Below are 72,089 nucleotides of genomic sequence, written 5' to 3'. Positions count from 1 at the left end.
TAATCTTTGGAAAATGAAAGATCACAGACCAATCTTACCACCCTTCATGTAGTATGAGAGCATTTCTACACAATCTAGTCTATGGAGCTGAACTCCCCATCAGAAAAAAATCTTTGCTAGATGCTGCACACACAGATGCTGTACAGACACAAAAGATCAGTATCTGTAAAAGATCAGTTCCTGCCAAAGATCAGTTCCTGCAAATTGCATTCATAGTCTATGAGATCTGCAGATCCTCATACACACCTTGTTAAACAGACATTCATCTGCAGATCAGACAATCACCTGCACATCTGAAAATCCATCCTGGTGGATCTGATCTGCAGATGAATGTCAGTTAAACAAGGTGTGTTTGATGATCTGCAGATCTCATAGACTATGAATGTATTTTGCAGGAACTGATCTTTGGCAGGAACAGATCTTTTGCAGATACTGATCTTTTGTGTCTGTACAGCATCTGTGTGTGCAGCATCTTGCAAAGATTTGTATCTAATGGGGAGTTCAGCTCCATAGAATAGACTGTGTAGAAATGCTCTCATACTGCATGAAAGGTGGTAAGATAGGTCTGTGATCTTTCATTTTCCAAAGACTATGGTCTGATGTGTGTATGCACCCTAACGATCACTTGTTTGCAGGAAGAAATGCCTGTTTTAGTGATTCGTGTATACCTATGAATGTTTTCTCTCTAAAAAATTATGAATGATTGATTTTCCTGTCAGAGCAGTGAGTCCCTAATGCCTGGTACGCACCAGATAGAGGGGTTAAATCGATTTTCGGATCACTTATACAAAGTCGATTAGAAAAATGATCAGATATCTGATTGGACCTGTCAGAAATAATTGATTCGACCCGTCTATCTGATGCGAAATTGCATGGTGTGTACCAGGCATTAAGTAGAGCAGTTCATCTCCCTTGCTGCTAGTCTGTAATCACAGATCTGTTGCATTTATTTTCTATTATTTATTGTACTGATTCTTTCACAGGTTTTTTTTTGTTTTTGTTTTTTTACTGTTTGCCAACACGGTACAAATATATATTTTTTTAATTTTTAATGTATGTTATTACTTTTGGTATACAAAACAGAATGTAACAATACAAAAGTATACAACAGTACATTTGCAATTATAATTATAGAGAAGTTGTCCATCTCATACTACTGCAGACAGTACTGCTGCCTTAAAATGAGCCAGCAAGGGGTTAAGATTTAGCTTAGAAGGGGCTGTCATAAATCTCTCTAAGGGAAAAAAAAAACCTTATCTTTCTGTTTAAGATTTACAATCCAGGGGGAGAGAGGAGAAGGAATGGCTCAAGTCATTAACAGAGTCTGACCAGCAATACATTGTTTAGCCCAGCTTGAGTTGTAAAGTGGAAATAATTCTGTTAAAATGTTTACCTTACTGGATCAGAAATTGTGTCTACAACAAGAGTCACAGACTGTGCAGCAAGCACATGGCGATCCATGTTTCCCTACACCCCTGGCATTAAACTGAAGCTTGTATGTTCAGGAGATAGCACTGTCTCATCGCACACCAAGAAGTAAAGAAAATACACATATATACAGTTCTGGAATTCTGACTGTGTGTGCAGCAAAGCCGGGGCGGCTTCAGAGCAGGAGAAATTATTTATTTTGACATTCAGCCTCTTATCTCTCTCAGGTCCTGCCACCCTTTTATCCTTCTGATTTTTTACCGCCCTAGGCCGTGGCCTTTGAGGCCTTTGCAGAAAGCCGGCCCTGGGCAGCAGTCACCAGAAAATCGCAATGTGGGCAGCAGTCACCAGAAAATCGTAATATGGGCAGCAGTCACCAGAAAATCGTAATGTGGGCAACAGACACCAGAAAATCGCAATGTGGGCAGCAGACACCAGAAAATTGCAATGTGGTCAGCAGTCACCAGTAAATCGCAATGTGGGCAGCAGTCACCAGAAAATTGCAATGTGGGCAGCAGACACCAGAAAATCATAATGTGGGCAGCAGTGACCAGAAAATCGCAATGTGGTCAGCAGTCACCAGAAAATCATAATGTGGGCAGCAGTGACCAGAAAATCATAATGTGGGCAGCAGTGACCAGAAAATCGTAATGTGGGCAGCAGGCACCAGAAAATAGTAATGTGGGCAGCAGGCACCAGAAAATCGCAAATGTGGGCAGCAGTGACCAGAAAATCGCAATGTGGGCAGCAGACACCAGAAAATCGTAATGTGAGCAGCAGTGACCAGAAAATCGCAATGTGGGCAGCAGACACCAGAAATTCGCAATGTGGGCAGCAGTCACCAGAAAATCGCAATGTGGGCAGCAGACACCAGAAAATTGCAATGTGGGCAGCAGACACCAGAAAATTGCAATGTGGGCAGCAGACACCTGAAAATCGTAATGTGGGCAGCAGACACCTGAAAATCGTAATGTGGGCAGCAGACACCTGAAAATTACAATGTGGGCAGCAAACACCAGAAAATCGTAATGTGGGCAGCAGACACCAGAAAATTGCAATGTGGGCAGCAGTGATCAGAAAAACAAATGCACCTGTGAAAAAAAAAAAACCAAATCACTCACCTGACAGAAGTCTCCTCTCCCGGCATCTGGCGCGCAGCTCCCCGACTATCCTCCTGCAGCACATCTACCGCGCTGACAGGCAGAGTGCAGGGCTATGGCAAGATGGCTCCCGAAGCCCTTTACTGGAGACACAAATAGTCTCTAGTGCAGGGCTTCGGCAGCCATTTTGCCGTAGCCCTGCTCTGCCTCCCCGGAGACTGCGGGCTGTGGGGAATGAACTGGCCCGGCATCTATTAGACGCCGCGGTTAGTTCCACACCTGGCTGGGGGGTCCCACATTTGGGAGTGCGTCAGCGCTCCTCCCGCACACGGCTGGCGGGCCCCAGAGGTGCCCCGGGCCCCCCTGCGGCCGATGGGGTTGCATCCCCAGTAGTTACGCCAGTGGGACCAGGGGTAACACATGCATTGCTATGGTAATACATGGTACGCCTCTGTGCATCGTGTAGCAAGGTACGCGCAACCCCAGTAACGCGCAATGCACTAATAGAGAAATGTGTGCTCCTGCCCAGCTGTTAGTACAGCAATTTTACCATTGCTTCATGCATCAGGCCCATTATCACTTAAAACATAGATGTTGCACAAGTCTATTTTTTATAATTAAATGTTATTACAGTTTTTCAATTTATGGCCAAATAAGAATTTCTAGTAAGTTTTTTTTAGTTCTTTGCAACCATGACAGTAGTACTCTGTATGGCGTATACCTTTCCCATACAGTTTGCTGCACCATTGGCAACATAGAAGAGGAGTCAGTTGGGTTGATTCATGAAGCTGCGCTGTTATAGCAGAGCGAGATACATGACAGCAGCGCACCCCAAATACATGGCTGCACACTACGCACGGTCCTGCAGCGTAGTGTGCCTTCCTCAGTTACGCACCTTGTTTACATAGTAAGGTGCGCTCCTGGGTGCTGCGAAGCATCGCGACCCCAATACTTCACTAGAACGGCCGCTACTATGTTAAAGAGACACTGAAGCAAAAAAAAAATTATGATATAATGAATTGGTTGTGTAGTACAGCTAAGAAATAAAGCATTAGGAGCAGAGACATAAGTCTAATATTTGTTTCCAGTACAGGAAGAGTTAAGAAACTCCAGTTATCTATGCAAATAGCCATTGAGCTCTGCAACTTTGAAAGTCGTGGAGAGCTCTGACTTCTGATTAGGTTATCTCCACTGTATTGTGTTTTTCTTTTGCAGAGATCAGTTCAGGACAGGTCAAAAGTTCACTGCCAGTTCTGCAAAAACTTTTAGAATGCTGAGTAGTTCTAAACAAGTAGTCCCCGACTTACGAACGACCCATCGATACGAACGACATAGATTCTGTGTTGCCATGGGAACAAGCCAAAAAACATTTTTTTTCAAATTGGACTTATTGTTTTTGAGAAAAACGATTTAAAAAAAATCAAAGAAAAAATGCCTTTTAAACTTGTATAAGCAGATACAGAGGGCAGAGGTGACACAGAGGTGACACTGGAGGCACAGGGGGGCACAGAGGAGGTACAGGGGACAAAGATGGCACAGTGTTCCGACTTAAGAACGTACCTACAGTCCCTATCTCGTTTGTTAACCGGGGACTACCTGTACTGTATTTCAACATTCAAAGCACAGTCTTAACTTAATGTAACAGAGGATTATTACTGTATAAAGAAGTAAGAAGTCTTATGCATCCTGCATGGTCACGATAAGCTAGCTGAACTAATATTTGTATTCCTAATCTTCAAAAGTGAAATGAAAGGTACAGAACAATTAAAGGGGTGATGTGCTTTCAGATAAATATGATTAAAAAATAGGCCCATTACATTTAACTATATAATGGACCTATTACTATGTGTATTTAGGTCAGGGGTCCCCAAACATTTTGGGTCAAGGGCTGGGTCCACATACTTCAGACTACTGGGGGGCCGGAGTATACATAAAATGATGTAGAAGTCTTTGCGGACCAGTCAGTGAAGCATACCCAGGTGACAACCTGCAGTCCATTTGGACAGCAGTGTCACCTGATGTGGAATTTGATGAGGAACCAGCGAATTACTTCTTTCTGGCTTCCATGTGGATGGGTGGTGCCAGCACTGCTATTCTATATGCGTACCAATAATTAAAGATGTAGCTGACCGCATCTATAAGTAATACATTTTGTGTGTGGGGGGCCAGTAAAAAAGCCTCAGGGGGCCACATTCGGCCCGTGGGCCTTAGTTTGAGGACCACTGATTTAGGTGAAGTGAAAGTCACAAAAGTTATAAGGTTTTGTTTTTTTAACCACTTCACCCCCCCCCCCCCCCCCCCAGGGTTTTTACCCTAACGCAGTGTTCCCTAACCCTGTCCTCAAGGCCCAACAACAGTGCACGTTTTGTGGAAATCCACAGAGGTAGCTAATCAGCTTTGCTAATACACTAATTATCTCACCTGTGAATATTTGTGGTTTCCTGCAAAACATGTACTGTTGGTGGGCCTTGAGGACAGGGTTGGGGAATTCTGCCCTAACGGACAAGAGCAATTTTCACCTGTCAGCATTCCTCCCTTTTATTCGCCAATAACCTTTTTACTACTTCTCACAAAAAAATGATCCATACCTTGTTTTTTTCACCACCAATTAGGCTTTCTTTGAGTAGTATGTTTTGCTAAGAATTATTTTATTCTTAATGTATTTTAATGGGAATAATATGAAACAAATCATTATTTCTCAGTTTTTAGCCATTATAGTTTTCAAATAATATATGCTACCATAATTAAAACCCATAAATTTTATTTGCCCTTTTGTCCCAGTTATTACCCTATTTAAATTATGTCCCTATCACAATGTTTGGCGACAATATTTTTGGGGGAAATATAGGTGTAATTTTCCAGTTTGTTAGGTTTTTTTGTGTCCGGTCCATAATTACAAGCATTTACATAGTAAAATAACAGTAATATACCCTCATTACATACATATTTTTAAAAAAGAGTCCCTAAGGCAACTATTTGTATATTTTTTAACTTTTGTTTTTTGTTGCTGTATTTTTTTACAAGCGTTTGGGGTGGCGGGAGGAGGGCTTTGGAAGTGGAAGGGATTAATTATTTTAATTTTTCATTAAAAATGTATGGTGTGTGTGTGTATTTTTACTTTATCGAAACTAGATGGCGCTGCAAACACCATCTTAGTTTACAAGAAGTGCTAACTTTTTTACATTTAACTATGCATTTATTACTTCCTGTATTATGAATGTACATGGCCCCTGATCAGGGTCATGTTCATTCATTACAGGCATTGCAATTGGTTAGGGGAAGGCTTGTTCCCCAATCCCTGGTCTCCGTGTTCCGACGAGTACGATCGGCGGGTGGGCGTGCATGGTGGTGGCTGGGCGAGCAACGCATAAAAACGTCCTGGAGCTGTTAAGAGGCTCCAACATGACATTTTAACGTGATGGCTTGCCGCTACGCGGTTAAACTTAGTTTGAAGATTAACATGTTTTAGTTTTTGCGCTTTTTTTTTTTTTTTTTTTTTAAGCTGACACTGAACTGCTTTTATCATCAACAGAAAACTCAGGTTGTCATGAATACTAAACTCATATTTATTTCATTAAAAACAGTGTAAATAGTTGTCACAGACGAGACTTTATTAAAATGCAAAACTTGTCTTGTAGAAATGGTGTAATCTTGTTTTGTGGAAATATCTTCTACCAATAAGGTTATGTCACAATTAGGAATTCATGTCAAGGTCACAATTAGGACTTCAAGATTTTTTTTTTAACACTTCTCAGGCTGGGCAGATCAATGAATCTCACAGATCAAACAGTGCTAACCTTTTTTGTTATTAAAGGGATTTCTGATGCTCCAAGCCTTCAGCTGCCAATTTTCCTGTTGGTTCTTTTCATTTATGTTATTACTGTTTGTGGAAATGGAACAATTCTTTTTATAGTGTCCCAACAACCTCAGCTCCACACGCCTATGTACTTCTTGTTATGCAACTTGTCCGTTCTAGACATATCCTACAGCACAGTTACCTTACACAAAATCCTTGTTAGCTTTGTATCAGGAGATAAAACTGTTTCTGTAAATGCTTGTAGAGCTCAAATGTTCATATTCACATCTCTAGTGTGCAATGAGCTCTTGATACTCACAGCCATGAGCTATGATCGATATGTTGCCATCTGTAACCCCTTGCATTACTCAACCATCATGAGTCGTAGTGTTTGCGGTATTTTGTCCAGTGTCTGCTGGATGCTGGGTTTCTTAGAATCTATGCCTCATATTATTTTAATATCAAGGTTTACTTGTTATAAATCAAAAGTAATAGACCACTTTTTCTGTGATATTGTCCCTCTTTTGAATCTTTCTTGCAATGACACGTCACTCTCGAAATTTTTGATGTTCATCTGCGGACTTTTTCTGGCCACATTTCCCTTTTTTCTTACCTTCATCCCTTATGTCTTCATCATCCGCAACATAATGAGGATTCCCTTAAAGACGGGGAAATATAAAGCGTTCTACACATGTTCCTCACACCTCACTGTGGTGGTGCTTCTTTACGTAACACTTGTCTGTCAATATCTAAGACCTGCTTCAGTGGAAACTTTGGAGTCCAACAAGCTTTTCTCACTATTTAATACAGCTGCTGTCCCGTTGTTAAACCCACTCATCTACAGCTTAAAAAATCAAGATGTCAAATCTGCACTCAAGCGTAGCTGGCATCAGTTAACCAAGAAGCTGTAATACAGTATTAGACTCAAAGAGGAACTTTAGCGAAAAAGGGAAAAAAATAAATTAGTACACTCCAAAGTGAGAAGTTAAAAAATAGAAGAGAGATCAAGAAATAATTGATATTTACCATGTAATTTGTTCATATTGTTTGATCCACAATCAGCCTGCAGGTCATCATCTTTAATACTGGCAGACATGAAAAAAAAACAGACAGCACCAACTGCCATTATATATGCTTTTAAATAAGAATATATATAACTCCCCCCCCCCCCCCTCCAACAATGCAATAGGCTAAAGGTGGTCACACACCATACAATTAAAAGAGCCAATTTTTCACCAATTCGACAATTCTGATCGGTCGTCCTGAAAAATCAAGAGCTTTTCTTTGTTTTCGATCGATAAATCAGACAATTTCGCTATTTTTTTTTTTCGATTTTTGGAGATTGGACATGTTGCAAGTTTTAGACCACTTTTATCAATAATTGTATGGTGTGTGATGGATTGTCAATTACTTGATGTACAGTTCCATCAATTTTGATTCCAATCAATTTTTTTCTGAGCTTTCAACTATTTTATTCATGATTGGGGAAAAGTTGAACATAGGTGTGTGGTACATTGGTCAGATTTTTGAATTGTTACAATCAGTCAGAAAAATTGATTGATATTCTTGAATTGAACAGATATTTAAAAAATTATATGGTGTGTGGCCACCTTAAAAAAAAACATTTTTTAGATATCCATATGCACAGATGGAGATACTGGTTGTTTGTCAGTTGAAAAAAGTTGTTATTTCCCACAATGCAACAAGGCTCACAGACAGGAAATTGTCAGTACCTAGGTCCTGACATCACACTGAGGGAAGGGTTTCACCACAATATCAGCCATACAGACTCTCCTGATGATCTATTCAAGAAAAGGTAAAGATTTCTCATGGAAAAGGGGTATCAGCTACTGATTGGGAAGAAGTTCAATCCTCTATAGTTCATGTTACTAGCAAAACTAGAAAAAACAATAAAAAAAACTCCATGTCTGTCTCGTCTGTCTGCTCAATTAAATGTAATCATATAATTACAGTGTGTTTGTGGTATTTACATTGTCTTTCTAATCATAATGTGTCACAGTACAAACTGTCTATAGAGGCTCCAATAACCAGATTCCAATTTCCCTGCACAGGTCCTGCTACAATATACAGTAGATGTAGCACAAAAGCATTTCATGAATTTTGCCCATGGCAAATGTCATATTCCTTGTCTGAGTAGCAAATCAGCACTGTAGAATGATGTTTGAAAACAGGACAAACGTTACAGTCGTCATTCTGGAAAATGCAACACACAGAGCCTCAGATTGTTTCTTCCCCGTAACAGATTAGTTAAAAGTCAAATCCATATCGTCCCATATACATAATATTCAGAATCTGTATAATGTGTCAATATTTTGTGTGCCCACCATTATTTTCCAACACTGCCTTAACTCTCTCTAGAGCGTCGCTTAAGTTCACTCTCTCTTAAAGTGTACCAGAGCTGAATAATAATAAAAGTTTTTATACAGAACTGGGGCTTCCTCCAGCCCCATCCGCATGGATCCCTTCCACTCCGTCGTCCTCAGCCTTCTACTGCTCCGGTACCGGGTCCCATAACTTCAGCCAGTTGTGGCCAGTCTGACGCAAGAAAAGTGTGCTCTTTACTTATCTCTCCAGCAGCCACCGGAGAGATGCGTAGAGGGTGCACTTCTCTTGCGTAGACTGGCCTGCGATATGCTGAAGTTATGGGACCCGGTACCGGAGCAGGAGAAGGCTGAGGGCGGCGGCGTGGGAGCGATCTGTGCGGATGGGGCTGGAGGAAGCCCCAGGTATGTATAAAACTTTTATTATTACCCAGCTCTGGTTTCCTTTAAGTTCACTAGAGCTTCACCAATTCTCACTGGAATCCTCTATAACTCCTCAATAACCAGGCTGGTGGATGTTAGAGACCTTACACTCCTCCGCCTTTCATTTGAGGATGCTCCTTAGATGCACAATAGGATTTAGGTCTGGAGACTTGATTGGCCAGTCCAACACCTTTACCCTCAGTTAGCAAGGTAGTTCGTCTTGGAGGTGTGTTTGGGGTCATTATCATGTTGAAATACAGTGTATGAAGGGAAAGGATCATGGGGCCATATGCAATTCACTTTTTCTCCTAGGAGATAATATTTCATCTTGTATCCAAACGAACTTTTTCACATTTTGCAACTGAAAATGTACCAAAAAGTAGTTGAAAAAATACTATCAAAATTATTTTGAGTAATTTCTTGCTTGCTGGTGATTTAAAATCCATTTTATTTACAAGGTGTGAAAATATCACCTAGGAGAAAACTCAGGTGAAAAAATGAATTACATATGGGCCATGGTCTGCTTCAGTATGTCACAATACATGAAGGAATTCATGATTCCTTCAGTGAACTTTAAATGCCCAGTGGTGGCAGCAGCACTCATGTAGCACCAAACCATGACACTCCCATTGCTATGCTGTAGGCATGACACACTTGTAATTGTATTCCTCACCTGATTGCCGCCACACAGGCTGGACACCATCAATTTAGATTGGTCTCTTCAAACTACAGGACATTATTCCAGGGATCCATGTCCTTAGTATGCCTGTCTTCAGAAAACTGTTTGTGGGCTATCTCATGCATCATCTTTAGAAGAGGCTGCATTCCTAAGGTGCCCATACACTTACCAATTTCCCACCGATAGACAGCAGATTCGATCACTGTGATCGAATCTGCTGTGAAATCAATATGCAAATGCTGACCGATCGACCGGTTGCTATCCGAAATCGATCAATCCCGTCGATCGTTGGTGGGTCGGGAGTGCTGCGATAGCGGCATTTGAATGTCCAACGACCGACGCTATCAGCAATACATTACCTGTTCCGCCGGCGCGTGTCCCTGCGGTCCCTTATCTGCACTGGGCTCCGGGCTGGCTTCACTATACTTCCTGTCGGGGGAAGTTTAAACAGTAGAGCGCCCTCTACTGTTTAAACTTCCCCCGACAGGAAGTAAAGTGAAGCCGGAGCCCAGAGCGGAGAAGAGACAGCAGAGACCGGGGGACTTTCTCCGGCCGGATCAGGTAATGTATGCAGGGGGGCGGCGGCAGCGGCAGCTCCACAGATTGTGAATCGATTTCATAGTGAAATCTATTCAAAATCTGTTTGCAGTTTTGGCAGCCAATAGATCTCTCTGTGATCAGATTAGATCACAGAGGGATCTATCTGCTGGTTGATCTGGTGGCAATCGAGCAGTGTATGGCTTCCTTTAGACGACAGCTATGTAGACCAATTTAATGCAGTGTGTGGGGTATATGGTCTAACCACTGACAGGCTGACCCCCCACCCTTTCAACCTCTGCAGCAATGTTGTCAGGACTAATGTGTCTATTTACAAAAGATAACCGCTGGATATGAAGCTGAGCATGTGCATGCAACTTCTGTGGTCAACCATGGTGAGGCCTCTACTGTTAAACTGCATGCAAATGACCATGCAAATATGGTCTTGGCCACCATGCTGCAACTCAATTTCAGGATGCTGGCAATTTTCTTATAGCCTGTGGCAGGGGTGATAAAGTCACATAAAGGGCCGAAATATAAAACACAGTCCAAGTTGTGGACCAAATTGTTTATTAAGATTTAACAGGGAGAGTCTCCAGTGCGAACTACACTGCACTGGTGGACACCTCTGGATGGGAATGCAGTGTGCTACCATCAGCAGTAAAATGTGGAAATGGAGAACACCATGAACAAGCTCACAACAAACTGAAAGTTACATTTGTATTGTAGGTTGATCAGGCAGGTGGGTGACAGCGCATCAATAAAGGTAAAAGCCTGCACTCCTCACTCTAAAATGGAGAAGGAATGCAGGCTATTACCTTTAACGATGTTCTGATATGATGATGTCCCTCATCTTATAGCCATTGCACTCACAACTGCTGACCATAACTGACTTAAGAGTTAGTGTCTTACAGTGTGAAAACGAAGTATTTGATGCCTTGCTGATTTTGCTTGTTTGCTGTTTGACCTGGAAATAAATAGTCTATAGTAATAGTAAGTTTATTGTAGCTAGAGACAGAAAAACAACAAAAGAACCCTCAAAAACCCAGTACCCCAAAGTCGGTGCTTAATGTGCATTGTAATGAGTGCAATAAGTATTTTAATCCCCTATCAAAAGATGACTTAATACTTGGTGGCAAAATCTTGACTATCACAGAGGTCAGGTGTTTTTTGTAATTAAAAAACCCTGCAATTGCAGCTACAGTACATTATTATGTCCCTTGTGTCTCCATCATTCCCCCGTGCCTGCTTCATTCCCCCCTCGTGTCCCCCCCTGTGCCTCTTTTATGCCCCCCCCCCTGCCTCCTTCATGCCCTTTTGTGCCTCCCTCATGTCCCTCTGTGCCTGCTGCATGCCCCCGCTGTGCCTCTTTCATGTCCCTCTGTGCCTGCTGCATGCCCCCGCTGTCCCTCTGTCATGTCCCTTTGTGCCTGCTGCATGCCCCCGCTGTGCCTCTTTCATGTCCCTCTGTGCCTGCTTCGTGTACTCCCATGCCTTCTTCATGCCCCCCCCCCCCCCCCCCGTGTCACCTTCATGTCTCCCTTCTGTGTCCTCCATGCCCCCGTTTGCCTGCATGTCCCGCTTTGCCTCTGTGTCCTCTGCCTCCTGCTTCTCCCGTCCTGAGCTCCCATAGTATAGTATTGTGTACATTGTCCATGTACTGTAATCTACTCACCTCCATGCCGGTGTAATGTCAGATATTGCAGCCCGGAAGCAGCCTTCCTCACTGAGTATCGCGCATGCTCAGTGGGAAGTTAGACATTATTTAGCTGAAATATCTCCGCTTCTGCACCACGTACACTCCCGAAATTGTCAGGGGAGGGAGGGGACCCCCAGATCCAGCTCTGTGTCGAATTGCAGCCCCCTAGCCCCGCTATTTCCCTAGATAGGTTTGCTGCAATCAGTCTCGGGAACCAGCGGGGCTCGGGGGCTGCAATTCGGCACAGAGCTAGATGTGGGGGTCCCTCCCTCCCCTGAAAATTTCGGGGGTGTACGTGGTGGGGAAGCGGAGATATTTAGGACGTTTCACACGTAGCTGCACAATGTAATGGGACGCAGGCTCCTACTGCGCATGCGGGGCTGCACAACGTGCGGGGCTGCAATATCTGACATTACACCGGCATTTCTTCCAGCATGACGCGTAATTACACGTGTCATACAGTAGGTGATTCTGGACGCTAGAGTGAGCTGCAAGCAAAGAGGAATGTTGCATGGCCATGGACTCCAGCTGGAAGGTGAGTAGATTACATCTGCTTCCTTTTCGGGCTTGCGGCACGCAGGACGGGGTCGGATGGAGGCTCAAGGGGAGTCCCTGACGTCATGTGACGGGATCGGCGGTTCGTTCATATGTAGGACGTTCATAAGTCGGGGACTACCTGTACAGCTGCCACACAGCGCTACAAAATCATTTAAGGACACAGTATTCTACTTTTCAGGTAAAAATAGGGTACCACCAAAATCTACCAGTTGCTTCAGAACTGTGCAGTCTGAGTGTTATACACCTTTTTAGTGAACCACCAGGGCAAGATGCCAATGTCCTATATTCACCACTTTCAATATATTATAAAAAGTCCCAATTTGGGTTCAAGCTGCACTACAGTCTTAGGACTAGTTTCTTCCTTCTCTTAAAACATTAAAAACATTTGACCAGCGCTGCATAACTTCTGTCACTCCCACCACCAACACCACGTGGAGAGCAACTCACCAAATAAGTTGGACCACTATTGACAATGGTCTAATGTACTTGTGGGGCATTCACAGGCTCCCCTCACCTATTCACTTAAACTCCACACTTGCTGCAGCCACCAGAGTCAGTAGTATCCCTTTAAAGATATGTCCGCATATTGCCTCAAAGAAATGAACATTTCTCATTGCACAACATCGTCTACCACTATAAAAACATTTATTCAAATATTGCAATCACAATAGTATGAGGTTTAGCATTGCTTAGAGTTTTGCCCACGGACTCTCCCACACTCGGTATCCCGGGCTGACCAGTAAGTTTATCCAAGCCCCGCCTGTAATCCTCCGCTAAGCCTCTCCTCACGCCAGTTCTCAGCACACGCCGTCAGCAGCTCCACCCTGTTGATTTTGTCATATCAAACATGACTCATCAGGGCCCCTGGTGAGCAAGTGTGGATTTGAAGCGAATAGGTGAGGGAAGCCTGTAAATGCCCCACAAGTGCATTAGAAAAGAGTTCACCAACCCTGTCCTCAACGCCCACCAACAGTACATGATTTGTAGAAAACCACAAACATGCACAGGTGAGGTCATTGGTGTCTCAGCAGAGCTGATTATCTACATCTGTGGATTTCCACAAAACATGCACTGTTGGTGGGCCTTGAGGACAGATTTGGGGAACACTGCATTAACCACTTCGCATCCAAACCTTTTTTCCCAATTGACCAGAGCAGTTTTGACAGTTTAGCTATGTCCTTATTTAATCAGAAATAACTTTATCCCTACTTATGACACAGAAATAAAATATATATTGTTTTTTTCAAGACAAACTAGGCTTTCATTGTATGCCATTTTTTTCTCTCGAACACTTTTGTTTTCTATGAATTTTAATGGGAAAACAAAGAAAAAAATAGAAAAACATTTATTTCTCAGTTTTACCAATTCCAGCTTAAAAATAAAAAGTGCTACTGTAGATAAAAAACACAAATTTTGTTTGGCTATTCTTACTGCTTATCACAATACTTAGATTATGTTCTGGTCACAATTTATGGTGAAGATATTTATTTCTAAAAATAATGCTACAGAGTGCATTTTTCACTATGAAATGAGAAAATAAAAGTATTTTTAATAGTAAAAATTTATCTCATTAGCACAGGAAACATATATTCCCGTTCACCAATTAGTGCTGCATCAGATAGTGCCAGAAATGTGGACAGGAGCAAGCCCAATCCTGCACAGCACTGCTTCAGCTACAAGACGTATATCTACTGACTCGTGGCTTAGATGAAGTCACAGAGGACGTATATCTACTGACTTGTGTATAAAGTGGTTAAACCATTGGCAATAGTGGTCCAAATTATTTGGTGAGTCACTCTCCACGTGGTGTTGGTGGTGGGAGTGACAGAAGTTATGCGGCGCTGGTCAAATGTTTTTAATGTTTCTTGTAATTGGCCACTGGGTGTGCACACATCTCAGTAGGGATTTTGGCCCACTCCTCTTTGCAAATCCTCTCCATGTCAGTAAGGTTTTGAGACTAATGTTTGGCTACTTGAACCTTCAGCTCCCTTCACAAATTTTCTATTGGATTAAAAGGACAATACAGAGAAACCCACATTGTGTGTATTTAGAGACAACAAGCTGTCTAATACTCTCTTATCTGGAAATAATGAGCCACTTTGGGCTTGATTCATTAACTTTAGCGTTGTTAATCAGCACGAGTTTAATGATCTTAAATGAACTTACGCGCCCTAATGATAATGTCGTCCTAATGTCATTAGTGCACTTCAAGCGGACCTGAAGATGGTTAAAAAAATAAAAAGAGTTACACTTACATGGGGCTTCTGCCAGCCTCTGCAGCCGCTCTGTGCCTGCGCCGCTCATCAACGATCCTTCAGTCCCCTGCCGCGGCGCAGTTTCGGTTTCAACAACTTACAAGTCCATGCCCACTACGCCTGCGTGGCCCTGGCCAGGTGCATCCTTGTTCGCGCTCCCGTCGCAGTAAGCATCATGCGCAGGCACAGTACGAGAAAATATCTACTGCGCCTGTGCAGGACGCTTACGGGAACACAAACGAAGAGGCACACAGGCGCAGTGGACGGCAACTCTACAAAGCGAAACTGCGCCGTGGTGGGGGACTGGAAGATCCTTGAGGGCCGGGTGGCTGCAGGGGGCTGGCAGAAGCCCCAGGTAAGTCAAACTCTTTTTTTTAAACCATCTTTAGGTCTGCTTTAAGTTCATTTAACTTGCACTGCTTCGCAGTGCTAAAGTTAATGAATCAAGCACTTTAATTTGAGCTTTCCTCTCTGTCTGATCTGTGCCGAGGGTGTGCCGTTCAGACAGGCTATATGTAAACACAGGAGGTTAACTGCTTATCTGCTCCCATGAAACCAGGAAGTCAGGAAGTAACCACTGCAGCATCTCAGTAGGAGTTCTGTGGGCTGCAACAAATAAATGTTTTTCTTTAATGCTTATTATGGTTTTGCTTATCTTTTAGTGCAAAGAGAAAGTTTAGGTTTAGGTCCACTTTAAGGTTTGGAGTCTGGGTATGCCACTCTAAGACCTTTATGTGCCTCTTCTTCAGCCACTCCTTTGTTGCCTTGGCCATGTGTTTTGGGTCATCATCATACTGAAATACCAATACATGACCCATTGTTAATGCCCTGGCTGAGGGAAGGAGGTGCTCACCCAAGATTTGATGGTACATGACCCCTTCCATTGTCCCTCCGATGAGATGTTCACATATCATGTATTTATACTTACTTGGGGCTCTCTCCAGCCCCATGAGGACCGTGACCTCCCTCCCCGTCCTTTTCCGCCCCTCTTGTTCCATGCTTCCTGGCAATCCATCCTCTGCGCATGCGTGGACCCCTCGTACTAGATTACCAGGAGTCAAATAACCAAGACGGAGAGGCTGAAGAGGACAGCCACAGTCCTCATGGGGCTGGAGGAAGCTCCAGGTAAGTATAAATAAGTGTAGCCATTCTTCCAACATGGCTATTCAGTACCTGTACAAACTATATTCTCTGTGTAATTATATTGCCTGATTGTGGTTCTATGAAACCAGCTCTGAAACATGTAATAGTTTGCAGTGCTTACAGATTTCCCTCCTACATCTAGGGTGGAAATTCCTCTCACCAATAGAGATGGCCCGAACTGTAGCAGGTGAATCTCTTTAAAGGCAGTACTACTTCCGGGTCGCTATGACCGAAAGTAGTACGGCTGCGCTGGCCCGGCGGTGCGCGTCTTTGATCGCGCTCCCGTTACCGGGCACTCTCTGCGCATGAGCGTGATGTCACTCATGACGTCACGCACATGCGCAGAAAGTGCCCAGCAACAGGAGCCGCCGTGCCAGCGCAGCCGTACTACTCCGGGTCATAGTGACCCGAAAGTAGTACAAGTGAGGAGTTTGCCGGCGAACGGTTCAGGAACCGTTCGCCGACATCTCTACTCACCAATAGGAAAACAGCTGTTATACTGTGGAGATGTGTAGCCAATGAGATAAAGTATTAGCTCAGAAAACAGAGAATTTGCTAGAAACTGGGAGAGGAGCCTGAGCTGAGAGGACTAGAGGAGGCTGGAGAGAGATCTGAGGGATTACACAGTGCCCCACACACAAAGAACTAGAACTGTCTGGAGAGAAAGGAAAAATCCTTATGGAGATCTGCAGAGCTGAGATGTCTGTGAGGTAGAAATCCTTTCTCCACAGTGTCCTGTGACTTCATCCTTTCTGAAGGAGTGTGACAGACTACTTCACATGGCTGCTTCATTCTGCCTCATCTGAAGGAACTGTAAGCAAGCTACTGTATTGCTACTCTATTACTACAGTGACTGGCTGATAGTGAATCCAGTTTATTAGTATGTCTTATCATCTGTTTGCATTGCAGCCCTGCAGATTCACAGAGCCATCTTTCAGTGAGTGATTCCTGTTGGATTGTGACTTTCACATGGTCGGGCCTCTCAGGGTCTTATGCAACCCAGTTTCTAGTTAGGAAAAGAGACAAAACTGTTATATTGGCCTAACAATCTGCTTTGAGGTATCTAGGCCTATAAGAAGAGGATCATTCATATATATCTTATACTCCAGCTTGTGTCATCTTCCTGCTGCTGCTCTCCTGAGTTAAGCTCCTTGTGAATAACAAATACTGTTTTATATGTGAGCTCAAACTGCCGGCCTACTACTTAGATTAACATTGGCCAATGTTTAGGGAAATTAGCTTAAAGGATACCCCAACTGAAATGTGACATAATGAGATAGACATGTGTATGTACAGTGCCTAGCACACAGATAACTATGCTGTGTTCCTTTTTTTCTTTCTCTGCCTGAAAGAGTTAAATATCAGGTATGTAAGTGGCTGACTCAGTCCTGACTCAGACAGGAAGTGACTACAGTGTGACCCTCACTGATAAGAAATTCCCCTTTTTTACCTCTTTCTTGCTCTCAGAATCCATTTTCTGATAGGAAAGTGTTTTATAGTTGGAATTTCTTATCAGTGAGGGTCACACTGTAGTCACTTCCTGTCTGAGTCAGCCACTTACATACCTGATATTTAACTCTTTCAGGCAGAGAAAGAAAAAAAGGAACACAGCATAGTTATCTGTGTGCTAGGCACTGTACATACACATGTCTATCTCATTATGTCACATTTCAGTTGTGGTATCCTTTAAAGGGAATGTCCAGGCAGCTAAAAAAATTAAATTTACTTACCTGGGGCTTCCTCCAACCCCTTGCAGCCGACATGTCCCTCACAGTAGTTTCGCTGTCAGCCTCCGGGCCCAGGGTCCCCGCCGGTGCAGAGACCAACCTTGAGAGGTCTTCCTCTACTGTGCCTGCACGAGCGCTGCTGTCAGTCAATTGCACGTGGGCTGGAGTGTTCTGCGCAGACGCACCAGCGGGCCCCGGGCTGGCGGCTGAGAGAGGAGCTGCGGCTTGGGACATGTCGGCTGCAAGGGGCTGGAGGAAGCCCTGGGTAAGTTCAGCTTGCATAGCTTAATTTTGCTGACATTTCCTTTAAGTCTTTGTGCACTCTACAAATGCAGAACACTCACAGCCATGGGAGCATGATCAAGAGAGGCGCATGGACACACCCGTGCATGCGCAGAAGCCCGCAACCACAGCTGTGGTCAGCGATCTTCTGGAGGGGCTAGTGGCACACTTGAGGGCAGTGGAACTGCAGCGAGGGACCAGATAGACCACCAGGGGCTGGAAGAAGCCCTAGGTAAGTAAAGCTTAAAGTGAGCTTGAGGTGAGAGTCATACGGAGGCTACCATATTTACTTCCCTTTAAGCAATGCCAGTTGCCTGGCAGTCCTGTTATCTTTCAGCATCAGCAGTGTCTGAGTCACAACTCTGAAACAAGCATGTGCCTTATCCAGTCAGACTTCAGTCAGAACACCTGATCTGCATGCTTGTTCCAGGTCTATGGCTAAAAGTATTAGAGACACAGGATCAGGGAGACAGCCAGTCAACTTGCATTGTTTAAAAGGAAATAAATATTGCAGCCTCCATATAACTCTTACCACAGGTTCCCTTTAACTTTTCCCCTTCAGTTTGGATGTCCTTTAAATATTAGTGCAGTCTTTTGTTTAACCAGTCCATTTGCACCTTGGAAGCCTTTTTACGATGTTTACTTCTTAGAGAATCTACGAATATTATTGTAAAGCTTCTCACCGTGCTGTGCAGTGTTATCTCCAGGATTTGCTGGTAATTGTATTGTCACAAAGGTAGTCCTGAGAGATTCTGTGCATCTGGTTGTAAAAAATGTATTCTCAGCAGGTAATGAATCAGCACTTAGGAAAGCTCCTGTATATTGTCTGTAAAAACAATTGCTTTTAAATATTCTTTATTAATGAGAAGAATACTTTTAGACAAAGAACTATAAATCAAACATGTCAGAAAATGAAATATCTAACAATCAGCTGGTACAATGTATCCAATATTATAGTGACATTCCTTTAAATAATATTTCCAACCTAAGTGCCTTGTTAACAGAAGTAAATGAGAATGTTTCTATTGCTTATATTTGTAGAAAGGCCGAAAAAAAACAAAAACAAAGTGAGAGAGATCGGTACAACAAAAAGGAACAGGATTAAAACAATGTTCTTTTTGATAGAATGTCCATCATCAGCATGATTCTTAAGACATCTCTTTCTCTTTTCATCAATCCATATGTCTGAAATAGGCAGCACAATGGGATTTATCTCTGTGGACAGGAAGGAAATGTGGGCAGTCTATTTGTGAAACAGCAACTGTTAAAACTATCCATTTCTAACTCTCTCAGTGCAGGATGGGTAAAGCTGTTTTTGCTCCCTGGTTTAATAAAGGCCATAGATGCAAGCAGTGGCGTAGCTAAGGAGCTGTGGGCCCCGATGCAAGTTTTACAATGGGGCCCCCCAAGCACTTTATACATAGCAATTGATACAGTGCACCAAAACCTGCCAATGGCAACTACAGAGTCAGAGGTGCAAGGAAGGGATGGGAAACAGTTTGTTAATGATTACCACTATTCAAAGTATCTATAGAAGTGATTATTATGAGCACAGGACCAATAGAGAGCTAATACTGTAGTTGAGGGAAGGCCCTTCGGGGCCCCTCTGGCCCAAGGGCCCCGATGCGGTCGCTACCACTGCACCCCCTATTGCTACTCCCCTGGATGCAAGAATGAAGGCAGCCTGACCATTTATCATTAGAAAAAAATTCAATCAAACCAAGCTTTTCTTCATGGCTACTGACCATTACAGATAAAAGATAACCTGTCTGTCATCACCTGGTAGTTTCCTGTCATGACCAGAGGAAGTGAGCTCAAGTTAAAATACACCTGATTAAAGTAAAAAACAAAACAAAACAAAAAAAACCTCAGTAGTGGGAAGCTGCTGGATGGCCCAGAGGTTTCCTGGATTCTCATACATCCCACCATTCCAGCACAGGGTCCCTCTATACGGGTGTATCTGGACTTGGCATGTGTAAGTATGGTCCACTGATGCCCAGTAGAACAAAGCGCTGTCGCAACCAGCCAGTGCTGAATCTCAGTGCTACAAGCATACTGTGAATAAGCCCTTAGGGTGAACTTGTCCACTGAGGCCAGCATTGATATCAAATCAGGATGTAGGTTAGAGATTGCAAGGTACAAGTGTGGGTATAAAGGTAGATTAGTGACCAGCATTTTGGCAAACAGAAGGGGTAATGTTAGGCACAAATTTTGCAATAAAGTGTGTAGTAGGTGGCCCTCAGTACTTACCTACAGGGTACTGCTAATCTGGTCCCCGGCCTGTATGGGATGTGCAATCTTCTCCATGGACCAGACATATAAGCCCCATTTTGTAGTTCCTGGGAATGTCTCCCGCCCATGCACATCACAATGGATTCTGGGAAGTGTAGTCCGTGGATGCAAGTACAGTACATCTCTGTACTTGCATCCATGGACTACATCCCCCAGCATGTATTGTAGCGCATGCAGGAGAGAGACACTACCAAGAACTACAAAATGCAGTTCATCCAAGAAGAAGATGGCTGTAACGCTGGGGGGTCCTACTTTCTGACCAGCCAGCACAACAAGGCTGAGAGCTGAATTATGGAAGAGGCTACACTGGCTGCCCAGAGCAACTGCAGCTCCGGGCTTCTGATAAGACGCATGGGCAGTGCAGTGCGATGTTGCGCTGCTCTTGCGACAGCAAACATTCAGACAGATAAAAGACAGACTGGAAGGAGGTAGCCAATAGCAACCACAGCAATGGCTACCTGCAAGGACAGGACTAGGAATACAGAGACTGACAGAGTGAATGCTTGCTAATCTAGTCACTATCTCAGTGACAGCAAGCATTCACAAAGACAAGAGTGAGGTAGCCAATAGCAACCACAGCAATGGCTACCTCGCAAGGACAGGACAGAATAGTCAGGAAATAGCAGAATCAAAAGGCAAGCAAATGTAATACATAGACAAATATACAATAGATATGATTTCCTAGCGTATTACAATTTACAGCTATCAATGAAACTACTGACTAACATATGTATACAGTATATCGGCGATGAACCGATATATAACATAAGCAAAGAACACTGGCTAGGATCAGGAGCAATACAGCGAACAAGACTAGGCAATACAGAATCTCTATACTAGAAGGAGCACGTATATAAGTCCCCGTGGGAAATATATAACGTAGCTCCACAAGATAACTGAACTAAGACAAGGAATATATTTTACAATATCAAGGGACCCAGTAACAGCCTAGACAGAGCTGAAACTATGACGGGCCGCAGTCTAACAGGAGAAGCAGGCTTTTATGCTGGCATCAGCCAATGGATGCAAGCATGCAAATCTCCACACAGCTGAATGGTAACCACTCAATCCTGAGCTGGCCTGAATACCATTTTCTAGCTGAAAGACCATCATAACAAATGCATGCAGTGCTATGCAAGAACATGCATGCAGGAAATCCAGGGCTATCTGGCTGCAGCAAACCATTAGTGGAATAATGACAATATTCTGAGCTGTCCAGAACTGCAGAGCAATTGCAAATGACAAAGTGACTAACTGCGAATGCACAACCAAATGCAGACTGACAAACCAGAACTGTCCATTTGCTCCACCTGCAATGGACAGAACACGTCACAGGAGGAATCCTAACAATGGCTCATCCCGTACTGGCCGGGGACCAGAAGAGCAGCACCCTGTGGTGTGGTAAGTAGGAGGCCACCCAATTGTGTTTGCAAATTGGGATCAGCCACCATTTAGGCTCAGTTCACATTGGGCAACTAAGCCAAATGGATCTGGTAAAACAGATCCAGTTTCTGCTTCACCGGATCCATGAGGCTTGGTTCACATTGGAAAACAAATCCGTGAAAACGGATCTGATCACCGGTTGATCGGATCCAGTTTCACTCCGTCGCCACTCTTGTTGCAGCAGCAGCCGGGTGGGTGAGGGAGGGTTAAAACTTACCCAGGCTTCCGTCTTCAATTGCTGCTGGACAGTTTCTTCCAGGCTTCAGGCTTCTTCAGCCTCAATTGAGTCCCACCTCGCGTCATGTAACTACCAGTTTCCTCCTTCCAGGTTGAAGGAGGAAGCATAGTCATATGGTCGGACCAAGGAGCTGCGAGTGGGAGAGACGGGCAGAGCTGGCCACTGTGGAGCTGGAGGTTGTTATACTGAATGAAGCCTGAACTCTGGGACATTGTTTGCTGCAAGTTAGTGAGACCCCAGCGGAGCAGTTTCCTCTGACATTTATCAATTAACCCAGTATGGAAGGCATTTCAGTTTGCATTGTTGTACTTCAAAGTGAAATTTGACATTCTTAGCCAGCAAGCCTGCCACATGCGCTCAGTGGTTCGTGGATGAACTGGACTTAGCTATTGGTTCCTGTTGTAGCCACAATTACTGCACTCAGCTATATACAGCATCATCTTCCTATATAAGTAAAAGCATTATTGGATGGCATATGGAGGGTGCCAGCAGAGGAACAGAGCAGCCCGGAATGAGGGTGAGGGAGCAGGAGGACTTTAGGGGGCTGGAAGAAGACCCAGGTGAGTAAATGGCTACACTACTAATACTTTCCACCTTAATTTCCTTTAAAAGACCAGAGCCATATGGTGTGCAAAAGGTTAAAATTGTCACACTCCGGTTATTTTAAGTTTTGAGATGAATAAAAGATACATCTCACATAAACACACCTAAATAAGTATTTTGAGTTACTTAAAACCAAACATAAGCTAAAGTTTAGGAAGCATTCAAATGCAATTATGAGCACCCTTAAAATAAATATGAATGTACATATCAAGGAGTACATGAATATACATGTCAAGGACTCCTGACGAAAATAAATCTATCTTTACTTCCAGCCCCTAGAAGTCACCTGGGTTCCTCAACGCAGCTCCAGTCCTCCCCGGTGTCCCGCTGGCACACATCGGCGGCAGGTAAGTGCTTCTGCACATGCGCACAGGGCCGGATTTGTACTTCTTACCGCCCAAGACCCACTATTACCAGCCGCCCTTAACCAAACATTATTCTACCACCTCTCTCAACCCCAGCCCCCCTCCTGCTGCTATGTCATTGGACGAGGTCTGGCTTTTTGTTAATCACATACTGTTTTCACATGCTTGGTTAACTGAGTGCAACTGCCTGCAGCACAGCATAGGCAGATGCTAGCTGGTACTAATAGTGCAATTAGCCCGACCCCGTTCATTTGTTTGGACACTTAATCTGCAAATAAAGCCCACTGCCTGCAGCCCGCCCCTTGTTTATCTGGTGCCCTAGGCCTTGGCCTATGTGGCCTTGCCAGAAATCCGGCCATGCATGCGCAGGCAAGTGTAGGCGCCCACCTCACCAAACGCAAACTGCATCTGCGCAGTGTGCGTCTGATGATGAGAGCGCATTCATGTGGACACTCGCACGCGCCTGCGCAGAAGCCAGAGGGTCACTGGGGAGGACTGGAGTTTTGGCGAGGGACAAAATGACTTCTAGGGGCTGGAAGAAGCCTCAGGTAAGTAAAGATAGATTTATTTCTTCGCCTCAGAAATCCTTTAAAGAGAACCCGAGGTGGGTTCTAACAATGCTATCAGCAGGGATGCTCTTAACTTCGAATTCGGATGAAATTCAAATAGGGTTATTGGAATTTCATCCTACTAATTACAGCAGTTGTGCGGGTGGCCAAGGGGGGGGTTAATCTTACCCATCAGGCATCTTCTTCGCTCGTCCCTCGGCGCCTCCCACGCTGCGTTCCAATCCGGCGTCACGTGATTACATACACTTCCTCCTTCCGGGTTGAAGGAGGAAGTGTATAGTCACGTGATGCCGGATTGGAACGCATCGTCGGAGGCGCCGAGGGACGAGCAAAGAAGACGCTTGATGGGTAAGATTAACCCCCCCCCCCTCGGCCACCCGTACAGCTGCTGTAATTAGTAGGATGAAATTCCAATAACCCTATTCGAATTTCATCCGAGTTCGAAGTTAAGAGCATCCCTGGCTATCAGCACACATAGGCTGGGTCTGCATATACTGCCCAGCCTCTGTTGCTATAGCGATCCCCCCCTAAGCCCCCTGCGCTCTGCTATGCCCCCATAAACCACCCAGCCATGCTGTCGACACACTGCGTGTCGCAGCCGGCTGTTTACCTCTGTAAGTGTCAGTCTCACTGCTCCCCCGCCTCCTCCATAGCTCCGGTCCCTGCCCTCGTTCCTTCCCTCCAATCAGCAGGGAGGGAAGGGACGCGGGCGGGGACCAGAGCTATGGAGGGGGAGGGCGAGACTGACACTTACAGAAGTAAACAGCCGGCTGCGACACGCTGTGTCGACAGCACGGCTGGGTGGTTTATGGGGGCATAGCAGAGCGCAGGGGGGGCTTAGGGGGGGATCGGTATAGCAACAGAGGCTGGGCAGTATATGCAGACCCAGCCTCTGTGTGCTGATAGCATTGTTAGAACCCACCTTGGGTTCTCTTTAAATTGATTAACGTGTCCTTGGTAAATGGCATCTTGTCACAAATGGGTACATTTTGTAACACTATTTAAATTTACTAGTGTTTGGCACTAGATACTATTTAAAGGGAACCAGAGGTGTGCAGAATATGGAGGCTGGCTGTCCTGCTGATCATCTGCTTCTAATACTTTAAGCCATAGAAACTGAACAAGTATGCAGCTCAGTCTATGACAAATCTGACAAGATTAGCTGCATGCTTGTTTCAGGTGTGTGAATTAAGGTGGCCACACACAATACAATTTTTAAAATATCTGTTCAATTCAAGAATTTGCAATCAATTTTTCTGACTGATTGTAACATTTAAAAAATCTGACTAATGTACCACACACGTGTGTTAAATTTTTACTCAATTATGAAAAAAATTATTGACAACTCTGAGAAAATTGCTTGGAAGTATTTATAAGGAAATTGACAATCTAACACACCATTCAATTTTCATAAAAATTGATCAGAAAAATCCAGCACTCCTAATAAGACTTTTATCGAATAAAAATGGGAAAACTGATCAGATTTCTTGCTCGAATAAAAAAAAAGCTTTCGATTTTTCAGAATATCCAATTGAAATTTTATTGTATCGCGTGTGGCCACCTTTAGACGCTACTGACCAGAAAGATTAGCAGGACTGCCAGACAACTGGTATGGTTTAAAAGGAAATATATAAGGCATCTTCCATAGGTCTCGCACCTCAGGTTCCTTTAAGGTATAATACAGCAAAAATGCACAACCCCAAAGTGCAGTCGGTGGACGTGCCACGGCAGGCTCGGACACCACCAGAGTATTGTCAAGGAAAAAGTGAAGACGGCACTGTCCAATGCTCTTTTACGTTATCCTATATAATAATTACCGTGTCACTGCGTCCAGCAGTTATGCAGCGTCCGTTATTTTGTTACTGCGCATGTGCGCAGTAACAAACAGCTGGACGGGACCATGGAGCGAGGTGGGCGGGCGGTTGCTTTCGCACGGCGGGCGTGCATTTTGCCGCGGGCGGTGGGTTGCGGAGGGGCGTGCGCAGTGACAGGCGGCGTCAGCGGCGGTAAAAAAAATACCTAGAGCCCGTGTTTAAACACGGGCTTGGGTCTATTAATAAATAAATAAAAAAGTAAAAGAGCATTGGACGGTGCCGGTCCACACCGGCTTCACTTTTTCCTTTAAGGTATAGTACCAAAAATGGTTCCATCTACTTCTATTTGTCTAGCCAGAAAGAGCACAAGAGCATATTCAGGGGACAAGTGCTCTTCTCAAACACCGTGGCCTCATCATATCACAGCCACAGCATCACACCACACCACCACAACACACTGTAATAAAAGACATCTATCTACTTAGCAGGAAGTGTGAGCTAATATCAGCACCGAGCTCTTATTGGCTGCTCTGTACTGTTATCTGCAAGACTCAGCTTACTAAATGCTTCCTGGGAGTTGCAGTCCTCGCTGCCTTACAGTGCCTCCAGTTTTATCCACTGCAAACTACGTCTCCCAGAATGCTGTGCGTCGCTTACCTTTGGAAACAGAAGGTCAGCCAATAAGCTTGGAGTGATTATCAGATGACCACGCCCACTGAGACTAGACGCGTCCTTGATTACAAAAAGGTAGAGTATAGCCTGTGTGTTTGTCCAGGTGATGCGGTGTGACCTGTGGGTAGAGAGCTGCGGGCTAGCTGCAGCTCCTCTGAGTCTGTTGGTATCGTGTTCTATGCTGAGCACAGCGATTGGCTGCAGCAGGGCAGAAGTTGTGGACCTTTCCTGACGCTGTATAATGGAATGCAGGCTTATAGAAGCATAGGAGGAGAAAAGGGGATTGCTGAGCATGGATCAGATATCCTATTAAACACATATTGTGTTATTTCACCTTCTGGATGTGGTGCTTTATGCTTTCCATTGTACAAGCTTACAATGCGGACAGATTGATAGTGTAGCCACATGTCTAACTTTTATGTGGGCACATACACTGGTCAGCCAACACATTAAACCGCCTGAAGAATGTTATGTAGTTTCCTCTTGTGCAGCTATGACAGCTGTGTCCCATCAAGCTGTGATCAAGGCATGGACATCCACTATGCCTCATAAGGGCGTTCGAGAGGAATCGCCTCTGGGAGACGGGCGCAGGACAAAGCCGGTATGGCTTATCCTGCTGCTGCACAAGCTCCCGGCGATGTTAATTACTATTCCCCCTCTAGGTCCACGTGGATAGTGGGGAATGATGTAATTCGGCTGCCAGCTATTGCTGGAAGGCAAATTACAGTGTTTTAAAAGTAACTTCAGCTCCATCTTCTGACGGCGCAAAGTTACTCACTGTTAGAGGCGTTGCTAGCCCCAATGATCAGTGGCACGTTCTGCGGTGCCCCGGATGTCCCCCAGGCAGAGTCAGCTGTAGTGCCTCAATGGTGGGCATGCTGGGAGCTGTGGTGCATCAATCGGGGGTATGCTGGGTGCTGTGGTGCCTCTATGTGGGTATACTGGGTGATGCCTTTATGGGGGCATGCAAGGAACTGTGGTTCTTCAGTGGGGGCATGCTGGGAGTTGTGGTGCCTCAACGGGAGGCCCATGGGAGAGGATCCACTAGAAAGTCAGGGAATGCTATGAGGGGCCAGTCAACCAAACAGAAAGCTAGTGCAGCCAGCACAGAAGCCAGGTAACTCTGCTTAGTTATGTTTAAAGGAGTTATCAGGCATTCCGTAGTAAAATAAGGGCTACTTACCCGGGGCTTCGTCCAGCCCCAAGCTCTCCCTCCTGGTCCGCGGTGATGACGTCAGGCCGACCTGGAGGTCGGACTGTACTGCACCTGCACGAGCGGCGCTGTCAATCACCGCCTTGTGGACCGGAGCTTACTGCGCAGGTGCAGAACTACTGCGCCTGCGCAATACGCTCTGGTCCACATGGTGGTGATTGACAGCGCCTCCAGGTCGGCCTGACGTCATCACTGCGGACCGGGAGGGAGAGGCGGCGAACGGCTGCGGGGAGATCAGCAAGGGACATGCTGGGTGCTTGGGGCTGGACGACGCCCCGGGTAAGTAGCCCTTATTTTACTACGGAATGCCTGATAACTCCTTTAAGTCACACTGCCTATTTATGTGGTTTGCTGCTTTTTTTTTTTTTTTTTTTTTATTAATGAAGAGAGCTTCATCCAACATTTTGCTGGGCAGGCCTACTTAGGCTGCTATTAAGTTCATGTAAATTTGGCCCCACCCATGACCACACCTACATTCTGGTGCATGGGCACACACATTTTCTGGCTGAAGTGCCCCGGATCTCTTAGGATCCTAGCAACACTGTGCGCTCCTATTACGGGCTGTGGTGGCGCCGGCTACGCCCAAGTCTCCTGTGCTGGGTTGCCAGTGTTCGCTCATAAGGTGCCTTGTGCTATCTGGCACCAAGATATCAGCAGCAGATCATGTATAAGTTGTGAGGAGGCACCTCTGATGATCACACTTGTTTTTGCAGCATAGCCCACAGATGCTCGATCACATTGTGATCTGGTGAATTCGAAGGCCAAACAAAATGGGAATGATCAGACCAGGCCACTTGTATCAGTTGTTACAGTTCTGATGAGTATGCACTCATTGTAGACTAGGATCAGCATGGACACTTAGGTGTGTGACTATGCAACCTAATGCATAGTAGTCAGCGATGCATTGTGTGTTCTGCCACCTTTCTATCATGGCCAGCATTAAAGTGTGTTTCACGCGGGAGGCTGAACTGTGCTCTTGTTGGGCGCCTCTTCTTCTTCCAATGTTCTCCCCAGAATTTGTTTCCAGCCGGGCTGAATGATAAGTAGCTGATTAGGGAAGACACACACACACACACACGAACGCCGTCGTACATTCTCTGCTCTGTCCTCCAAGTACAAGCACCTGCACATTTGGTGGACTACAAGGTTAAGTATACTACCTGCATAGCTAGGCTGAATAAATCACTGCAGTATCCAGGGCTCCTTAAAAATTTCAGCCCTTGCTGAATAGAGGCAGCCACACGCTTCCTGTGAGTGGCTCCGATACCTCCGTGGGCGGAACTTGCAGCATGTGTCCTGCAAAACGTTCTGCTCACACTTGAGCCAATCATGAAGCCTCACTTAAAAATGCAGCCAATCGTAAGCCACTCGCATCTGTAATTCGAATAACTCCAATACCTCCACGGGTGGGACTTAGCACTCTACTCTCCACTCTTAGTTTTGCAGTGAGTAGGCCCGCTCTGATCTGATGATAATGGAGATTGACCAGGACCTGGAGAAGGTAGTTTGCTATATATAATGTTTACTTTATCATAGTTTATTATAACTGTATTATGTAGCCAGATATAGTCCTCAGAAGTTGTCCCCCAATACAGGTAGCCCCCAGCTTGTTAATTTTGTTTGCTCATCCCTAATAGCCATACATGGGTATATGCCTAACGGGGATTGCTATTCCATTAGAATTCGATTGGATAGTGATTGACTCCAATCAGGGAAAGCTTAATTTTGAAAGGTTTTACCAGAAAGCTATCAAGCGTCAATCTAACTGCAAACGCTGTACTGCTGGATGCAAGGCAAAGCTATGGGCCATCGATCCCCCAGCACTCCCTTCCTGTCCCATCCCACAGAGCTCTACCAACATGTGTGATCAGGTTTTTGATCGACAAACAGCACAAATTTGAATTGTTTGGATATGTATGAGCAATAGATTACTGGTACATTCAATCAAAGTGATAAAAATTGATTTGTGTGTGGAGAGCTTTAGACATTTTGGCCCATATGCAATTAACTTTTTCACCCAAGTTTTCTCCTAGGAGATAATTTTTCATCCTCTATTTAAAATAACTTTCCAGCACTTTTCAACTAAAGACATATCAAAAAATAGGTGAAAAGATACTGCCAAAATTATTTGGAATATTTTCTTGCTTTCTGGCGGCTTAAAGGATACCCGAACTGAAATGTGACATAATGAGATAGACATGTGTATGTACAGTGCCTAGCACACAAATAACTATGCTGTGTCCCTTTTTTTCTTTCGCTGCCTGAAAGAGTTAAATATCAGGTATGTAAGTGGCTGACTCAGTCCTGACTCAGACAGGAAGTGACTACAGTGTGACCCTCACTGATAAGAAATCCCCCCTTTTTACCTCTTTCTTGCTCTCAGAAGCCATTTTCTGCTAGGAAAGTGTTTTATAGTTGGAATTTCTTATCAGTGAGGGTCACACTGTAGTCACTTCCTGTCCGAGTCAGGACTGAGTCAGCCACTTACATACCTGATATTTAACTCTTTCAGACAGAAATAAGAATAAAAGGAACACAGCCTAGTTATTTGTGTGCTAGGCACTGTACATACCCATGTCTATCTCATCATGTCACATGTCACTTTAGGTATCCTTTAACCTTCCTAGCGGTATGGACAGAAATGTCCGTTCAAAAAAACATGCTGTGAACAGTATAAACATGCATACACATCAATACTCTCCTGCACTGTTTACTAGACCCTTGCTTGACACATTTTGGCAAGTTACAGGAAAAAAAAAGTTTTAAAAATAAATTTTATCACTGTTTGCACAGAAATCCTAGGGAAATTGAACGCTGGGGAGGTTAAGATACAATTTATTGACAAGTTTAAAAATATCACCTAGGAGAAAACTCAGGAGAAAAATTTAATTGCATATGGGCCTTTGTGCCTAACTCGGGTGATAAAATTAAGGCTAATTAGTTCAGCAATGATTGGAACCAACTGTGCACACCACAAACAGGCTTTTAATCAAAGCAGATTATCCAAATGATGGTGCTATCATGGAAGAAAAGGTAACTACAAATGTTTCTAGCTGGCACTCTTCAATCCTTTCTCACTAGCAAGCTGCTCTTGTGTGCACAGTTCACAGACAAATCATTCCAGCCCCCAGACTCCAGACTGCATCTGACCAGGATATAAGCTAGACTGCTGGATACCCGTAAAGGCTACTCCAGCCACCTAATCAGGTGAAACCGCTCCAGGCAAGGTTATATCAACCTGCCTTATGTGCCACCTCAGTTTGAGCACCTTTGGTCTCCTCCACAGCTTTTTGATAGAGTAGGGATGGTTTAGAAAGTCTGGTCAGGTTTCACCAGTAACAGGAAGTAAGATAGGACCATGCAACAGTTAAAAAACATTTTAGTAGTGCTTAAAAATGATAGGCTAGTGATGGCTAACCTTGGCACTTCAGCTGTGACAAAACTACAAATCCAATCATGCCTCTGCCTCCCCCAGTTATGCTTAGAGCTGTCATAGTATTGCATTGCCTCATGGGACTTGTAGTTCCACCACTGCTGGAGTGCCAAGGTTAGCCATCACTGTGATAGGACATGTGTCATTTTTACTGCTGTATATACAAAGGTCATCCAGAAATTATCCGCCATTTGCTTTTACCTGCCATGCAAGGTATTCTTTCTGTGTATTTAACGTGCATCTTTCAGATTAATCTCCTCTCTGCCAGTGCCGCTTGTCATATGACTGCAAAATGAGATACGTACTGTATATCTACGCCCCTGGAGCTAAGATGAAGTCTCAAGGTGTGTAGATATACTGGCGCCGGTCCAATAAGTGGTTAAACACAGTTTTCGCTGATTGTCTTAGATACAAATATTTCCATGGGAAATAACCCATATACCATGTGCTCTTACCACAGTGGCAGCGGCTAATCAGTGGCTGTTACTAGCATAGTGGCTGCTGCTAATCAGTGGCTGCTACTGCTAGAGTGGTGGCTGATAACCTTACTGGCAAGCAAAGGGGGAGACAGAGCAGCGATACAAGGTGGCCCCTGCATGCTGCAGCACAGCTACGGCCTGCAGGCTGCATGAAATTAGCAACTGTATAGAGCTTTGAGGGCCACCAGAAAAAGGCTTGGTGGGCTGCTTTTGGTCAATAGGCCGGACTTTGGACAAGCCTGCTTTAAAGGAAAATTAAATTGAAAATAAAGAATTGCCCATTTACCTGTGGCTTCTTCCAGCCCCTTCAAATCTTTCAGGTCTCTGGCCATCATCCCGCACTCTGCCATTCCTCCTGGTTTCCCCCTCCAACGCTGGATGTGCCGCCCCTGTGCTGCGTGCTTCCTTCAAGGCTTGTGCAGTAATTAAAAATTGCTACTGCTACTGCGCTGAACGCCTCTGGCCATGGGAGCGCGAGCACAAACAGGATTCGCATGGCCAGCTGCACGCATGCAGAGTGGCCGGGTGATTTGTCAGTTGGCTGGATTATGGAGAGGGACAGCAGAGGAACTGCTGAGTGCAGAATCATGGTGAGGGAGTAGGAGGACTTCAGGGGACTGGGAAAAAAACCCAGGAAAGTAAATGGGCAATTTTTTTCCATTAGATTCACTTTTAAGGAGTCCAGGTAGTAAAAACAGTCATTTTTTATTTGTATTTTCTCAAGCTTTCACTTTGATGAACAATATATTCTTTTGCAGGGGCTCACCATGACCAGGTGCATTGTGAAGAACTGTCGCAGTAGCTCTGGAACTGATATAGGGGTCACACTGCACGGCTTTCCAAGTTCTCTTGACTTAATCAAACTATGGCTCGAACAGACTGGGAACAGCTTCAGTGATATCGATGCATTTGCTCGCACTGTTTTGTACTCTAGATCTGGCCGCTATCAGATCTGCTCCGAACACTTCTCACCAAAAAGTTACATCTTCAATGGCACAAAAATGGTCCTAAAGGCAGATGCTGTTCCCACAATTTTCCAGGAAGCACAAAGTATCTCCAAAGTTCCATCGTGCCAGAAGATCCGAGAGGAAGTGGATTTACGTCTGCATCCTGTCCCACCCAAGCCTCGTGTAGAGTCGCCGCCTTCTCCCCAAAGACACAAGCCTACAAACCAACCTACAGAAGACCAGGAAGATGCAGAATGTAAGGAAGTGAGAGATAGCTCAACCGTCACAATAAAGATGATTGATAAAGCAGTTGGCACTGACTTATACAATGGTAAGCGGAAGTCAAATATTTCAGTAACATATTTTTTAGCGCAAGTGTTTAGTCTAGTGTTGGTGTTCGAATTTGGTATAGTGCACTCGAACATCCGAATACTCCCAACTGCCGCTGTTCAACAAGCGGACAAGGTCAGAAGGAGTTCACTCCCTTGCGTGTGACACTTCACCTAATTCCAATGCTTCCACTTTCCTGGCCCTGTTTGATTGTTTGGGTGCTTAATAATGGCGGTTGGTTGTTCAAATTCACTTTACCAAATTCAAACACTAGTTTAGACACCGAATTAGTTTTTTTTGTTTTATGCTGTATTTACAGAAGCAGGTCATTTTGGTACAGGTACAGGGAGAAAAGCGCTATATAAATATTATTGTTATTGTTGTTACATGCTCTTTCCGCGCTGCACCTGACCTGGGTGATGCCAGCCGCGCAACAGGATTATAAATGTAATTCAGGGGGCCGTCGATAGCCGGACTCTGAATTACTTCTCCCTCTCAGTTGCTCGGAGAGGGAAATAATAATTAATGCCACGTGATATTTCAGTGCGAGCAGGGTGAGCCGTCATTGGGCTTACCATGCACCCAACTGCCTGAACAGCTAAATAACACATATTTCCCAGAACGTCCCTGGGACAGCACCCCTCCTCTGAGACTTCTCTCCTCCCAATTCTGGACAGGAAGCTATTAAACAAACAAATTTGCATAATGGACAGCAGTACATGTATAAATACAAGCCACTTACAATGATCCTCAGTTGTTTTTTCTGTCCCGGACAGGAGCGGATGGAGGGGCCTCGGTGCTCCCATGTCCGGTGGCAGGTGCAGCGTGTGGGGCAGGCAAGGACGGGCTGAGCAGGGGACTCAGTGTGCTATGCGCCCAGCGTGGTGGAGGCTTCTCCTTAGAGTGCGGAAGTTTTATGGACGGCAGAGCGCTAACCGGAAGTTCCGACGGAAGCGCGATGACGTCATGTGCAGGCGTCCCACATGACTGGTCACATGATCATGATGACTCCTTATAGAGGAACTGCAGCTTAAACAAACATACTGTTATTAAGTTACATTATTTGTGTTAATTAAAATAGGTAATTTAATCTCTTACCCACCCTGTATTAAAAGAACAGGCAAATGTTTGTGATTTCATGGGGGCAACCATCTTTTTGGTTGAAAGGAGGTGACAGGGACCCTGAGACACAGTTACAACTGTCCTGTGTTCTGATCACCCCTCCCAGCTGCGTGCGCTAGGCAACGAGAACCACAACATCAGAAATCACATCATGCTTTGCACAGCATGAGGGGGAAAAAAGCCCAGGGGATTTCTTTAATGGGGCGGAAAAAATGAGGCTTGGGTAAGAAAAACAAAGTTCTGATGCTGTGAAACTGTTAAAGAAACACAAAGCCTTTTCAGTGCTGCTGAGTAGATTTTTAGTGAACAGGTGAGACCTGAAGGCACATAGCAGTAGGAATTCGGTTAGGACTAATGGGAACCGGGTTTAAAAAAAAAAAGTCAGATACTCACCTAAGGAGAGGGAGGCTCTGGGTCCCATAGAGCACTCCCTCTCCTCTCCCGGTGCCCGCTGCTGTCCTGGCTCTACCGCAGCGGTATTCGACCGTTTCAGTCAAATACCGCTATCTCCCAGCCGAAGGGAGGCTTCGGAAATGCTTCAGGAGCCTGAGTGCTCCCGAAGACGGGACGCTTTACACTGCGCACGCGCGTGCCCTCTATGACGCGTTCGCGTGTGCTCCGCCTGTCTTCGGGAGGACTCGGCTCCCGAAGACTTCTGAAGTCCCCTCGGCGTGGGATGAGAACGGAGGAGCCAGCGCAGCACCGGGAGAGGAGAGGGATGGCTCATTAGGACCGAGCCTTCCCTCTCCTTAGGCGAGTATCTGCCTTTTTTTTTTTCTTTTTTTTAAACCCGGGTTACATTAGCTTTAATGCTACGGCACTATAAGATTTTGTTCTAAAATTTCAGCACAATCATTTAGGACTGTAGCTTGTGGCCCTTTTAAGGACCAGAGCCTTTTTTAAATTCCCTACTTCCTGATCACTGTGATTGGCTCACAGTGAATAGCTATTTAGAGTTTATGACCACTTCCTATTTACGTAAAATTACACTAAGGAGGGATGGACTTTAAATACTTGAAAATAAACAAGTCACTTTCTTGACCAGAAAATGGTCTCTTCCTCCAAATCTTTGTTTATATTCTGGTCAATGCACAGCAGCAAAATGGAATTATGGTGACTGCATGTAGACTGGGTGTATTTTTTGGGAAAAATAAACAGACTGAATACTGGATAGAATAAATCACTCAAGAATAGAGGCAGATCTGAGATTCTAAGCTGCGTTACATCATTCACACTAGTAAATGCTTTGAAATGCATTCATGTATCCCAGAACTGGATTATGATAAACATATTTTTAATACAGTGTCTCAGCACCATCCTCCTCCAGCGCCTCTATGCACCCCGCTCTGCTTAGCTGTAATCTTCTGGATGAAGAAGAAGTGTCAGTAGTTCCTCCTCTCTGCTCGTCCTTAGTTCTGCAACCGCCACTTGCCGCTCATAGTTTCAGCTATGTGTTACAGCATGCAGGGGAGCTGCGCTGTGTGTGGGCTGGTGGTGATTGAGGTCAGAACAATAGAGTACTAATAGCTGTATTATTACACTATCGTACTGGCCTCAATTGCTTCCAGCTGGCACACAGAGCAGCTCCCCTGCATGCAGTAACGCATATTTGAAACTAAAGTGGGAGGGGCGGAACTAAGGACGGGCAGAGAGGAGGAAGTACTGCCACTTCCTCTCTGCCCATAATCAATGTTCTGCTCAGTCGAAGAATATGGCTAAACACAGTATGTTGTATGTTTACAGTAAACAGGTTAAGGGGTACTTTAAAATGCATGTAAAAACTGCTGTTTAAATACATCACAGTGTTCTCCCCAGAAAATTTTTCCAGCCGGGTGGCATGAAATAGTAGCCGGGTGGCATGAAAAAGTAGCCGGGTGTGGCGTGATGAGAGACTGCAGGGCCGGTGCTTCTGTGCGCAACTCTGCTTACATCATAGGAGGAGGTGAGCTGATGACAGCCGGGTGCTCACCAAAACTAGCCAGGTGGACCACCCGGCTAAAAGAGCCTGGGGAGAACACTGCATCAGTCAGTGCAATTTACTGCATTGTCAAACCTGCTGAAACTAAAAGCATGCATTACTATGCATTTCTATGCGTTTTAATCACTCCCCACACATTGAAATGCACTGCTCAGCAACCCACTGCTGTACTGTAAATGTTAAAGTGAAAGTCTATGGACTTTATTGTTACCATGTTTTTCGCACACTCTGTGCAGGACGTCAAAACTCACTGCAACTCACATAGTGAATGAGCCCTTAGGGAAAACAGGACTAGGAAATATTCATAATGATGTTAGATGTAACACATAAGTCCTACAAAATTGTCAACAATATTCACAAAATAGCCTCCCTCTTTGTAGCCCAATGTACATTTTGTGAACCATTCTCTACTTCTGCATAGGGAATTCAGGTAGGCTATAATCAACCTGATCCTATAGTCAATTAGCCACAGAGAATCAACATGCCAGATCTTTCCAGTGTGAGTAGCAGAGTATGACTTTCAACCAGCAAATTGAATATGTCTACAGCCTTCCTCGGGCAGCCTTTGGAAGTGCTGGTAGTCCCTGACTATAAGACTACCATACTTTTTAACCCTTGAAAATCTTCTGAAAAGTCAGGGGTCGTCTTATACGTCGGATGTCATTGATGCTGGGTGATACGCCCTATTCTGTTACCAACTCTCAGATCTTGCTGCTGAGGACTGTAGTGAAGAGGCACAGGCGCACATGTGCGAGATCTGAGAGGCGGAGAAGGAGGTAAATAGGACACAAGGCTGGGCCAGAAGCGTAAAAGAGGCGTGTTTTACGGGCACAGCGCAATCTATTCTTCCATACTGCTCTGATAAACAGGTAGACAAGGAGAGCTGACCAATCCATTTAGGGAGAGGAAGAGTTGACCAATCCAATCAGTCAATCCTCTGTCTACCGTTATATTCTCAGTACCACATACGGTACAGCACCAGTATATGATTTAAAAAAAAAAATGTATTTGGCGTGTGTTGGAAGAGGTGTAGTCTTATATGGTGAGTATATCCCAAACTCTATATTTTAACTGGAAAAGTTGGGGGGTCGTCTCATAAGCCGGAATATACGGTATGTTTTTTTTAAACTCCGTAAAATGACATTTTGCTGTGGTACACTATACTATGTAAAGAGTTCCAAGTTCTGCATACACATTTACACATTTTAAAGCAAACCTTAGATGCAGCCCTTAATAAAGGGACACAGAAGGAGACACAAAGGGACACAGGGATCAGAGGTGGTACAGAGGGACACAATGAAGGCAGAGGTACACAGTGGTGGCACAGATGGAATGGGGACAGAGGTGACACAGTAGGGGCAGAGGTAGCACAGAAGGGGACAATGAAGGCAGAGGGGGACATTGGAGGCACAGGTGGTCACAGAGGAGGTACAGGGGACACATGGCACAGTGTTCCAACTTAAGAATGGATTCAGGTTAAGAACAAACCTACAGTCCCTATCTCGTTCGTTTATGGGGGGCTTCCTGTAGTCCTGTTCCCGTGTACTTCTAAAGGCGAGCGGATCTGTACTGCGCACGTGTGTGTCCCGGCTCACGCATGCACAGTAGCCTATCGAGGAGGTCAGATGGTGCATACATTCATCGGTTGACAACGGTTGAACAAGGGCACAGGGAGAGGATCAGGAAGGCTCTGAGATAAAGAGTCTTCAGGTTGGATTCAACATGTTTTGTGATGCTCTCCTTTATAATACCCATTACAAGCCTACTGAGCAACATTCGGTTGGTGTTTTATAAATTAAAATTGTTCTAATATGTTCTACTTTTCTTACAGATATTATTGAGAGAAAGGTCGAGAAGCTGCTGAATAAAAGACTTCTAAACCTTGCCATGGATATAATCGCCCTGCTAACTGGTGAGGTGAGGAATGCATGTTTTGGGGATCTCTAAAGCACAGGTTCAGGCTCAGTCTTTATATGCATTTAATGGGTTATTTTAAATTAATCATTCATAAAAAACCATCTTCGCAACCCACCAAGTCAGTTTAAAGCTATGCTTTTCACAGTGGCTGGATGGTGTAATGGTTAAAGGGTACCTGAGATGGCCTTTTATAACGACAAAATATACATACCTGGGGCCTCCTCTGGCCTGATTGCTCCCATGGCGTCCTCTCCTCCCTCTCCGTTCGGCCACAATTGGCTGCGTAAAGTTTTCCGATCCGGGGCTAACTGTGCATGCCCAGCTGCACGCACGCTCCTGGCGACGGGAGTGAGACAGGGTAGCACGCCTGGCCAGACTGCTCATGCGCCGACTGGCCCCGACTGATGGATTGTCCAGGACCTGTAGCAGGTGAACAGAGAGGAAGAAGTGGATGCCGGGTGAGCGATCAGCCCAGAGGGGGCTGGAGGAAGCCCCAGGTATATTTGTTTTATCGAGAGGGCCAGTCTCTAACATTTAATAATGTAAAAGGCTTGTATAGCACAGAGATCTGTCAGCTCTATTTATTTATATATATTGAAACTTCACATTCATTGTTTATTCTTTCTTTATTATACAGGAATACACGGTGGTGAAAAAGAATCCAGATTCTCCTACCCCTGCTTCAAAAGGAGAGGTAGCCATTGCAGTTTATGCAACATTTACTAAGCAATGGAACTAGACAATTTATGTTAAAGTGGAATTTCAGTTATACTAGAAGCAGCCATATTGCAGAAAAATGTAACATTCAGTTCAGTCAGAAAGCACGACAGTCATTAAAATGCAATTACAATCAGTGTAGCATACACACAGAAGCTCTTTGCAAAAAGGAAATAGTATTACTTTATTTCCTTTAGTTGTACCACAATGCAAAGTTGACAATAGTAGACCAAAGATGCCTGAGTATGCAACCAATTTACTTCCAGCCTTGTGCAGGAAGAGTGGAATTCCAGAATGTTCTGTATACAGAGCAGGGTATTGTCCCCATAGTTAAAGGGAACCAGAGACGAAGCACTCTTGTGTATTTTACCATATGTATCAGTAAGAACATTAGAGAAAACACTTACCATGCTCTCTGTTTCATCCTCACTGCTAAAAGTGTCTGTTATCAGCTGTGATAAGAATCCAGGACTGAACATTCATTCTGGCTTTGCTGGGAATGATTATAGCTGAGTCATTATAGCAGAGCCACAAGGGGGCAGGCTTAGGCTTGAAAAGACACCAGAGAAGAGACTCAGCTATAATCATTCCGTAGCAAAGCTAGACTTGAGTGCTCAGTCGGGGATTCTTATCAGAGGTGATAACAGTCAGATTAAACAGAGAACAATGAAACAAAGAGCAGATTAGGTGTTTACTGTCATGTTCCCACTGATTTATAAAGTAAAATACAAGAGGGTGCTTCATCTCTGGTTCTCTTTAAAGGGGCACTATAGCGAAATAGTGTTTATACAAGTGCTGGATAAAATTAAGCCATCATGTGACAGAATCTGCAATGAAAGAGAGTTGATTTAAAGGATACATTAGTCCATGAAAAAAAATTAAAAACGGGGGAAGCAGGCATGTGTGGTGGGCTTTCTCATGCCCAGAGCCCCCCCCCCCCCCCCCCCCCATTCTCTGTCACTCTCGATTTTTTTGCAGTGACCCTCCGAAGCTACTTCCTTGTCGGGAGGGTCGGTGAAGACTGCACATGCGCTGTATACCTGGGGCTGGAGGAAGTCCCCTCCGGCCTTACCGCTTCCACGTCATCCTCTTGACTTGCTGCTCTTCTGCAATTGGCCCCGGATAGTCCCCCTGCACCGTGTTCACGTCGCCAGGAGTGCTCTGCGCCTTTGCAGTACTACTGGGCAGGCACAGAACGCTCAGAGCGCCTGGCCAGACTGCACATGCGCCGACTGGCTCCGCCTGGCGGATCTTCTGGGGCCAGTAGATGGCGAACGGGCAGTCAGAAGAGGATGGCGTGGGAGCAATCAAGCCGGAAGGGGCTGGAGGAAGCCCCAGGTATGATTTTATCTATTTTTCCCCATCTCTGGTACACTTTAAATCAACTCTTTTTATTGCAGTTTCTGTGGCATGCAGGCCTAATTTTATCTCGCACTTGTTTAAACACTAATTCACTGTTTAAGCACTAATTAAATTTAAACATATAATTCACTGATATATGTGTATACTGATTACTGGAACACCCTTTTCTATGGCCTACCCAAGAGCTGACACCTCTTCAGTACATCCTAATTCTGCTGCACAATTCATCCGTCCTCCTCCTGTTGTGTAATTTTTTTTTTACCATCAGTGCAATACTTGTCAATAGGTGCAAACATCTTTTGAGCGCTACCTTCCATCACCAGAAACACAGAAGGCTTATTAGCAGATGATAGACCAATATTTTAAGGTCTCCAATAACGCAGTGCAGAACATCTCCAGATGTCAGAGCTAAACCATTCCACACGTGTAGCATGCATGCAAATCCCAATAGCTACTTCTACATTGCCCAAATGGGCTTGGTATTTTAATCAAAAGGGATTGGGGATGGGGTAGAGAATGGACGTGTGCAGAAGGGGAACTGTAGCTGGTTTTCCATGCCACAAAGACTAAGTACATTTGGAAACTTGCTGTGGCATAGAATGGCCCCTTAGGTGACAGGATATTGACTTTGGGAGCACTGTTGGTGTGTTAAGGCTACATGGTATGCAGCTGTACCACCAGTCTGATTCACAACAGTACACTGTAGAATCACTTTAATAAAATAACAACTGAGCAGTTGTATCTTTGTTTATAGATAGTTATAGATAAGTCTATTTCCCTAATTTTTTAAACTCCAAGAGCTGGGACCCACTACAAAGTGCAAAGCGCAATCAGTAGCTATTTGTGGTAGTGCTTTGTAAGTGATTTTTAGAAGTGATTTCCCTGCTCCTATACAATACATTAGAGTGGAAACGCTCCCAAAATGCTGCATGTCCTAGCGATTGCCTATTTGCAATCACTCCAGTGGGATCTGCTCCTTCCACTTACATTGGCAAAGTGTTTTGGGAAATCACTATCGATTGAAAACGATCCCAAAACGCTGTCAAAGACTCTCTAGTGGGTCCCAGCCCTGGTGCTTTCTCCAAGGCATCAGCACTTACCTCTTTTATTTTATAATAAAGGAAATAGGAAATGTTAAATTTTAACCCAGAATAGGTCAGAATACTATCTTTTTTAAGAAGATGCCCAGAACATTCGATATGCTACCAAGACAGAGTGGACCGGTCTTTAGCTACATTTCCCAAACAGGGGATAAATGAGTATGTATGGTTTGTATTGTAATGCTTGTACTGATTACCGATTGGAAAATCACCGGAATAAGTACCCATGAGTCTTTTTCAGAACAGCATAGCCAATAGAAATTCTAGAAGATGTAAGATACCGCCTGCATAGAATATTGTAGGCATTTTCCTGCAATGTGGCAGCCTAGGAATGCAACGAATGTATAATTTTTTTTAATAAAAGGAAAGTTACATGTTATTATTTTGCCTTTTTTTTTGAGACTTGTTTATCTCTTGGGTTTTAGATACCTGTAAAATGTGGCGATGTCGCCGTTTACTTTAATATGGATGAATGGGATTATATACAAGACCATAAACACCTTTATCAAAATGAGGAGAATGATGAAGAGCCCAACATTTCCCCCCCACCGCCAGCAGAACCAGGTGACGTTTTTTTTTTACTTCCCTCATTCTTCTACCTAACATCATCCACAGGGTACCTGTATTTAGGGAGTTACAGAGCCCCCCTCTCCAAGTGGACTGCCTGAATCCTCCTCACACAAGCCTAACATAGAATTGTGCAGATACCACTGATCATTGGCCATATTTCCCTCCTATGTAAATAAAATGAGGGAAACTGACTGACAGTCTGGCCACATCCCCTTGCTTAACATTCCAGAAATCCCTGAACTGATCCCACAAAGTCCAAAGCCTTCCTTACCTTCTGCACCACCCCTACCATACCTACACTATCTGCCAATGGAGAGAATGGAATTGGTTAATACAAGTAAGTCTCAGCAGGAAGCTGTTGTGCTAAAGCAGTGGGGAAAACTGAGCCTGCACTAAAGGGAGGAGTGAGGGGAACCTTTCCTGCTGCTGAGGTAAACTGTCATGCTCTGCTACCACTGCTCTGCAACAAGTCAGCAAAGCAATGGGCCTCCTTAGCCATCGTACCCCCCCCCCCCACCATGGCTGGAGACCCGGTGGCCTATCGTTACGACCCTGACTGATGCTATGACTAAGTGACCAGTGCATGTCTGAAACATGTTGGAGAGCTTTTAAGCTATGTGACCGGTATTCAATAAAGGTTTTGATACCTTTGGACCACTGAGCGGAACTTCACCTTCCTTAATTATCGACAGTTGGGGAATGAGTCACCTGGTTCCAGCTCTGCTGCTAAACATCAAGGTTGAGCGGACATCAAACTGATCTTTACGACCCTGACTGGAGCAATTGTTAATTGGCATTTTGTTTGATTTGTTTTCTCTGCAATGAATGTAGCCACGTTGGTGCGTTTTGTAAAATACAAAGGAAGGTCATGTACTGTATGTGATACTTATTTTACATGTACTAACATAGCAGTTGACTCTTAAACTGGGTTGTAAGATAGAATGAAGGTATTTCCGTTCTTGCATTTTATACAGGCAATCTTTATGATGAGCCTGTAGAGCCTGCTGTGGTTATAGAGAAGCCAAGTGATGATGTACCGAGCATTGAGGATCTCAGACAGGAGGATGAGACCACTAATATATGCACAGGTAAGCCAGAATATATTGTAGTGTCCATTTATGTGTGAACTGCTTAAAGGGACCCTGAGCAGAATGCAAAAATGCCATAATGAACTTAGCAGGGGCTTCCTCCAGCCCCCCATAGCTTTGAATTCCCTCAGGACCTCTGGGCTCCCTCCATTCTTCCACTGGTAGCTCCGTTAGCCATGTGACTTTGCCAGGAGTCATGAACAACTGCATGGCCCATTTGCGCACCTGTTGCCATGAGCAACGCGTGGTTCTCAAAAGAATAAACCGCACATGCGCATAATGCTCATGGCGGAGGGGCTGCGCATGTGCAGTTGCGCACGATTCCTGACAACGTACCGTGGGTAACGGAGCCACCAGTGGAAGAATGGAAAGAGCCCTGAAGATAAGGGACATCACGGACTATAGGGGGCTATTGGAAGCACCAGGTAAGCTCATTATGGCATTTTGTGTTCTTCTCAGGGGCCCTTTAAGGCTCAGTTGACAATGGAATATTATTTTCCAGTTTCTGTAGGTGAAGTCACCACTGTGTCATATGATCAGCCAGTAGAAGAGCCTTGTATCAATAATGATTTGGAAATCGCTGAAGTGCAGATGGAGGATGTTGCAGGTGAGGAACTAAAAGGAACTTTATACTGTCATATAGTTTAAAGGGGAACCCTGAGTTTTGTGACCTTTATCCTGCAGGCTGAGTGACATGAAAAATCTGTAAAAGATAAGGAGGTGCATTCAGATAAAAAAAATCTATAAACTGTTTAATGCTGCCATGCTTGAATTCTTTTGGTCCATTAACCATTTCAGCCCGCGGGTATTTTTCACCTTATGCATCAGAGCAATTTTCACCTCCCATTCATTCGACAATAACTTTATCACTAATTATCACAACAAATTGATCTATATCTTGTTTTTTTCCGCCGCCAATTAGGCTTTCTTTGGGTGGTACATTTTGCTAAGAATTTTTTTTTTTCTAAATGCATTTCACAGGAATATTAAGAAAAAAAATTGAAAAAATTAATTATTTCAGTTTTCGGCCATTCTAGCTGTAAAATAATACAGTACATGCTACCATAATTAAAACCTATGTATTTTATTTGCCCATTTGTCCTGGTTATTACATTATTTAAATTATGTCCTATCACAATGTATGGCACCAATATTTTATTTGGAAATAAAGGTGCATTTTTTCAGTTTTGCGTCCATCACTATTTACAAGCTTATAATTAACCACCTTAGCGGTATGGACGAGCTCAGCTCGTCCATTACCGCCAGAGGGTGCCGCTCAGGCCCTGCTGGGCCGATTTACATGAAATAAAGAGCAGCACACGCAGCCGGCACTTTGCCAGCCGCGTGTGCTGCCCGATCGCCGCCGCTCTGCGGCGATCCGCCGCGAGCAGCGGCGAAAGAGGGTCCCCCCAGCCGCCTGAGCCCTGCGCAGCCGGAACAAATAGTTCCGGCCAGCGCTAAGGGCTGGATCGGAGGCGGCAGACGTCAGGACGTCGGCTGACGTCCATGACGTCACTCCGCTCGTCGCTATGGCGACGATCTAAGCAAAACAAGGAAGGCCGCTCATTGCGGCCTTCCTTGTTTATTCTGGGCGCCGGAGGCGATCAGAAGAACGCCTCCGGAGCGCCATCTAGTGGGCTTTCATGCAGCCAACTTTCAGTTGGCTGCATGAAATATTTTTTTTTTTATTTAAAAAAAACCCTCATGCAGCTGCCCTGGCGATCTTAATAGAACGCCAGGGTGGTTAAAAAAATGTTCATAAGGTGCGGCTAAGTGACGTCAGCGGCGGACCTTCTGTGCAAGCGCAGAAGGCCCCGGCTGAAGTCACTCAGTCAGACTGAGTCCAACTGAGCCGCTTACCGGGGGTTGACTGCAGGAAAACGGCGGCACTGAGGAGGACGGCGAGGGACACATCCATGCTTATGGGGCTGGAGGAAGCCCCGGGTAAGTAAAAAACTGCAGTGAGACTCATCTCTGAGTCTCTTTAAGTTTAATTCACCATAGCTGCAACTGAACATTTAATGACTGTATTTCTTACAGATGAATGCAAGAACAGAGATGAACTCTACATTATGACTTGTTCCCCTGGAGAGATAGCAGAAGAAGACACGACTTTTGTCCCGGAATCCCAAGTAGAGGACAGTGCAGAACATTTTCCCACTCAGTCACCAAGCCAGGCATTGGAAAACCTTGCCTATTCTTCCATACCGGGTCAATGTGAAGAACCAACCTGGAGTGACTATGTGAAGTTAGTGGGAGAGCCCAGTTTCACAGGTGGGGAGCCTGTGCAAATTAAAGAAGAGGGCAGCCAATTCAACTATGGCTATGGTGAAGACGCAGCCTTTGTAGATCCCAATCCCGTCCAAAGCAGTGAAGAATGTAGCCAGCTTTTCGACACCATGAACAACCTTCTTCTCCACCAAATCACATTTGGCCAGTCTTCTTCTGCGGATAAACCCTATTCTTGCAACCACTGTGACAAGCGCTTTGCAAAGAGGTCTCATCTGGGAATGCACCTTAAAACTCATACAGGAGAGCGTCCTTATACCTGTCCTGATTGCGGCAAAAAATTCAGCAGGAGGTCCAACATGCTGACGCACTACCGTACCCACACCGGAGAGAAGCCCTTCGCATGCCCTAAGTGTGGCAAGCGTTTCACGCAGAGCTCGCACATGGTGACCCACCAAAGGACGCATGCTTCAGATAAACTATTTACTTGTCCTGAGTGTAAGAAGCGCTTCACCAAGTGGTCCTACCTGAACTTTCACCTCCGAACGCACGGTATAGAAAAACTGAGTGTACCCTGACAATGAGAGAACTTCCTGGACTGGCATCTGTCTTATAAATCAGCAAACTTGTATCCATCCATCCATCCATCCATTATTTGCTAAACATAATCCAGCCAAGCATTTTGTGTTTAAAATAACAGTATATAGCAATCATCATTATTATTAACTTGATGGGGGTCATTACGTTCAAGGTACCACCTAGTCAAAGCTCTAAGCGAGAACTCCAGTCTGTGAGGATGCAAGTATTCTGGCGATGCCCTCTTTCTGCAGCCATCGCAGCCTCACTCCCATACTGCCACACAAGAGGAAGATTGCCTATGACAGTAGGCTGCAGTCCCTCCCAGCGGTATCATGAGAGTTATGATCGATTAGGCAACAAAATATTTCCATATAATTCAGAATTAACTCAAATTGACCCGACTTTCTAAGTTGAGATCAATTGCTGTGTCTCCTGGGTAATGTTAGCCGTTTATTGATTGATTGACTTGTTGTTCAGAGTGGAGTTGTCCTCTAGAAAGTTGCTTTGTGGCTTACTCCATCTCATGCTACATTATTTTCCAACAAAGGTGCCAAAACCACCACTTTGCGTTCTTGTATTTTGTAAAAGTCAACAGACCTGTAAAGACACACCAGGGACTCTGTTTTGTTATTTGTAGCTTTGGAAAGTGTACCAGACAGTCTTTCAGTTCGCGTTAAGAAGACAGCTTGCCATGCAGGCGTGCCAGGTGGCTTCCTTTTATCTTCTTTTACAGGACTGAAAGTCTTGTATCACAAGATGCTGTGTTGACAATAATCATTTCTCTGTGAGCAAGTGCATTAAATCTGCACCAAGGGTGCTGTGTCTGTGCAGTCATGTCTGTAGGGAGCGAACGTGGAAGAATGACCAGACATAGTAGACTGTTAAATGTAATCTCTGAAGTATCTTGCCCTCAGTTTTACGAGTTATCATTGCAATACCCAATAAATGTTTTTGTTTTTTTACCCCAAAGTAATATTACCAGTCCTGATGTTGAATGACAATTATCAAACATATCAAGCTTTATTCATATCTGGTGAAGTAAGTAGTGAGTCAGTAGAGTCAAGCTTTTCTAAGACCAGGTTAGTATCGTGGGAAAGTAACAGACTAGGACAGGGTGATGAATAGACTGAGAGATAGGGTTTGGTTACAGAGACACCGACGTCTCATTTTTTTACCTTAAATTCTAATCCATTCCAATTCAGCATTAAATCCCAAACAGATTCACCGGTTCCCCGCGGCAAAACGAGTGATTTATGGCTTAGAAATAGACCTGCAAAGTTCCACGACTTTGCAGGTTGCAGATTGTGCTGCCCTGGGGAGGCAGAGCTTTGCGCTGTAGCTGTGCCTCATGCAATCAATCTCTGCTTCTCCCCTCCCCTCTCAGTGAAATAAGACTGAGAGGGGCAGGGAGAGGCTGGGATTGACTGTAGAGGAGGGAGAGCTACTGCACACAGCTCTGCCTCTTACAGGAAGGAGAAGGATGTGAGCCCTGGAACTTTGCAGGGCTATTTCTAAGCCATAAATCACTCATTTTGCCGTGGGAGGTGGCAAATATGCTTAGGATTTAATGCTAAATCGAAATGGACAAGAAACTGAGGTAAAAAAAGAGACTTCAGTGTTTCTTTAAAGGGAACTTGAAGTGAGAGGAATATGCAGACTACCATCTGCATGCTCCAATAACCAATGCCAGTTGCCTGACTCGTGCCATAAAGAGGGATGAGCGACAAATTAAAAACGGATGAAATCCGAATGGGTTTCATTCGGAATTCATCCTCCTAATTACTGCAGCTGAGCGGGGGTGTGTGTGTTGGGGGGGGGAGGGGGGGTTGTTAAACTTAGCCAGCAGGCATGTTCTTTAACCCGCCCCACGGCGCCTCCCATGCTGCGTTCCAAGCCGCGTCGCATGACTACAAACACTTCCTCCTTCCGGGTTGAAGGAGGAAGTGTTTGTAGTCACGTGACGCGGCTTGGAACGCAGTGTGGGAGGCGCTGTGGGACGGGTTAAATAAGATGCCTGCTGGGTAAGTTTAACCCCGCTCGAATGATTATCCCATTAGTTTTTTGTATTGAAATCCAATCGGACATGTTGGAAAAATATTTATATTCAGTCTAATGGAATAATCAAACAAAATTATCTCATTGGACAAAAATGAAAAAATTGGACCATGCATGGGCACCTTTAGTCCCACTAACGTCCCAACTGGCCTATTGGAGAGGGACCATAACAAATCCAAGTGAGACAGGCTTTCTCCGCAGGCGATTTAAGTCTATTGCCACATTTAGCATCCAAACCACTTGAGTAGTTACAAATTGCATTACTCTATACAGCTGACTACTAACCTACTACATTTAAAGGGCTTCTGCTTACCCTGCTCTCCCTTCACTCCTCAAATAAAAAGCTATCGTAGCGTTATATTGTAAAACTATTTAATATAAGGGCTAGTTCACGCTTGAAGCGGCGATTGCCCGTGATTACGTTTGGCCTCCATGATCACGATTTGTGGGCAAAATTTCACGATTCAGCGCGATTTGCGCTTGTGATTCACGTTCAATAGAATGAGAATGACATTGCAATTGCCCCCGAAACCCTGCATGCAGCGCATTTGCGATTGATCAAAATTGCAGACGCTGCAGTGTGAATGTATCCATAGGGATACATTAGTAGCAGCGCTTTGCTGATCGTCGGCGATCAGCAAAGCGCTGAAAAATCGCCAAGTGTGAACCAGCCCTACAAGGGTATTGCATTCACGTAAAAAGACTTATAAAACGGCGTAGAGCTTTAGGTTTGGGCTCTCCGCCATTCAGGTGGCCTTGGGTGGCACCTCCTGATTTTGGGAAGCGGTGAGGTGGAGACTGTGCGTGTGGCAGCCGACCATACAGTGTGAGGACAGCACATTGGGAGGTGCCATCCGAGGCCTCCTGGACGAGGGAGAGCCCATACATAAAACTTTACACTATTTTACAAGTCTTTTTATGTGAGTGCAATACCCTTTTATACTAAATAGTTTTACAATATATAACGCTACGAGAGCTTTTTATTTAAGGCTATCACATTGGCCATGATTGGGATAATTTGAAGATGGAATAGGAAGCAGATAGTATCTGATCGTGTTGTGGGTCTCTATTGCTATTACATTTGAATTTGAGTGGTGCCTGTACTGAGTATTGAACTGTAATCTGTCTGTACCCGCCCACTACTGCAAATGGTGAAAGGGAAGCACAGTGACAGGAGTGGGGCCCTAGGAGAGGGAGGAAGGATAGGTTGACACCCCCCCCCCCCCTCCAACGCATGTGCCACTAGAGCCAGGGAAATGTATAGGAAAAAGAGGTGGGCACTGCCACTAGAATCAGGGGAATGTGTGGGGAGAAAGGGTGGTCAATGCCACAAGACAACAGGGAAATCTATAGGGGAGCCACTGCCTCTAGAACCAGGGAAATGTATAGAGGATGATGGCCTCTCCCACTAGAACCAGGGAAATCTATGGGGGTGGGGCACTGCCACTTGAACCAGGGAAATGTATGGGGGGGGCAATGCCACTAGACACCAGGGGAATGTAAAGGGAAGGGGGGGGGGGGGCACTGCCACTAGAACCAAAGGAATGTATAGGGTAAGGGGGCATTGCAACTAGAACCAAGGTAATAGACACCAAGGAAATGTATAGGGGAGGGAGGGGTGCCACTGCCACTAGACACCAGCGAAATGTAAGGTGAAGGGGGGGGCACTGCCACTAGAACCAGGGAAATGTATGGGGGTGGGGGCACTACCACTAAAAAACAGGGAAATGTATAGGAGAGGGAGGGGTACCTCTGCCACTAGACACCAGGGAAATGTGGAGGGAAGAGGGTACTGCCATTAGAACTAGGAAAATGTATAAGGGAGGAGGGCACTTCCACTAGAACCAGGGACTTTTATAGGAGATAGAGGGGTGCCACTGCCACTAGACACCAGGGAAATGTATCAGGAAAAGAAGGGAGGGGCTCTGCCACTAGAACCAGGGAAATATATAGGGGAGGGTGCACTGCCACTAGACACCAGGGAAATGTGTCCCCTATAAGTATGGTAAGTCGCTTGATTATACAGTATGCAAATACAGTAATTAACTTGTGAACAGGGTTGAGGGGAAAATGCCACTGTTCTTTGGGTGGTAGAGGGGTCATTTTGATGTTTTGGAAAACTAAAGATCCTCCGAAATACAGTGGCTTGCAAAAGTATTCGGCCCCCTTGAAGTTTTCCACATTTTGTCATGTTACTGCCACAAACATGAATCCATTTTATTGGAATTCCACGTGAAAGACCAATACAAAGTGGTGTACACGTGGAAGAAAACCTCTTGGAGTCTGCAAAAGACTTGAGACTGGGGCGGAGGTTCACCTTCCAGCAGGACAACGACCCTAAACCTAAAGCCAGGGCAACAATGGAATGGTTTAAACAAAACATCTCCATGTGTTAGAATGGGCCAGTCAAAGTCCACATCTAAATCCAATCGAGAATCTGTGGCAAGATCTAAAAATAGCTGTTAACAAACACTGTCCATCTAATCTGACTGAGCTGGAGCTGTTTTGCAAAGAAGAATGGGCAAGGATTTCAGTCTCTAGATGTGCAAAGCTGGTAGAGACATACCCTAAAACCTAGGTTCTCAACGTGTGGTACGCGTACCCCAGGTGATACTTCTGATGGTTCCAGGGGGTACTCAGGCTTGATATAATTAACTAAGTATAACAAATTTAGAGTTTTAGATTATGATAAATCCTACATAAACAACACCAAATTAGTATTTTAGCTAATTAAAAGCAATAATAAATGCTTGGAAATAGTTTAGAACCAATTATTATGTACTATGATTAAAAATATATTTGTCAAGGGGTACTTGAGATATTGTTTACTATGCCAGGAGGTACTTGGTGAGTACAGGGTTTTAAAAGGGGTACATACCAATAAAATGTTGAGAAACACTGCCCTAAAAGACTGGCAGCTGTAATTGTAGCAAAAGGTGGTTCTACAAAGTATTGCCTCAGAGGGCTGAATAATTACGCACACCCCACTATGCAGTTATTTTGTTTTTTAAATGTTTGGAACCATGTATGAGTTTCGTTCCACTTCTCACGTGTACACCACTTTGTATTGGTCCTCCACGTGAAAATCCAATAAAATTGATTCATGTTTGTGGAAGTAATATGACAAAATGTGGAAAACTTCAAGGGGGCCGAATACTTTTGCAAGCCACCGTAGACCGTAGACACCGGTTTTTTTTTTGGTTTTTTTTGCTAAGGTGATGGTACCACAAGAATAAGCAAATACCAGGGGATTGCACGGTTATGGGACTAAAGGCCCATACTCACCTGGATGGATCTGGGAACGCAGTGATGCGACCCAACAAACCAGCATTCCCTGATCCATCTTCCTACCTGCGGAGACACTCAACGGCACACGAAGAGCACAAACAAGAATTCATACGATTATGGCCTTAAGCACGGGAGTCATCGGGGATCTTGCATATCTCACCTGCCGTGACTGTCGCAAATGCCGTTCATCACAAAAGGTCATTTATGTAATCACGCACACGTACCTGTGTCGCTGATAGTGGAAAAGATCGCTCGCCATGCAAATATTATTTGAAAAATCGCGACGTGGGTACGTAGCTTTACAATATCCATGTGACCATGGTGCAGGAAATATAGCTGACACAAATAATTCTGCAGAAGTGCTGCCACTGCAATTAGCGTTAGATACAAAGAAACAACAACAGAGTCCTACACATTACTGAAATTCCAATTTTGAGTGGAGTCAGCCTATGTTTAGGGCTTTTATAGTGATGGTCATGTCTAGGAGAACTAGGGTAGCATGTGATCACTTTGGTCAGGTGATAGATACGTAAATCTCTGATTTGCTGGTCATGATCATGTGATCACAGCAAATCAGCATTGGACATCTCTCAGCTGATCAAAGCTATCACGCTTCTCCATCAGTTCTCCTAGATGTGACTATCACTATTTGTGAATGGTGTTTATAGCAGAAATGCATAGCCAGCGATATTCCCAATATCATTGATCAGAATTCCTATAGAAATGCATCACTTTCTGTTGAGAACTATATCATTTGGGCTCCCAGGACTTAATTATGAAAACTGCTGTAACTGTAGTTTTATATTATTGAAGGATAACTGCTTGTTTTTATTTATTCTCTTTTTTTTTTTGTTACCCATTTTTTTTTTGTTTTTCTATAGCTTCGGCAATGATTACAGTGTTCATACGTGTAAATAAAATTGTACCATGGTTAAGAGTTTGTGCGTTTGAGGTAGATATTCATAGCAGTTTCTGTGTCCAATTACAGACCAACAAAATAAAACTGTTTCTGTATGGATATCATGGCTGCATGACTTTGTTTTATAGTTTACTGCTCAATATAACGAGAAATTACTAGAAGGCTGGGTCACACATAAAAGGTGTCCTGTCCGTCTATGACAATTTGCATCAGTTTGTATGAGTTTTCTATGGCTTGGCTCACACATAAAAGGTGTACATTTCTGGTCCAGTCCTGTCAGTTTTGTATCAGTTTTCTATGAATGTGTTCACACATAAAAGTTGTACAGTTCCAATCCTGTCAGGTAAGGGCCCTTTCATTCCAGTTGCATTTCATTTTGTTTCCAAAAGGCTTGCGATTTTCCAAACACAAATATAGTAAAGTCACAATTGGAATCGTGGGAATGCATTAATACTGAATGTGTTTCTGATTTTTTTAAAAATGCAGTCGTAATTCTGCATTTTTCACACGTTTGCAATTGTGTTTCGTGATTTTTGGTGTGAAAGAGCCCTAAAGTTTATAGAAAACTGACAAGATTGGCTTGGATATGTACATATTTATGTGTGAACCATGCCTAATGGAAATGGCAGCTTGTAAGCCGAATTCCCAGATGAAATAGATATGTATACATTTTGTGGTTGTTTATGTCTGAGACTGTCCTCGTCGGCATTACTGCTCCATTCACCATTGAGATTATGCACGCTGTTATTTATCTATGAAAGTCCATTTCATTGAATAAAATGCCCAATGCAAAGTGCAGCATCTGTAAGGCCTCTTCCACACAGAGCTATGCGCTTGTCACGCAGTTCAGCCTCCAGGCAGTGAGTGCCATTTTGGCATTTTCAATGGCGCTTAGATGTGATTCCATGGGGGTAGAGCTTTCTCTTTACCGCCGGTACCGAGGGCTAACAAGTGCCCTACTGGTGCAAGGGAGCAGCTGACAGGTGGTGAATTTATATTTTAATCAGGGCCAGATTTCTAGAAGTCCACAAAGGGGTCCTGCGTTGCTCCGAAACGTTGGCCATATTCTTTTATATGGAACCAATAAAGATTAACTTTGGATGTGCCAGCTCTTTTCCTTTTTGGACCTGGAAGAGAGGCAGCTGGAAGCTGCACATGGGGAGCAACACAAGGAAAAGGGATTCTGCTGTTCAAGAGAGCTATACATGAAGATATGTATATTCCTTGTGTACATAGAATGGAGGGGGCTTCTGCTCATGGAAGGGTGACAACAAAAAAGTTGGCCTAAGGGCGCAAAACGTAGATTTTAATATAATATGATACACAGTGCTATGGGGTCGCTAATAAGGATGAGCATAGTTTTGCAATAAGTAAACCTGTACCCACTTTTGTCTGGAGAGGAGGCCGACGCCGCAAGTGCTGATATAACTGGATGACGTCCTCTTGCCGTGGTGCTCTACATTCCCGTAGCAGGAGGAGGTCATCCAGGTAAATTAACCCTCTCTGCAGTGCCCCCTCCTCAGACACAAGCAAGTACAGGTTCGCTTATGGTAAAACTGTGCTCACCCATCCCTACTAGAGACCGCATAGCATTGTACTTTGTCAAGCGCTACAATGCTAGAGCTGCAATCGATCTATCGATTGTTAATCACTTCCAGCAAAAGTCTGATCGATATCTAGTGGTACAAGGTGGTCCTGTCAATCACTGCTATCCAAATGATTACTGATTGTTGAACTGTGTGGAAGGGTGAGCAAAGCACCCTAGAAAGAAAACAACAAGAGACAACGGGAGCCCAAATGGTGCAGTACGTCACAATGTATATAAAAAAGAAAATTAGGCGAAATGAATGCATAGGGAGCAACCAACCTCAAGCAGGTGGAGATGCACAAACCCAACTCCACTCAGGTACACAGAGAGGGTGATGAAGGTCGCACTCTTGAAAAAAGCAGTAAGGTCCTGACATGGTGACCGGACTTAAGTCTAACATAGAGGGAAACAAGCACAAAGTGGGTAAGAGGCGCCTAGGAGTGTATAAAACTGTGTTAAAAACAAATTACAGAGAAAAAGGGGGGGGGGGGGAGCGATGGCTTACCTCAATAACGACAAATATATAAATATAATGAATTTTTTACAGGGATGGGCTTTTGAGTAGTGAAGTACTCAAATTTGGAATTCTAATGAAGATTAATTACTGCACCTGTGACCGCGGGATGGGGGTTTAACTTACCCAGAAGTCCGTGGAACCTATGCGTGTCACTGCTGTAATACGCAACCTATGGGACGCGTTCCACCACTCAGTACTGCATGTCCACGTCCTGTGGTAGTGAGTGGTGGAACGCGTCCCACAGGTCGCATATTACAGCAGTGACATGAATAGGATCTACGGACTTCTGAGTAAGTTCACCCCCCCCCCATCCCGTGGTCGCAGGTGCAGTAATTAATCTTCATTAGAATTCCGAATTGGAGTACTTCAGTACTCTGAAGCCCATCCCTGATTTTTAATAAGCACAGACAACGCGTTTTGTGGGTCTCTGACCTCTTTCTCGGCCCAAATACATTTCCAAAAACTTTCTAAGCACTCTGCACCTGGCTTTTCAAACCCTTTGACACTTTATTTGGCCTGAGGAAGTGAGCAGAGACACCCAAAACGTGTTGCCTGTGCTTATTTATGAATTTGTCATTATTGATGTAAGCCACCTTCACCCTTTTCTCTTTCATTTATTTTTAACTCCGTTTTATGACTCCTGGGCCCCTCTTTGTACTGATTGTTGAGTGATTGACCACTTGCCAGATTGGTGTATTAGTGACCTATGGCTAGCCAAAGGACAGTCCTACTGCGGATGCTGTGAACAGTGTACTTCGGTAAGTTCCCTATTACTACATACATCCTATTGTATGGCCAGCTTTAGACACCTCCTAACACGACATTCGGTGCCTCAGTGAGGATTGAAAACAAACACAAACGGTAACAGCTGTGCCTCACTGAAAAGAAACTTGACAGTGACAACAACTGATGATTAGGATCCTTTTAAATACCTATTCAAGACAAGGGTCCTTTAAAACTGTTCCAACGTTTGCAAGAATGGAGTGTTTAGACAGCACAACAGGTCGGCAGTACACTGCAAATCTCAGCTAACAACATTTGTTAAACAAATAAGTCGCAGGGGCAACGGGACAGGCAAATGAGCCCAGAGCATCAGCTAATGACATCCCGTTAATTCCAGCTTTGGGTCTAACACAATACATGTATAGAGAATCTGCACACGCCCTATTAATGTCCATCATTCTCTGCCTGAATAGGACACGACAGCGAGTACATATAAAAAACATATGCTTTCTGTAAATGAACTGTCCCACCACAATGCCCCATCTCCCTCTTGTACGTCCGTCGCCTGGTTTTGCATGGGAAGGAAGAGCCGTTTTCTCTCTGTATGTGAGAAGGGTTGCTCAGCTTCATATGCAAAATGCTGGGACATTCAAATGATTGGGAACAAATAAAAGGACTTTGCTGCAATCTCGCTGTATATAGGCTATCTCTGCGCAGCATCATCTCTCCACTGACTGATCCCATCCAGCAAGGTGAGTTATGCTGCCCCTGCCCTACATGGGACACCTGTTCTAACATTATGTCCCATCATTCAGATCTCTGGGTTTCTGAATGTGTAGCTGCCCAAGAGGTAATGGGCCTGATTTACTAAAGAATACCATTGTTTGGTTGGTTTTAAAACAATCATGGTTGATTAGAAGCTATTTTGAAGGCAAAACCTACTACAAACCACAGAGCATTTTAATTTGGATTTGTATAAGGAGCGGTTTAAGATGAATGGAATCTGCTACCTTAAAGAACAACTGAAGTGAGAAGAATATGGAGGCTGCCATATTTATTTCCTTTTCAACAACACCAGTTGCCTGGCAGCCCTGCTGATCTGTTTGGCTGCAGAAGTGTCTGAATAACACCAGAAACGAGCATGTAGCTAATCCAGTGAGAAACACCTGATCTACTACATACTTGTTCAGGGTCTAGGGCTTAAAGGGACACTTTAGAGTGGTCGGGGGAAAATGAGTTGAACTTACCCGGGGCTTCTTATTGTCCCCGCAGACATCATGTGCCCGTGCAGCCACTCCCCAATGCTTCGGCCCCGCCTCCGGTTCACTTCTGAAATTTCAGACTTTAAAGTCTGAAAACCACTGTGCCTGCGCAGCCACAACCTCGCTCCCGCTGATGTCACCAGGAGCATACTGCGCAGGCCCAGTATGGTCTGTACCTGCGCAGTAAGCTCCTGGTGACATCAGCGGGATTGAGGACACGGCAACGCAGGCGCAGTGGTTTTAAGACTCTAAAGTCTGAAATTACAGAAGTGAACCGGAGGCGGGGCCGGAGCATCGGTGAGTGGCTGCGCTGGCACACGATGTCTGCGGGGGACCATTAGAAGCCCCGGGTAAGTTCAACTCATTTTCCCCCGACCCCCCCCTACTGTATCCATTTAAAGTATTAGAGGCCGAGGATCAGTTGTCCTGGTGTCTATACACACATAGATTTTCCCTTTCAATTCCCTTCAGATTCCCTTTCAATTCACTCTGATCGAATCAGACGGGAATTGGTTCCTTTATATTTTCAATTTGATCAATCTGGAGCATAAATCGTTTTGACAGGATGGAAAATCTAGATCCATTGGGGGTGGGGCAGAAGTAGCGGACGATCGATAGGCCATAGGCGTTGCATCAATCAGTGTAAAGCTGCGTTTTGATTTTTCACTAGATTCCTTGCTGGAATCTATTAAAAATTGATGTGCTCTGTGTGTGGTAGGAATCGATCCCTTCTGAATCGATTCCTTTTTGATAGGAACTTATCGTTTTGGAACATTGGGTGTATGGCCACCCTAACCCTCTTTTGCAATGCAGTGCAAAAGGATCTGGCAAAAACAGCAAATTTGACAACATTTCTGACTTGTCTAGTTTGTATGTTCATTGATCAGATCGGAAATCAGATTGGGATCTATTGATTGATCTTCAGCACAGTAGCAATTCAGTCAAAATGAAGCTACTGGAAATGTATTGTTTTTTTTTGTTTTTTTCTTGTAGGACCATCTTGGATTTTAACACAGTTTTCACAAACTACTGAGTTTAAAGAGATTTCTACAGTGCTTTAAAACAATATTAATGTGATTTGATTTTCTGCTTCTCTCATTCATTAGAATAATTTACATGTAATCAAAACCATTACAATTTTTCATTTTGTAGGAATGCAATTGTTTTATTTTCCCAGAATCCTAGCAATCTGGATTTGTCATAATACAACTTATCAGGTGGTAAAAGCATCCAGCCTTTGCATTGCAGAAACTTCTTCTTTCATTTTAGTGTTGGATAGTGTGAAACGTGGGTTAAAACTTTTGGAGCTGTCAGATTAATAAAACGAAATCTGTGACAGCTGCATAGTAAATCATTCATTTATTGGGACATATGTGCAGTTCACATGAATGAGCTCAGTTCACTAAGCACTACTGCATTCCGTAACGCAGAAAACAGCTGAATTTTCTAAACTAGTTATAATGGTTTATGCACGACTACTGTAACATTTAACAGCAAAAAATGTAAAAAAAAACAAAAAACAGTATTGTATATTTTGTACATGAAGACAACTTTATTTGCATCTCCCAGCCAGGTCAACATCTGCAAGGAGTTTGTATGTTCTCCCTGTGTCTGTGTGGGTTTCCTCTGGGCACTCTGGCATCCTCCCAAATCCCAAAAACATACAGATGAGTTACGTGGCTTCCCCCTTGAAATAAAAATGGCCCTAGACTATGATACAAAGGGCCTGATTCACAAAGCAGTGCTAAGAGTTAGCACGCTGGTGAAAAGCCCTTTATCATGCCTAAACTCGAGCCCATAGACTACAGCTTTTATTGTGGTGAAACCCCTCCCACAGCGTGATGTCAGGACCATGGTGCTGACAGTTTGCTGTCTGTTAACCTTGTTGCATTGTGGGAAATGACGGCTTTTTCCAATTGGCAATCAAGCAATATCTCCCTCTGGACATAGAACCCTCAGTAACAAACAATATGGGGGTAGAGCGTTTATGAACTTGTTCTTCCTCAGTAACAAACATTCTGTACAGATCACTGAGCAGAACTAAAGGTATTGCCACCTGTGTATGAGTATGACAATTTCTGATATAGTAAACTTCTGATAAAGTAACCCCTTTGCCAGGGCCCTTGAAGCTTACTATAAAGGGATTCTACAGTATTCATTTTGAGCAACTTCACCGAACGTCTGTATCTGTCAGGAATAGCTTACCTACATCTCTGAATTACCAATTATTATTATGCAGAATGTATGTTACTGTATTTACTACATCATCATTCATCACTGATGCCTGCTATCACCAGAACTATGCCTCGTTCATTCTTGGTGAAGAGGACCCGGACTCCAGTAGGTGTGACCGGATGGGGACATCTCCCCGATGCAGAAAGAGGAGACTTGTACATTCCAGGTAAGTCATTCAGGTGTGTGTGTGTGTGTGTGTGTGTGTGTGTGTGTGTGTGTGTGTGTGTGTGTGTGTGTGTGTGTGTGTGTGTGTGTGTGTGTGTGTGTGTCCGTGTGTGTGTGTCCAAATGTTAAAATGGCTGCACTGTGTGAGGGAAAGCACAATTTGCTGCATTTTACATGTGGGGTATTTGCAGCACTTCATATTGTATTTCTTATTTGTGCTAATTTGTGGCAACTGCTGCGTTTGTAATGTGGGGTACTGATTGCTGCATTTGTAATGTGGGATACTGATCGCTGCATTTGTAACGTGGGGTACTGATTTCTGCATTTGTAACGTGGTGTGCTGATTGCTGCATTTGTAACGTGGGGTACTGATTGCTGCATTTGTAACCTGGAGTACAAATTGCTGGATTTGTAACATGGGGTACTGAATACTTTGTAAAATTACAATGGTAGTTTAAACCAAGAGGTTTATAATAGGGTGAAGGAGGAATTCCTAAAAACAGTACAGTAAGCTAATATATTTTCCAAAATAAACATATTGATAGCTTTTGTAGATATAGAATGCAAAAATGATTAAAGCTTTTCAACTTGTTAACTGAAGGGGCGCGATTTGAATATGTAATTTTTAAGGGTTCCCTGAGATTCAAAAAAGAATTGTAAGGGCTCAGTCACTCTAAAAACAAGGTTGAGAAAAGCTGATCTATGGAATTCAGAGCCACCACTCTACATAGGTGAGTATCAAAGTTTTGTTTTTTTTAGCTGCCGTTAATTTTACTTTAAAGCACACAAGATTCTGTGTGCATAAGTGCCAGGAGAAATACACACAATTGCTTTATGCACTTTTCTAAGAATTCATTAGTAACACCTGTGTAAACTGAAACTAAAATGTTTATTTGCTTGTTCTGCATGTGAAATGTGACTTAGGCCCCGTTCACACTTGCCTTTTGGCAAGTAAACGGACCGGATCCTGATCGGATCCTGATCAGATCAGGACCTGATCCTGATCAGAACCGTACGGTTCCGATCCGGATCCGATCCGTTTGTATCAGGCATGCATCAGGCTGCCATCCGGATCCGTGGGCAAAAAATAGTGAAATTTAAATAAAAAAATGTTGGGGTCAGCAGAAGGTGCACCTGGTGCACCTGTAGAATCAGGTTCCTCCGCTGTAGGCCTCACCTCCACCTCCGACATTCTGCCAAACAGCTCCAGCACGTCTGTCACTGCTGCTCCACTCCAGACATGCTTGGCCCATGTGTCCCCATCCGAAATGTCCGCTTGGATATGCATAGGAAGTGGGGTAGAACGTCAGGTTTTTGTAGGCAGTGTGTTCTGTGCCTTCCGTTCCCCATTGGTTTCTGTGTTCCGGATGGTGCTGTCAGGCTCAGGTCCGGCTCCGGTCCGGGTGCGTAGGCCGGAGATCCGGACCCAAAAAATAGCGCATGTTGGAAAAGTGTCCGGAGTTCGGATCAGATCCGGCTCCGTTCTGTACGGAACGGACACGTGTGAACGTCCGCATAGACTTTGCATTGCTATGCGGAACGTACGTTCCGTTTGTACAGTATACGGTCCGGATCCGATCAGGAAAATCTGGACAGGGAACGCTAATGTGAACCGGGCCTAACTCATACTGTGCTGCATGATCTGGTCTTTCTTGTATTCCTGTATTGTCATTTTGCTGTATGTCACCCCTAAATATTGTCTGTAACCTAAACTAATGTCCAGCGCTGCGTAATATGTTGGCGCTTTATAAGTACAATAAACAAATAAATAATTGCAATGGATTATGACACAGCAAAATTGATCTCCCATTGCTTTACTGGATAGTAAGGGGGTGTCCGGTATGATGAGGTCATCGTGGAACTCAAGTGACTGAAAAGAAAAAAGGCAACAATAGTGTAGTATTGTCACAAAAGGCTAAATACATCCACAATAATACTACTTACAATCAAAAGCAGGGCTGGTTCTAGCTACAGTGGGGCCCTGCGGCAAAAGTAACGTAAGACTGTTCCTTATTAACTCCCAAATTGTTTGTTTACTCTCACACTGGGACACATCCTCCTCCCACCCTGTATACTTTACTGGATAGGCTTATGTATGTTTCAATAGAAATTCTATGAATTCCTAGTAGAGAAATCATGGATCAAAGTTCTGTTAGTCAAATAAGCCACCCAGCCATCCATTCATACAATAGACCTATACCTCTGTATTTTTCTCTTTCATGCATGGCCAAGGGATTGGAAAATAAAAGAGGCACCCAGTGGTGTGTACATAGGATTAACAAGTATGAAACTGCATCTGTCCCGCAGCTATAGCTGCTCCTCTGTTTCTCCCGGCTGTGTAAATCAGTTCGCCGAACAAGCTTAGCTATGCAAATGTAAAATAAATGTATAGAGGTGGGTGTTCTATTGTAACAAATAAATGGACACAGCTTAGTCATCGTTCGGGAAACTTCAAACAGACCATAGCTAAGGTATCAGCATGGGTAATGCATGGTTTGTGAATGTACAAATTCACACAAGCGTCTTGGCGCTTGTTTTCCTGTTGAGAAACCATTTTCTGTTGGGAAACTGAAGCGTACATTTGGGCGCGGCGTAAACCGGGAAAACAAATTTGTTAAGGGCACATAAAATAGCATGAGTACATTATCGGTAACCAATATTCTACTACTTAATTGATATAGTGAAATATCGGTAATATTTGCTGACATTTCACTATGACCTAACCTCTCCCTACTCTCACATAGAACCCTCCCCTGGTGGGCAACTAGTAATCCCCCCCATCGGGCAACTAATAGCACCTCGGACAACTAAGGCCCCGTTCACATTACAAAAGCGGATGGCCACGCATGCGGAACGCAACGCATACGAACGCACGCCATCCGCGTTCGTGTGAGTTGCGTGGCTGATCCCATCACTGAAAAGTGAATGGGACAGCCACGCGTTTTTACAAAAAATGCGTGCAGCATGCGTTCCCGGACCGCACAGGTCCGGAACGCATGCAGTGTGAACATCAGACATTGCACTCTATGCAATGTCTGATGTCGTGCGTGTCGGCCACCTGCACGCGTTTCCAAAACGCGGCTGGAAACGCGTGCAGTGTGAACGGGGCCTAACACGAACCCCAGACAACTAATAATCACTCCTGGACAACTAATAAACCCCCTTGGTGGTCAGCTAATAACACCCCTGGCATCTAATTGGTCCGCTATTGGTAGCTGCAGTTCACAAAGCTGGCGGCCCCATTTTTGTTGCGCTTTTTTTTTACTGTTTCGGAAACTGAATGCCATAGTATTCAATGGAAACGTTTTATGCAATAGTGATTAAAGTGAGTCTGAAGTTGATTTAAAAAAAAAAAAAACATACCTAAGGAGAGGGAAGGCTCTGGGTCCTATAGAGCCTTCCCATTCTGTCCTTGATCTTTGTTCCCCGGCAGCCTCCCCCATTTGATAACCCACTGCGGGAGACTTTGACAATCTTCTGAAGCATTCGAGCTCTGCACTGCGCATGCACAAGTGCGCGACAGAGGCCACTCGCATGTGCGCAGTATGGAGTGGCCTGTCTTCAGTAGCCTGTTTCCTTCCGAAGACTGCCGAATGCCACCCAAGGTGGAAGAGAACAGTCCATGACCGAACAATCGTGGACTGCTAATGGGGGAGCCTGCTGGGGAATGAGGACACCGTAAGGAGAACAGGAAGGCTTCCCCAACCCTGTCCTTAAGGCCCACCAATAGTGCATGTTTTGTAGAAATCCACAGAGGTAGTTAATCAGCTCTGCTGAGACACTTATTACCCCACCTGTGCATGTGTGTGGTTTTCTGCAAAACATGTACTGTTGGTGGGACTTGAGGACAGGATTGGGGAACTCTGCTCTATAGGACACAGAGTCTTACCTCACCCTAGGTAAGTATCTTTAAAAAAAAAATAGCTTCAGACTCCCTTTAATAGCAAATTTCATCCAGCATACCATTTACCCAAAGTCAGAAGTAGCACTTCATGGTTAGTGAATGTCTTATAAAGCACACAACACTTGTCTGGTGGTTTGGTCAGTTGCATTTATGTCTGTTCTTGCAGATGCATCATGTCTGGCCGCTGGGTAAATGTTGCACAAATGACAGGATCAAAAGCAAGCAGTGGTGGCACAAGGTTGATATGTATTCCCCATTGTTGTGTTTGTATGAATGAGCAGTTTGCTGCAATGGCTGCCTACCCAGTAGTTATGTGGCTGTGCACAGGCAAAAAGATTTTATCCATTTGTATGTAGTGAGCGCACAGTCTGTTGACCCAGTCCTTTGTCTATTTTGTAAATGGAAGTGGCAGGTTTACTTTACATTGTCTGCTATTGTAAATTATTTTCACAATGAACTTGAATTAAATTTCTGTTTTTCCCTGAATTATACAGATTGTATACTTTGGCCTTACTCACCAGAACGACCAGTATCGGCTTCACCAGTCACAGAGGTGAGCAGTTTATAGAATTGTCAAATACTGAAAGTGATCAGTGACGCGTCTATGGAAATCCAATTTCGCAACATACATCCCTGATTACCTAGGGAAAGCACTGGAACTGAACCCTGGTGGGAGGGGGGAGGGTGGGGTTGCAATGAAGGGGTTGGTGACAAAGCCTCACCTGAAAGTGAACTTGAGGTGCGAAAAAGCAGATGCCTAAGAAGAGGGGAGATTCTGGGTCCTCCAGAGGCTTCCTGTGTCCTCCTGGAGACCACCATGGCTGCCAAGAACCCTCCTGAAGATCACAGCCACGCTCCTCTTCATGCATGAGTACCGCTGTGCTGCACCCATGCAAGTACAGCTGTACCTTCGCGGTAAAGCAGAGACGCTTGAGCACAAGTGACTCCAGCAAGCTTACTGTGCAGGTGTGGGTAGGTAGCAACTCAGATGTTCCAGCTCTGGGTGGTTTCAGTGCCAGGCAGAGGCGTAGCAATAGCCATAGCAGCTGCTATGGGCCCCTGGAGCGGAAGGGGCCCAGGTGGTACTTGATGTATTCACTAATTACTTTCTTGTGTTCTTCCACTCACTAACTTTGTCTCAGTGCCAGGGCCGGGCTGAGGCATAGGCTGGAGAGGCTCCAGCCTCAGAGCGCAGTGTAGGAGGGGGCGCACAATTCATTCAGCTGTCATTCCTAATTGTGTTTGAAGCAGGAAGAAATAAGAAAAGGGGATATATAGCAGTGACTGCAAGCCAGATAACTACATATTAAGGTGTTGGGGAGGTTGTGGGCCCTGTGGCACCTCTTAGTCTAATAGCAATCAGTGTGTGACGGCTGGGGTGGGAGGGGTGGAGGGGCGTACTTTGGTGTCTCAACCTTGGGTGCTGGAGGAACTTGTTTCGCCTCTGCTCAGTGCCCATGGGCTACAGGCAGTGTAGATTGCACAAGAATGTAAATTCCCCAATAAACTCATATGCATGCAGGGTAGAGGTAGGTGGCATTGCTCAATAGTGCCTACATCTGAGGGCCCCATGAAAGATTGGCTATGGGGCCAGGCCCAGGTTTACCTCAAAGGAGCCAATAGGCACAGATGTCCTGGCACCTTATACTTTGCTTTCCATGAACCTACAAACACACGCTGAACCGCACTACAAAGGTGCTGGATGTCCCAGTTATCACTTCTCCCTTACTTACCTTGCCTGTCATAGCTACAGGCCCCCCTTAGTTTTAGGTACCCAGAAGTAACCTCAGTATTATATAGCTAGAGGTGCCCCTGACTGAAGGGAGATCTTGTTAGGGAAATGCAGAGAGCTGGATAAGTAACCTCTCATTCACAATCATTAGGATTTTGCATAGGGAAGAAGGGAGGCATTTGGGTAGGGGAGTGAGTCGCCTTTCTATCATCAGACGCCTGTAGGCACGTGTCTACAGTGCCTTATGGTAAATCCGACCCTGTATGGGGCACCATAATCTCTAGCTACACCACTGGTGCCAGGTATCAGCCATGCCATTCTGGAGTTCTTGCAGGACCCTCCTAGCTTTACCATCCCTCCATCTCACCAAAACCTAACTTATCATCTTGTGTCTGATCAAAATCCTATCACTCCCAAAACCCAGCAAGTGACAACTTTACTCAACCTGAGCTTAACCTCTTTCTTAGCCAATGCCTAAACCGTACTGACTTTTTCCCCCTATTTCTAACCGGCCAGATTTAATTGATGCCAAATCCTAACCTCTGTCTTGATGTAGAGTCAACCATATCCTTACCTGTTACTTTACTCAAACCATAACTGATGAAACTAGCCTGTTTCTAGCCTACCCCAGTAGATCTCTAAACCATCTCCCTAATGCTAGGTACACACCATACAATTTTCTGGCAGATTTACCTGCCCAGCAGGGAGTACATCACTGAGCAGGGAGGGCCGGCGCTATGCATATGACCATGTCGGCCCACTCTGTTGCAGGGGTCATATGATTGACATTTTTTGCTTTGCGATGAGGCAGTAGTATCACACTGCATTGCAACACAAAAAATAACCGTAAAGCCGGCCTAAAATGAAAGTGAAATTTCACATTGAGATTTGGTTTCTGGTAAAATACTGCACTTTACAATAGTCTCCTTCATCCCTGTAGGGCCCGTTCTGTTGCCGAGCTTGCAGGAAGAATTTCCCGTTGCAGCGTATGTTAACCCGTCACCTGAAGTGTCACAGCATCCAGAAGCGGCATCGCTGTCCCTGCTGTGCTAAAGGATTTAATGACACATTTGATCTAAAACGCCACATGAGAACTCACACAGGTAAGCAGCTTTGAGGTGAACTGTACAGATTGTGGCCTAATTTACTCCAGGGGTGGAGATAACTGGAGAAAAATGTTGTCACTCAAACCTGGCATTGTTTTAGCGAGGATCTAGTTCACTCTCAGAATTAGTTTGGCCACATAAGATTGCACTTGCAGGAATTTGGCTTGGCAATTGCCTAACAGACACAGACAATAGGATTCAAGGGCAGACAGTATAGATATTAGTATAGTATATGAGTTAAAGTGGTATCAAACAGTGTGAGAAGCATTCATTTTCAGTTCTGTGCTGTAATGCATTCAAGTCCTAGCAGCATTAGTACGGTTCTGCATTAAGCATGGCTGCCACCTGAGGGAAGAAGCTGTTCCTATGGCTGGCCTGGAAGTTTTTGTTGTGACTGACTGTCATCTCATTCCTGAAGGCAGACGCTACAAGATGGGGTGAGCAGGATAAGAGGGATCAGAGACAATCTTGGTCCCTCTCTTTTTGCACCTGCTAGTCTAAAGATCCTGCAGGCTGCAACCAACTACAGTGGAACCTTGGTCTGCGAGCATAATTTGATTAGTAAACATGCTTGTAATCCAAAGCACTCTTATATCAAAGCGAATTTCCTCATAAGAATTAATGGATGCCCAGTTTATTCAGTCCACAATCCAAAAACAGTTATAGTGAAATAGTATAAAATAAAAATTTAAACAAGACTTTCACTAAAACTAACAGAATAATTGCCGTCTGTTGGCTCGCCCCATCCTTTTTTTGTGTGACTTTAACAAGGATCTTATCCAATGACAGTTACTTTTGAGGATTTCTTGGAAATGTGACTTTGCACAGTCCCTACACTCAGATTAAGTACAAATAAATACTATCCTGCAGCGCCAAAGGAAGAAGATCTCTCAGCTCAGTTGTGATGATGTGACACATGTATACTTTTTTGCTTTTATATAAAGACGTAGCTTGAATACCAAGTCAAAATTTCACAAAAATGTGTGCTTGTCTTGCAAAGCGCTCTTAAACCAAGTTACTCTCAATCCAAGGTTTTACTGTATACTTTCTGCTGACTGGATGATGTGCTGCAGTCTCACCGTTCTTCGTACAGAGCCGAACCAGACAGTAACAGATGACGTCATATTGGATTTGATTATTACAGTATAGAACTGCACTGCATCTGTGGTAGGCCAAACTTTCTCAGCTGTCATAGGTGGTACGTCCTCTGCACTTTCTTGATGATGGTGACACTGTTGATATCCCATTTTAAGTCATTGGAGATTGTGGATCCAAGAAATCTGAATGACTCTGATCGGGTCATTGTAGATCCATTTATGATTAGGGGGAGTGGCTGGGGGAGTTTAAAGTAAAGTTTATTATCATCTCCATGATACAGAAATGAACTTATAAAAAATATAAAGGCTGTGAGTACAAGCTTGTGGCCTTCCCTCCCTCCTCCTCCTTAGCCCCTCCAGACAAAACTTCAACCCCAATGGTAATGTAGTTCACATCAACGGAAAAGGGGGGAGGGGTGTTTGAAGGCCAACTGCAATCCTGCTACAGCCACACCTCCTTGTTGAAAGTCTATCCATTGGCTAATAGTTATAAAGGAGGCATGCCTGCAACAGGGATCACAGCCAGTCCCACCTTCCAACGAAATAAACCGTACTAGTGGCCTCACCAACTCCCAAGGTCTGAGGTTGTGTAAATGAGAGCTACTGACCATTGGATGTAGTCCACCAAGCCCTCCACCGACAACTAGAGATGGCTAATGAGATGCAAAATCTGGCTTGCATGCAAATGCATGCAGCTTGAAATGATGCCAGGCAAATTGATTTTTCTTTGCATAATATTTACAACCTGGAATGATTTGCATCTCATTGATAATCTCTGATAACGAACTAAAAACAAAATTGGCCTTAGACTATGTTAAGCTACGTACACACATACGACAACGATCGTTCGTTGTGAACTACGAACAATCTTTTAATTGATGAAAACGACTTAAGCAAAAGTAGCTTTTAAAAGTGTGTAACGATCTGATCGTTTGTTAACTAACGATCCGGAACAATGTCTCAGTAGAATACAGGAAAATGCATGTTTTCTGCGATGGATGTGATGCCAACGAACGTTTGGCTCACATCTAGCCATTATTATATATTCTGTACAGTGAAGATGTCACATACTGTTCCTGGAAGTGACATCATAGGAAGTTCCGCCCGCACGTAACGAACAGTTCAAAACGTACGTTACACTATAAAACTAACGTTACGTATATTACATTACAGTATGAGTACTCATACTGTAGGTATGTAGGTAGAGCATTTAGATAATACAACGTTGAAAACACATAAAAAAAACACTCTGTCCTGTTTTAGTGTCCATTAAAATTACAATTATGGAATAATCATGGAGCAAGTAACGTGTCACAGGACACATTCATAGAACGAACGTTAAATAACATAAACCACGTGTTGTGCTTGCGCATTAAAATGAAAACTTCTATGGAGGTATAACGAAATGCGCATGTCAAGCCTAGGACGAACAACCGTTTTCTCATGATGTACTCGTTTTGCAAACGATTGTCGTTTAAAAAAATCAGCCAAGGCAGATCTTTCCTTTTTAACGATCTAGCTCATCCATCGTCTGGCTTAATGATGATTGGAGTTTTTGTTTTTTTTTAAACGATGGTCGTTTGAAATTATCGGGGAACGATCGTTTCCAACGACTATAGTCGCATGTGTGTACGCACCTTTAGTGTCACTGGCTGGATGGCAGCCCATGAAGTTGCATCTGAGCATGGTAGTTGCCACCCTCAGACGCAAAATAAAAAAAAAGATGTTTTTTGGCTGCTGGATAATGCTTCCACATGGCAAACGTCTCGTTTGTGTGTGTGTCACACACATGGTGTTACCAAATGCTGGTATTCAGCTGCATGTAATTATAGCTGGGAGGCTGAACTACCTGACAAGTGCGCAGTTCAACCTCCCAAGGAAAAGTGACAAGATTGTAAAGCATTGCAGAAGATGTCAGTGCTTTGTAAATACACCGTAATTTAATTTGCGGCAGCAAATGTGCTTCCCTGAAAATAAGACATGGATATGGGGACAGAGGGGAACACCAGGAAGACACGGGGAAAGAGGAGGACAGGTGGATCAAGCAGATTAAGGGGTGGCACCGCCGGGAAGGTAGGAGGAATATACAACATTCTCTGAAAATAAGCCTTCGCACATCTTCTGGAGCAAAAATTAATACAAGACACTGTCTTATTTTTCAGGAAACATGGTAACTTTGGAGGGGTGGAATAGGTGAAAAAGTTATCACAGCCTGTAATAACCATAGCTATCACTAGATGGAGACCTTTACAAAACCAAGCTGGCTATTCACCCACAAGCAGATGCTACTGTTGAATACAGTCTGGCACACACTGAAGTGTTGAGTAGCAGCTAGGTGATTATCACATGCCTCTAATATTTCTGCCTTTCCCAAACACAAACCACATGATTCAGGGAGGATGCCACCACCTGCAGTTTGACAGTTCACTGGTCCACCAGGTACCTTTGTACACACAAATGCCTGTTGCTGCGAATGAGATCTGTTGATGCAACAGCCAGCACACACTCACACTAATCTGCATGCAGTTAGTTTGGCCATGGAAGGGGCGGGGGAGAGGCAAAGCTGGGCCATTGAGAGCAGGGGTAGGGGCGTTCCTCATGTCAGAGAGGGCGTTTTGCAGGAGTGCCTCTCCTGCAATGGATGCTCCTTCCCCTGTAAGTCTACCATCAAGCTGCTCGAAGAGAGCAGCGCAGAGAGGACACAGAGGCATGGCCTGGAGCAGGGAAAAAGCCTCTGTGTCCCATTACCGCCCAACAACCTCCCCCCCATGCCTCCTGGGATATGCTTTAAATTTAACAGAGGGGCCAACCAAGGGCAGATGGATGGAGTGAACTCCCCCCCCCCCCCCCCTCCACACACACATACACAAATTGTGAATGCCCCAGTATTGGTAGTAGATGTGTCCCCAGTATTAATATGTACTTTCCTGCTCAGTATAGATAGCCAGATTTGCCCCCAGTATTATGTACTCCACTGCCCAATATACCATAGATAGCCAGGATTGCCCCCTGTATTAAGTATGCACTCCCCTGCCCTGCCCAGTATAGATAGTCAGATGTGCCTCTAGTATTAAGTATGTACTCCCCTGCAGGGCCAGATTTACCATAAGGCACTATAGGCACGTGCCTACAGGCGCCTGATGATGGAAAGGCGGCTCACTCCCCTCCCCAAGTGCTTTCCTCCTGCCTTACCTATGCAGAGTCCCGAGCAGAGTGTAAATGAGAGGTTACTCACCCGGGTCTCCGCATTCCAGTGACCAGATCTCCCTACCTCATACTTGGGGGGACCTCTAGCTACTTAACACTGGGTTGGATATGGCCCACGTCCTGTAGTTTGCCCATGGCTGCTTTAGCTTTAGGTACTGACAATACAATAACACACAGAGTAGCAAGCACAAAGTCTCTCTAGGAGTTGGAAATGTTTTGCTTAGTACACAAAAGTTAAAACTAGTTTAATACTCCAAAAATGTAGAACAGTGTAATAAAATATGTACTGAGGGAATATTTGAAAAAAGAAAATTGTATAAGGAGGTAGTGGCTATTTGCTACAAAATAAATATGGGAGGAAAGCACATAGGAACAGTGGTATAGCTAAGGAGCTATGGGCCCCAGTGCAAGTTTTACATTTGGCCCCCCAAGCACTCTATATACAGTATAACAATTGATACGGCGCACCAAAACCTGCCAAGGACAGCCATAGTATAAAAGGTACAAGTAGGGGATGGGGAACAGTTTGTGTATCTTACCTGTTCATACTCCTCCATTACCGTACACCCATCCTATGGATCTGAGTGAACTCGACTAGCCTAATCTCCATGCTCCCAACCAGTGACTGACTAAGCATTACCATGTACTCATACTGTGCTGCGTGATGTAGTTTGCATGTATTCCTGTATTGTGTTATTGCTGTATGTCACCCCTAAATATTGTCTGTAACTTTAACTAATGTCCAGCGCTCAGGCCTGGATTTACATCACAGGAGCCTATAGGCACAGATGTCCTGGAAACTTAGACTTCGTCCACCATGAACCTACAAAACCCTGCCACACTGCACTTGCAAGTGTGCTGGCTGTCCCAATTGTCACTTCTCCCTTACTTCCCATTCCCGTTATAGGCAGCTACAGGTACCCCTTAATACTGATGGTACCTCTTGCTACCTAATGCCAAGTGGCTAGTGGTGCCCCTGATTGAAGGGAGATCTAGTCAGTGGAATGCCAAGAGGTGGTTGAGTAACCTCTAATTTACACTCTGTTTGGGATTCTGCATAGGGAAGGAGAGAGGGAGGCACTAGGGGAGGGAGCTGCCCTTCCATCATCAGGCGCCTGTAGGCATGGGCCTATAGTGCCTTATGGTAAATCCAGCCCTGCCAGCGCTGCGTAATATGTTGTTGCTTTATAAATACAATACATAAATAAATGATTACTGCTATTTTAAGGCCCCAGTGCAGCCACAACCTCTGCATCCCCTATTATTTCACCACTGCATAGGAGGATATGGCACAGCTGAAGAATGCAGATAATTGACTCGGCCTGTAATAAATGAATGCCATGTTTGTGGAATCTGTAGTTTTCTCCAATTATCTGTAGCACATGGCAGGGGCCCCGAGCTCTGCCATTGCCCGGGACCCCCGAATCCCCATGAAACACTAATAGGGGGAGTGCAGGGGAGCCCTGGTGCTGCCAACGCCAGGGGATTCCCCCATACAGCCTCTATACAATGCTGAATGCAAAACCTACGAAAAGCAAGTGCTTACTCCCAGCCAGCAATCTGCCATTGTAATATGGTGAGCAGACAGCCCGTCAGCAATAATATACATCTGTGTCTGCAGTGCCAAATATTGCAGGGATTGCATAAATTCAGCAACATTCAGGTGAGAGGGTTCGGTCACACATAATGGAAGATTATGTCACTAGCATGGTGTACTGCATGCAGGCAGCCTCTCACTTCACACCCCTCCCTAACCACTTACTCGATACTGCATACTGGACGCTGCAAAAAAGAAATGTAAAAACACAAACACTGGTGCACATGGCAGGGGCCCCGAGCTCTTCCACTGCCCGGGACCCCCCGAATCCCTATGAAACACCAATAGGCGGGGGTGCAGACGAGCCCCGATGCGTAATATTGCTGAACTTGTGCAATTCCTGCTAGATTTAGTACTGCAGGCACAGGGATGCTCAAATTCGGATTCGGAAGATACCCGGATAGTTGCAATCCGGATATCTCCCAGTAATGCTCTGCGGGCTGGGCGGGGGGGTCAAGCTTACCTCTCTGACGTCTTCTTCGCTTGTCCCTCAGCGCCTCCCACGATGCAGTCCACGCGCATCACGTGACTACAAACGCTTCCTCCTTCAACCCGGAAGGAGGAAGTGTTTGTAGTCACGTGACCGCCGCGTGGACCGCATCGTGGGAGGCGCCGAGGGACGAGCGAAGAAGACGTCAGAGAGGTAAGCTTGACCCCCCCGCCCAGCCCGCACAGCATTACTGGGAGATATCCGGATTGCAACTATCCGGGTATCTTCCGAATTTGAGCATCCCTATGCAGGCACGGGTGTATACCATTGCACTTGATTGGCTGACAGGCTGTCTGCTCACCATATTAAAATGGCGGATTGCTGGCTGGCAGGGAGCATTTGCTTCCCATGTGTTTTGAATCTTAGTAAATCAGGGCTATTGACTGCGTTGATTGTATAATTCTTGTATTCAGAATTGGCACCTTCTACTCTACACCCATCCAGGAATCAGACCGTACAAATGTCCAGCCTGCGATAAATCCTTCACTCAGCGCTGTTCACTGGAGTCTCATCTACGCAAGATCCATGGCGTTCTTCAGAGCTACGCCTACCGCCAACGCCGCTCCAAGATCTACGTGTGCGAGGACTGTGGCTTCACATCACCCAGCGCTGACACCTACACACTGCATGTCCTGGAGGTCCATCCCAGCAACCCCATGCTGTCCAAACATCTACGGAAGAGAGTAGCAGGAGTTCTAAGAGGGGAGATGGGTGGTCTATTGCATCCAACACCGTGTTACTTCTCACCTCATGTCTCTTCAAGATGATGGACATTGTGCATTTGTTATTCCTTTTTCATTTTAGAAACATATGTAATAATAATTAGCCTGTGTCGTTGCGTCCAGCAATTTGCAGCATCCCTATGCCCCTGTTATTTTGTTACTGCGCATGTGCGCAGTAACGGACAGCTGGAGGGACCAGGGAGCGAGGTGGGTGGGCAGTTGCGTGCGCGCAGCGGGTGCGCACGCATGCGCAGTGACTGGCGGCGGCAAAAAAGACCTAGAGCCCGTTTTTAAACGGGCTTGGGTCTACTAGTATGTAATAAACAGCATTTCCACTAAAAATGACATCTTCAGTTGGTAAAAGTTACCGGATGTGACTTGATGAGATTAACATGTATATGTACAGGTAGTCCACAGCTAACGAGCGAGATAGACTGTAGGTTCGTTCTTAAC

General features: G+C 44.7%; 3 protein-coding genes across 3 annotated transcripts; all 3 read left to right on the top strand.

Annotated features, from left to right (window-relative positions):
• Positions 1-6,296: 6,296 nt before the first annotated feature.
• Positions 6,297-7,235, top strand: LOC137527368 (olfactory receptor 8D1-like). Its single transcript, XM_068247881.1, has one exon. It carries the CDS (start codon positions 6,297-6,299, stop codon positions 7,233-7,235), a length of 939 nt encoding a protein of 312 aa, XP_068103982.1.
• An 18,771-nt stretch (positions 7,236-26,006) lies between these two features.
• On the top strand, positions 26,007-46,821 carry LOC137528253 (oocyte zinc finger protein XlCOF7.2-like). The gene is made up of 8 exons (XM_068249536.1): positions 26,007-26,040; positions 31,849-32,368; positions 37,299-37,384; positions 38,022-38,078; positions 40,989-41,127; positions 42,108-42,221; positions 42,724-42,828; positions 44,262-46,821. The coding sequence occupies exons 2-8, from the start codon at positions 31,858-31,860 to the stop codon at positions 45,026-45,028; spliced, it is 1,779 nt and encodes a 592-aa protein (XP_068105637.1). The 5' UTR covers positions 26,007-26,040; positions 31,849-31,857; the 3' UTR covers positions 45,029-46,821.
• Positions 46,822-57,682: 10,861 nt separating this feature from the next.
• Positions 57,683-71,750, top strand: OVOL3 (ovo like zinc finger 3). The gene is made up of 4 exons (XM_068249535.1): positions 57,683-57,782; positions 62,180-62,238; positions 64,358-64,520; positions 71,359-71,750. The coding sequence occupies exons 1-4, from the start codon at positions 57,683-57,685 to the stop codon at positions 71,679-71,681; spliced, it is 645 nt and encodes a 214-aa protein (XP_068105636.1). The 3' UTR covers positions 71,682-71,750.
• Positions 71,751-72,089: the final 339 nt, after the last annotated feature.

Source organism: Hyperolius riggenbachi, chromosome 8 (assembly GCF_040937935.1).
Source record: "Hyperolius riggenbachi isolate aHypRig1 chromosome 8, aHypRig1.pri, whole genome shotgun sequence".
Taxonomy (NCBI): domain Eukaryota; kingdom Metazoa; phylum Chordata; class Amphibia; order Anura; family Hyperoliidae; genus Hyperolius; species Hyperolius riggenbachi.
Note: the sequence above shows the minus strand (reverse complement) of the source record. Positions and strands in the feature narration are given on the sequence as shown.

Excerpts from the sequence above, each read along its gene's own strand:
- OVOL3 (XM_068249535.1), top strand. The coding sequence starts at position 57,683 with ATGCCTCGTTCATTCTTGGTGAAGAGGACCCGGACTCCAGTAGGTGTG. Across the intron at positions 62,239-64,357 it reads CGGCTTCACCAGTCACAGAG|GGCCCGTTCTGTTGCCGAGC; the intron begins GTGAGCAGTTTA and ends TCATCCCTGTAG. Across the intron at positions 64,521-71,358 it reads CCACATGAGAACTCACACAG|GAATCAGACCGTACAAATGT; the intron begins GTAAGCAGCTTT and ends ACACCCATCCAG.
- LOC137527368 (XM_068247881.1), top strand. The coding sequence starts at position 6,297 with ATGAATCTCACAGATCAAACAGTGCTAACCTTTTTTGTTATTAAAGGG.
- LOC137528253 (XM_068249536.1), top strand. The coding sequence starts at position 31,858 with ATGACCAGGTGCATTGTGAAGAACTGTCGCAGTAGCTCTGGAACTGAT. Across the intron at positions 38,079-40,988 it reads CCCCTGCTTCAAAAGGAGAG|ATACCTGTAAAATGTGGCGA; the intron begins GTAGCCATTGCA and ends CTTGGGTTTTAG. Across the intron at positions 41,128-42,107 it reads CCCACCGCCAGCAGAACCAG|GCAATCTTTATGATGAGCCT; the intron begins GTGACGTTTTTT and ends CATTTTATACAG.